Source organism: Phyllobates terribilis, unplaced genomic scaffold (genome assembly GCF_046119375.1).
Source record: "Phyllobates terribilis strain yellow unplaced genomic scaffold, ASM4611937v1 Scaffold_8__6_contigs__length_399053987, whole genome shotgun sequence".
Lineage (NCBI taxonomy): Eukaryota > Metazoa > Chordata > Amphibia > Anura > Dendrobatidae > Phyllobates > Phyllobates terribilis.
In genome coordinates this window covers 390,864,538-390,936,626 of record NW_027362768.1, presented here as the reverse complement: position 1 = coordinate 390,936,626, position 72,089 = coordinate 390,864,538, and the positions used below count along the sequence as shown (strand labels likewise).

Here is a 72,089-nt window from a genome sequence, read left to right as displayed (position 1 = left end):
CCTCCGACCAGGCGGAGGACCTCCAGTTGTCTCCAGAACCCTTCGGGGTGCTACCTGGTAGCGAATGGACAGAGTCTTCCCTATACTCTGTACCTGATACCTCGCCCGCTTCGTCCAGTGAGTCCGACCTAGTGTACTCCGAAGCAGAGGTTATCCCCGAGTCTCTACACCCCTCCGACCAGGCGAAGGACCTCCAGTTGTTTCCTGAACCCTTCGGGGTGCTACCTGATAGCGAATGGACAGGGACTCTCCTATACTCGGTACCTGATACCTCGCCCGCTTCTTTCAGTGAGTCCGACCTAGTGTACTCCGAAGCAGAGGTTAACCCCGAGTCTCGGCACCCCTTCAACCCGGCGGAGGACCCCCAGTTGTTTCCTGAATCCTCCAGGGTACCACCAGATAACAAAGAGACAGTGACTTTTCTACACCTTGTACCGGATACCTCGCCCATTTCATCCTGTGAGCTTGACAAGATGTACCCCAAAGCAGAGGTTACCCCCGAGTCTCTGCACCCCTCCAACCCGGCGGAGGACTTCCAGTTGTCTCCTGAACCCTCTGGGGTGCTACCTGATAATAAGTGGGGAGAGACTTCCTTGTGTGCTGTTCCTGGTACTCAACCCGTTTTGTCTGTTGCTGAGGATGGCTGGATAGGAGGTAGCATCCTAGCTACCCAGATGAGACCAGTTTTGTCTCTTCCTGTGGACAGTAGAAGTAATCTCCTTGAAGAGAAGGATTGTCCCTCAAATTCCCTGCGGAAGATTCTGGCAGGCCTGAAGAAGAGGGGGCGTAAGTGGGGGGGGGGGTACTGTAACATACCTGGCGGCGTCCTTGCGTGGTGGTCCATCTCCCACTGTGCAGGAGCGCGCACTTGATTTCCAGTCCAGACTATCACTCTGGCTTTCCTCCATGCTGTCTGCTTGCCTCTGTTTCTTCTGCTTAAGGGCGGCGCCCGATCACTTCCTGCTTCTTGTAGCTGCTGCGGGCACACCCCTTGTGCGTCCTCAGCCTATTGCTGTCTGTCACCTGGTATTTAACCCAGCTCTTTCCTGGAATCCTTGCCTGAGCATTGTGTTCTGTCAGTTGGCGTCTAGTCACTGATGTGCCAGGTCCTGTCTATGTTTCCTGCCTTGCGGTATCAGTTCCCGTGTCTGAACTGTGTCCTGTCTGAACTATCTTCTAGCCTGTTGTCTTCTGCCTATCCTGGAGGCTGTATTTCCAGGCCAGTGTGAACACGCTCCTAGCCTGTTCTTTCCGCCTTCTAGGGGCCGCATACCTAGACCCGTTCCTGTATCTTGCCTGTTCCTGTCTGAACACGCTCCTAGCCTGTTCTTTCCGCCTTCTAGGGGCCGCTTACCTAGAACCGCTCCTGTATCTTGCTGCTGTGTCTGTTCTTGTCTGAATACTCTCCTAGCTTGTTACCTGTTTTTCTCTATGTCCGTACCTTCCCTTTTCCTGCAGAATCTGATCCCGTACCTAACTCCTACTCGTTGTCCCTGTACTCCCGTTTGTGAGTTTAGAGTCCACTCGCTACTTCATTGCAAGTATCTTGTGTGTACCTGGTTCTGCCTCTCCCTTCCAGTCTGTTCCGTGTGAACAGAGCCCTGTCCCCTCTGCTCTGCCTTGCTCACCGCTCCGGCGGTTCTTGCCTGCTCTGCCTTGCTCTCCGCTCCTGCGGTTCCCGCTCTGCTCTGCCTTGCTCACCGCTCCTGCGGTTTCCGCTCTGCTCTGACCCTTTGCTCGCTGCTCCGGCAGTCTCGCTCTGCTCTGACCCTTTGCTCGCTGCTCCGGCAGTCTCGATCTGCTCTGACCCTTTGCTCGCTGCTCCGGCAGTCTCGATCTGCTCTGACCCTTTGCTCGCTGATCCAGCAGTCTCGCTCTGCTCTGACCCTTTGCTCGCTGCTCCGGCAGTCTCGATCTGCTCTGACCCTTTGCTCGCTGATCCAGCAGTCTCGCTCTGCTCTGACCCTTTGCTCGCTGCTCCGGCAGTCTCGCTCTGCTCTGACCCTTTGCTCGCTGCTCCGGCAGTCTCGCTCTGCTCTGACCCTTTGCTCGCTGCTCCGGCAGTCTCGCTCTGCTCTGACCCTTTGCTCGCCGCTCCGGCAGTCTCGTCCTGCTCCTCTCGCTCACCTCTCCAGGCTGCCTTGTCCTGCTCTTCTCTCGCTCACCGCTCCAGGCGGTCTCGTCTTGTTCTGCTCTTGCTCGCCGCTCTGGGCGGCCTCACTCTGCTGTGTTTGTCCACCGCATCTGCGGTTCTGTTCCTCAGTCCCAGTCTGTAGTTTAGAGTCCACTCGCTACTTCATTGCAAGTATCTTGTGTGTACCTGGTTCTGCCTCTCCCTTCCAGTCTGTTCCGTGTGAACAGAGCCCTGTCCCCTCTGCTCTGCCTTGCTCACCGCTCCGGCGGTTCTTGCCTGCTCTGCCTTGCTCTCCGCTCCTGCGGTTTCCGCTCTGCTCTGCCTTGCTCACCGCTCCTGCGGTTTCCTCTCTGCTCTGACCCTTTGCTCGCTGCTCCGGCAGTCTCGCTCTGCTCTGACCCTTTGCTCGCTGCTCCGGCAGTCTCGCTCTGCTCTGACCCTTTGCTCGCTGCTCCGGCAGTCTCGCTCTGCTCTGACCCTTTGCTCGCTGATCCGGCAGTCTTGCTTTGCTCTGACCCTTTGCTCACTGCTCCGGCAGTCTCGCTCTGCTCTGACCCTTTGCTCGCTGCTCCGGCAGTCTCGCTCTGCTCTGACCCTTTGCTCGCTGCTCCGGCAGTCTCGCTCTGCTCTGACCCTTTGCTCGCTGCTCCGGCAGTCTCGCTCTGCTCTGACCCTTTGCTCGCCGCTTCGGCAGTCTCGTCCTGCTGCTCTCGCTCACCGCTCCAGGCGGCCTTGTCCTGCTCTTCTCTCGCTCACCGCTCCAGGCGGTCTCGTCTTGTTCTGCTCTTGCTCGCCGCTCTGGGCGGCCTCACTCTGCTGTGTTTGTCCACCGCATCTGCGGTTCTGTTCCTCAGTCCCAGTCTGTACTGGGTCCTATCCACTCGGTGCTCCAACCTGTCATACCTGCCAGTACCTCCCTGTCTGCATACCAATCGTGCTTACCAGCATCCGCCAGTCTGCATACCAGCCGTGTTTGCCTATACCCAGCAGTCTGTGTGCCAGCCTAACCTGCCTGTTCCTGTATTCCCCTGTGTGGGTCAACAGCCGTGTCCTCCTTGGTGCACTGGTGTCGTATGCCGTCGTGCGACCCTGGTCGGATCGGGTGGATACTTAGTTACGCCCCTCCTGGCATTCACTCTCCGGCATGGTCCAGTGGAATCACTACATATACACGCACACGCCACTCTGCCCGGCCGTGTGCATTACATACTGTATGGGGGACTATGTGGGGCCATTATACTGTATGGAGGACTATGTGGGGCCCATTATTCTGTATGGAGGACTATGTGGGGCCATTATACTGTATGGAGGACTATGCGGGGCCCATTATACTATATGGAGGACTATGCGGGGCCCATTATACTATATGGAGGACTATGTGGGGCCCATTATTCTGTATGGAGGACTATGTGGGGCCCATTATTCTGTATGGAGGACTATGTGGGGCCCATTATTCTGTATGGAGGACTGTGTGGGGCCATTATACTGTATGGAGGACTATGTTGGGCCCATTATACTGTATGGAGGACTATGTTGGGCCCATTATACTGTATGGTGGACTATGTGGGGCCATTATACTGTATGGAGGACTATGTGGGGCCATTATACTGTATGGAGCACTGTGTGGGGCCATTATACTGTATGGAGGACTATGTGGGGCATTATACTGTATGGAGCCATTATACTGTATGGAGGACTATGTGGGGCATTATACTATATGGAGGACTATGTGGGGCATTGTACTGTATGGAGCACTGTGTGGGGCCATTATACTGTATGGAGGACTATGTGGGGCCATTATTCTGTATGGAGGACTATGCGGGGCCCATTATACTGTATGGAGGACTGTGTGGGGCCATTATACTGTATTGAGGACTATGTGGGGCCCATTATACTGTATGGGGGACTATGTGGGGCCATTATACTATATGGAGGACTATGTGGGGCCCATTATTCTGTATGGAGGACTATGTGGGGCCATTATACAGTATGGAGGACTATGTGGGGCCATTATACTGTATGGAGGACTATGTGGGGCAATTATACTGTATGGAGGACTATGCGGGGCCCATTATACTGTATGGAGGACTATGTGGGGCCAATTATACTGTATGGAGGACTATGTGGGGCCAATTATACTGTATGGAGGACTATGTGGGGCAATTATACTGTATGGAGGACTGTGCGGGGCCCATTATACTGTATGGAGGACTATGTGGGGCCAATTATACTGTATGGAGGACTACACACCTTCTTGTGTGTAGAGGATGGAAGCTCTCAAATTGAAGGACACCATTCGTGGCTGTGGGCTTCCGGTATAGATCCGTATATAGACGTTCTTCCTGCACAAAGGTGGTAAGGTCAAGGAAGATGGCAGAGGGGGTGGACATAGAATATGTCAAGAAGATATTCAGAGTGTTAGAATTTAAAAACTCAAAGAACTCGGAGCATTACTGCACCGTACTTAGCCACACAAAATGTCATCAATATAGCGATACCATGATTGGACCTGTTTGCCATACCAATGAGAGGGGAAAACCACCACCCGAGAAAGAGATTTGCGAAGGCAGGAGCGCATCGTACCCCCATGGCCACCCCAGATGTCTGTCGATAGTAGGTCCTATCGAAAAGAAAGTAATTGTATTGAAGAACAAAATCAAGAAGATTGATAATGAATGAGTCATGCATGCGGTCTGATGTTATCTGCTGGTCCAAAAAGAAAGTGACCACTTTCATACCATTGGTGTGGTTGATATTGGAGTACAATGACTCAACATCACAGGTAACAAGTTTTACCTCAGTGTCTCTGGTTTTACCTCGGCGTCTCGCTTTTACCTTGGCATCTCTGGTTTTACCTCGGCGTTGCGTGTGTTACCTCGGCGTCGCGCGTTTTACATTAGATGTCTCACTTTTTACCTCAAAGTCTCATGTTCAGAGTCTTGTGGGAATACTTCAGATGCAACGTCTTGATGAGCAGTGGAGCATCATTTTCTTCGTCATTAGGAACACAAGACCTTTTTTTCTAGACCGGGTATTTCCAGTCAATGAAATGATGACGTTTTCCTGGATTCTGACTTGCGTTGATGATCAGCGGAGGATTGAACGATACCTCTGCATCCAGAGCAGGGATGTCAAACGCAAACATGCAGAGGGCCAAAATTAAATACTTGGACAAAGTTGCAGGCCAACCAGTAAACAGTATAATGGATCCCACACAATCCTCCATACAGTATAATGGCCCCACATAGTCCTCCATACAAAATAATGGGCCCCACATAATTATCGTACAGTATAATGGCCCCACATAGTCCTCCATACAGTATAATAGCCCCACATAGTGCTCCATACAGTATAATGGGCCCCACATAATTATCGTACAGTATAATGGGCCCCACATAGCCCTCCATACAGTATAATGGGCCCCACATAATTATCGTACAGTATAATGGCCCCACATAGTCCTCCATACAGTATAATGGGCCCCACATAATTATTGTACAGTATAATGGGCCCCACATAGCCCTCCATACAGTATAATGGGCCCCACATAGCCCTCTATACAGTATAATGGCCCCACATAGTCCTCCATACAGTATAATGGCCTCACATAGTCTTCCATACAGTATAATGGCCAGAGTTCACACTCAAGTCTCTCCTCACCCCAAGACCCAAACATCATTAAACCAAACTTCACTTCATTACAAATTTTGTGGCCTCCCACTTTCTGCATCACCATGGTGGCCAGCAAACTTTAACTTTTTGATGATATTCTAATTTTGTGAGAAGCACCTGTTTTATTCCTGCACCCTTTATGGACTATGTCAGCCAGTAGAGGGAGCTTCTTTTGCATCAGTATTGAGTGCATGTGTCCTTATCATACTTAGACCGGCTCTCACGTGTGCGCCTCCTGCCCTGGGAACGCTCCACCTGCCCTGCTGGCTGCGCATGCGCAACAGCGGGCGTATGCCGATCGCTCTCATCTCAGCCTATTCAGGCTACCTCACTGTCTGCGGCGGTTAGTCCCGTCCTCCTCACGTGACTACCCCATCTTCTGGTCCTCAGACTCTCGCCGTATGCAGCGTTCACACCGGTGGGTACCTAACCCAATCAATACGTATATATATATATATATATATATATATATATATATATATATATACAGTCATATGAAAAAGTTTGGGCACCCCTATTAATCTTAAGCTTAATGTTTTATATAAATTGGTGTTTTTGCAGCAGCTCTTTCAGTTTGATCTATGTAATAACTGTTGGACACAGTAATGTTTCTGCCTTGAAATGAGGTTTATTGTACTAACAGAAAATGTGCAATCTGCATTCAAACAAAATTTGACAGGTGCATAAGTATGGGCACCTCACCAGAAAAGTGACATTAATATTTAGTAGATCCTCCTTTTGCAAAAATAACAGCCTCTAGTCACTTCCTGTAGCTTTTAATGAGTTCATGGATCCTGGATGAAGGGATTTTTGACCATTCCTCTTTACAAAACAATTCCAGTTCAGTTAAGTTTGATGGTCGCCGAGCATGGACAGCCCTCTTCAAATGATCCCACAGATGTTCAATGATATTCAGGTCTGGGGACTGGGATGGCCATTCCAGAACATTGTAATTGTTCCTCTGCATGAACGCCTGAGTAGATTTGGAGCGGTGTTTTGGATCATTGTCTTGCTGAAAGATCCATCCCCTGCGTAACTTCAACTTTATCACTGATTCTTGAACATTATTGTCAAGAATCTGCTGATACTGAGTGGAATCCATGCGTCCCTCAACTTTAACAAGATTCCCAGTGCCGGCATTGGCCACACAGCCCCAAAGCATGATGGAACCTCCACCAAATTTTACTGTGGGTAGCAAGTGTTTCTCTTGGAATGCTGTGTTTTTTTGCCACCATGCATAACGCCTTTTTGTATGACCAAACAACTCAATCTTGGTTTCATCAGTCCACAGGACCTTCTTCCAAAAAGAAATTGGCTTCTCCAAATGTGCTTTTGCATACCTCAGCCGACTCTGTTTGTGGCGTGCTTGCAGAAACGGCTTCTTTCGCATCACTCTCCCATACAGCTTCTCCTTGTGCAAAGTGCGTTGTATAGTTGACCGATGCACAGTGACACCATCTGCAGCAAGTTGATGCTGCAGCTCTCTGGAGGTGGTCTGAGGATTGTCCTTGACTGATCTCACCATTCTTCTTCTCTGCCTTTCTGATGTTTTTATTGGCCTGCCACTTCTGGCCTTAACAAGAACTGTCCCTGTGTTCTTCCATTTCCTTACTATGTTCCTCACAGTGGAAACTGACAGGTTAAATCTCTGAGACAGCTTTTTGTATCCTTCCCCTGAACAACTATGTTGAATAATCTTTGTTTTCAGATCATTTGACAGTTGTTTTGAGGAGCCCATGATGCCACTCTTCAGAGGAGATTCAAACAGGAGAACAACTTGCAAGTGGCCACTTTAAGTAGCTTTTCTCATGATTGCATACACCTGGCTATGAAGTTCAAAGCTCAATGAGGTTACAAAACCAAAAAAGTGCTTTAGTAAGTCAGTAAAAAGTAGGTAGGAGTATTTATAACAAGAAAATGATAAGGGTGCCCATACTTATGCACCTGTCAAATTTTGTTTGAATGCAGATTGCACATTTTCTGTTAGTACAATAAACATCATTTCAAGGCAGAAACATTACTGTGTCCAACAGTTATTACATATATCAAACTGAAATAGCTGTTGCAAAAACACCAATTTTTATAAAACATTAAGCTTAAGATTAATAGGGGTGCCCAAACTTTTTCATATGACTGTATATATATATATATATATATATATATATATATATGTTTAGAGCACTACTTTGGGACTTACGTTCTCCTGACGAAGCCGTCCGTGTACAGCGATATATATATATATATATATATATATATATATATATATGTTTAGAGCACTACTTTGGGACTTACCTTCTCCTGACGAAGCGGTCCGTGTACAGCAATAGGCTTGGGGCCTCTCTCTGCATCCCCACACAAATGTCAGTGGGTTGTATCCCTCCACATGCTCCCATGCATTTTTGGATTAGGTTGGCCTAACTTGCCTACTCTACCCAGTGACATTACCAGGCAGGGGTGCTCCTACTTTTGTTGCATATGGTGACCATACTGTATACGGCTTACAATTCTCTTGGGAAATAGGACCATGTTTACACCACACATGACATGTACACAAATCTTGTGACATAGGAGCGTGACTTTACAGCTATTTAGACTTGTCCTGGGATGTCCCGTGTCTAATCTCAGGTGACGTCTATACGTGTTTTATGGTGTGATATTTCCCTGTGATGGCCTTCCTTGTCCCTTTGTGTTCAATAAAATAATATCTTTTTGTACTGTATACTTATATATCAGGAGGGCACATCTTTGTGTGGTGCTTCTCTCCTTGCTTTCTCACTGAGGTAAAACGCGAGACGCCGAGGTAAAACGCGAACCACTGAGGTAAGACGCGGACCACCGAGGTAAAACGCAAACCACTGAGGTAAGACGCAGACCACTGAGGTAAGACGCGGACCACTGAAGTAAGACGCGGACCACTGAGGTAAGACGCAAACCACTGAGGTAAGACGCGAACCACTGAGGTAAGACACGAACCACTGAGGTAAAACGGGAACCACTGAGGTAAGACGCAAACCACTGAGGTAAGACGCAAACCACTGAGGTAAGACGCAAACCACTGAGGTAAGACGCAGACCACGGAGGTAAAACGCAAACCACTGAGGTAAGACGCAGACCACGGAGGTAAGACGCGGACCACTGAAGTAAGACGCGGACCACTGAGGTAAGACGCAAACCACTGAGGTAAGACGCGAACCACTGAGGTAAGACACGAACCACTGAGGTAAAATGGGAACCACTGAGGTAAGACGCAAACCACTGAGGTAAGACGCGAACCACTGAGGTAAGACACGAACCACTGAGGTAAAACGGGAACCACTGAGGTAAGACGCAAACCACTGAGGTAAGACGCAAACCACTGAGGTAAGACGCAAACCACTGAGGTAAGACGCAAACCACTGAGGTAAGACGCAGACCACGGAGGTAAAACGCAAACCACTGAGGTAAGACGCAGACCACGGAGGTAAGACGCGGACCACTGAAGTAAGACGCGGACCACTGAGGTAAGACGCAAACCACTGAGGTAAGACGCGAACCACTGAGGTAAGACACGAACCACTGAGGTAAGACGCAAACCACTGAGGTAAGACGCGAACCACTGAGGTAAAACGGGAACCACTGAGGTAAAACGGGAACCACTGAGGTAAAACGGGAACCACTGAGGTAAAACGCGGACCACTGAGGTAAAACGCGGACCACTGAGGTAAAACGGGATCCACTGAGGTAAAACGGGATCCACTGAGGTAAAACGGGAACCACTGAGGTAAGACGCAAACCACTGAGGTAAGACGCGAACCACTGAGGTAAAACGGGAACCACTGAGGTAAAACGGGAACCACTGAGGTAAAACGCGAGACCACTGAGGTAAAACGCGGACCACTGAGGTAAAACGCGGACCACTGAGGTAAAACGGGATCCACTGAGGTAAAACGGGATCCACTGAGGTAAAACGCGGACCACTGAGGTAAAACGGGAACCACTGAGGTAAAAAGCGAGACCACTGAGGTAAAACGCGGACCACTGAGGTAAAACGCAAACCACTGAGGTAAAACGCAAACCACTGAGGTAAAACGCAAACCACTGAGGTAAAACGCGAGACCACTGAGGTAAAACGCGAACCACTGAGGTAAAACGCGGACCACTGAGGTAAAACGCAAACCACTGAGGTAAAACGCAAACCACTGAGGTAAAACGCGAACCACTGAGGTAAAACGCGGACCACTGAGGTAAAACGCGGACCACTGAGGTAAAACGCAAACCACTGAGGTAAAACGCGAACCACTGAGGTAAAACGCGGACCACTGAGGTAAAACGCGGACCACTGAGGTAAAACGCGAACCACTGAGGTAAAACGCAAGCCACTGAGGTAAAACGCGGACCACTGAGGTAAAATGGGATCCACTGAGGTAAAACGGGATCCACTGAGGTAAAACGCGGACCACTGAGGTAAAACGGGAACCACTGAGGTAAAAAGCGAGACCACTGAGGTAAAACGCAAACCACTGAGGTAAAACGCAAACCACTGAGGTAAAACGCAAACCACTGAGGTAAAACGCGGACCACTGAGGTAAAACGCAAACCACTGAGGTAAAACGCAAACCACTGAGGTAAAACGCAAACCACTGAGGTAAAACGCAAACCACTGAGGTAAAACGCGAGACCACTGAGGTAAAACGCGAACCACTGAGGTAAAACGCGGACCACTGAGGTAAAACGCGGACCACTGAGGTAAAACGCGGACCACTGAGGTAAAACGCAAACCACTGAGGTAAAACGCAAACCACTGAGGTAAAACGCGAACCACTGAGGTAAAACGCGAACCACTGAGGTAAAACGCGGACCACTGAGGTAAAACGCGGACCACTGAGGTAAAACGCGAACCACTGAGGTAAAACGCGAACCACTGAGGTAAAACGCGAACCACTGAGGTAAAACGCGGACCACTGAGGTAAAACGCGGACCACTGAGGTAAAACGGGAACCACTGAGGTAAAACGCAGACCACTGAGTACAGGAGACTGGAGTCACTGACCATAGTGTGACACTTCAGAGTCAGACAGGACGGGGGGGTGTGCAGCAGGACATGAGGCAGCGGCTTAGGGTAATGGGGGATTTCTGCCTCCCCTAGTAATTTCTGTTGCTGCTGTGTACAGTGACACTGAGGCAGAGAAGAGCTGTAGACAGATGGAGGTACGTGCATAATAACGGTATGGTGTATAATAAGTCCGCGCTGAGTGTCACACACGGCCCTACCTGACAGCAGAGATTTAACCCCTTAAGCAGTGTGCCGTCACGCAATGTTATTATTTCTTTCCCCTTCTTCCAAGAGCTGTAACTTTTTATTTTCCCGCTGTCAAAGCCGTGTGTGCGCTTCTTTCTTTTTTTTTGTGGGACCAGTTGTACTTTTGATTGACACCATCCGTTTTAGGGCTCTTTCACACGTCAGTGTTTCCAGTACGAGTGGTGACCGTTTCCACACTGACACACGCCGACCCATTCAAATCTATGGGTCTGCGCACATGTCAGTGTGTTTCCCCGGACCGTATGCTCCACACGTAGACATTTCTGTTTTAGGCTGGCAACACCGATCACACGGACCCATTCAAGTCCCTGTAAACACGTGCCGCACACAGATGCCATCCGTGTGACGCGTACCGGCACCTGGGAATCAGTGTACAGTTAATGCTGTTCCCAAGCTCCGGCAGCTGAATGCTGCCCTCATCATGGTTCCCTGCCAGCGCAGCGATCAGCACCAGTAGGGACAATGATGAGAGTAGTATTCTGCTCCGGCAGTGTCCACCTGTAAAAATAAGAATAAAATAAAAAACCCTTATGCTCACCTGTTCGGAGATGCCCCCCACTGTATCCATGTGACCGATCAGCAGAGGAGCCGGGGAGAATGACTCCTGCAGCGAGTGGGCCCCGGAGCTGCGCTCAACGAGCGGTGTCCTGTCACTCAGTGAGTGCAGCTACGGGGCCCACTCGCTGCAGCGCGCTATTCTCCCCGGCTCCTCTGCTGATCGGTCACATGGATTACAGCGGAAGACTGGTGAGTATAAGAATTTTTTTATTTTATTCTAATGTTTACAGGTGGAGACACTACTACCCTCATCATTGTCCCTGCTGGTGCTGATCACAGCACCGGCAGGGAACCATGATGAGGGCAGCACTGTGTACTGATTCCCAGGTGCCGGTACGTGTGATCCTGATGCGGCACACGGGTGTCACAGGGGTGCACACGGCTATCACAGGGGTGCCCACGGCTGTCACAGGGTTTCACACGGACATCGCAGAGGTGCACACAGACGTCTCAGGGGTGCCCACGGACGTCGCAGGGGTGCACACAGACGTCCCAGGGGTGCCCACGGACGTCTCAGGGATGCCCACGGACGTCTCAGGGGTGCACACGGCTGTTGCAGGGGTGCCCACGGACGTCGCAGGGTGCCCACGGACGTCGCAGGGTGCCCACGGACGTCGCAGGGGTGCACACGGACGTCGCAGGGTGCACACAGAAGTCGCAGGGGTGCACACGGCTGTCGCAGGGGTGCACACGGCTGTCGCAGGGGTGCCCACGGCTGTCACAGGGGTGCACACGGACGTCTCCAGTACCTGAAATATCAGGACGTGTGAATCCGGCCTTACACTGCGTGTGTGGTCACAGATCATAGTCACCTGTAAGAGCCTGTAACGCGTCTCCAAGTATTTACATGGATTACAGCGGAAGACTGGCGAGTATAAGGATTTTTTTATTTTATTCTAATGTTTACAGGTGGAGACACTACTACCCTCATCATTGTCCCTGCTGGTGCTGATCACAGCACCGGCAGGGAACCATGATGAGGGCAGCACTAACTGTGTACTGATTCCCAGGCGCCGGTACATGTGATCCTGATGCGGCACACGGGTGTCACAGGGGTGCCCACGGCTGTCACAGGGTTGCACACGGACGTCTCAGGGTTGCACACGGACGTCTCAGGGGTGCCAACAGACGTCTTAGGGGTGCCCACGGCTGTCGCAGGGGTGCACACGGACGTTGCAGGATGCCCACGGCTGTCGCAGGGGTGCACACGGCTGTCGCAGGGGTACACACGGCTGTCGCAGGGGTGCACACGGACGTCGCAGGGGTGCCCACGGACGTCGCAGGGGTGCATACGGACGTCTCCAGTACCTGAAATATCAGGACGTGTGAATCTGGCCTTACACTGCGTGTGTGGTCACAGATCATAGTCATCTGTAAGAGCCTGTAACGCGTCTCCAAGTATTTACATGGATTACAGCGGAAGATTGGTGAGTATAAGGATTTTTTTATTTTATTCTAATGTTTACAGGTGGAGACACTACTACCCTCATCATTGTCCCTGCTGGTGCTGATCACAGCACCGGCAGGGAACCATGATAAGGGCAGCACTGTGTACTGATTCCCAGGCGCCGGTACGTGTGATCCTGACGCGGCACACGGGTGTCACAGGGGTGCCCACGGCTGTCACAGGGTTGCACACGGACGTCTCGGGTGCACACGGACGTCGCAGGGGTGCACACGGAAGTCGCAGGGGTGCACACGGACGTCGCAGGGGTGCACACGGACGTCGCAGGGGTGCACACGGACGTCGCAGGGGTGCACACGGATGTCGCAGGGTGCCCACGGACGTTGCAGGGGTGCACACGGCTGTCGCAGGGGTGCACACGGCTGTCGCAGGGGTGCACACGGACGTCGCATGGGTGCACACGGACGTCTCAGGGGTGCACACGGACGTCGCAGGGGTGCACACGGATGTCGCAGGGGTGCACACGGACGTCGCAGGGGTGCACACGGAAGTCGCAGGGTGCACACGGACGTCGCAGGGGTGCACACGGACGTCGCAGGGGTGCACACGGAAGTCGCAGGGGTGCACACGGAAGTCGCAGGGGTGCACACGGCTGTCACAGGGGTGCACATGGACATCTCCAGTACCTGAAATATCAGGACGTGTGAATCTGGCCTTACACTGCGTGTGTGGTCACAGATCATAGTCACCTGTAAGAGCCTGTAACGCGTATCCAAGTATTTACATGGATTACAGCGGAAGACTGGTGAGTATAAGGATTTTTTTATTTTATTCTAATGTTTACAGGTGGAGACACTACTACCCTCATCATTGTCCCTGCTGGTGCTGATCACAGCACCGGCAGGGAACCATGATGAGGGCAGCACTAACTGTGTACTGATTCCCAGGCGCCGGTACGTGTGATCCTGATGCGGCACACGGGTGCACACGGACGTCTCAGGGGTGCACACGGAAGTCGCAGGGGTGCACACGGATGTCTCAGGGATGCCCACGGACGTCTTAGGGATGCCCACGGACGTCTCAGGGGTGAAAACAGACGTCGCAGGGGTGCACACAAACGTCGCAGGGGTGCACACGGAAGTCGCAGGGGTGCACACGGACGTCGCAGGGGTGCACACGGACGTCGCAGGGGTGCACACGGACGTCGCAGGGGTGCACACGGACGTCGCAGGGGTGCACACGGACGTCTCCAGTACCTGAAATATCAGGACGTGTGAATCTGGCCTTACACTGCGTGTGTGGTCACAGATCATAGACACCTGTAAGAGCCTGTAACGCGTCTCCAAGTATTTACATGGATTACAGCGGAAGACTGGTGAGTATAAGGATTTTTTTATTTTATTCTAATGTTTACAGGTGGAGACACTACTACCCTCATCATTGTCCCTGCTGGTGGTGATCACAGCACCGGCAGGGAACCATGATGAGGGCAGCACTAACTGTGTACTGATTCCCAGGCGCCGGTACGTGTGATCCTGATGCGGCACACGGGTGCACACGGACGTCTCAGGGGTGCACACGGAAGTCGCAGGGGTGCACACGGATGTCTCAGAGGTGCCCACGGACGTCTCAGGGATGCCCACGGACGTCTCAGGGGTGCACACAGAAGTTGCAGGGGTGCACACAGACGTCGCAGGGGTGCACACGGACGTCGCAGGGGTGCACACGGACGTCTCCAGTACCTGAAATATCAGGACGTGTGAATCTGGCCTTACACTGCGTGTGTGGTCACAGATCATAGACACCTGTAAGAGCCTGTAACGCGTCTCCAAGTATTTACATGGATTACAGCGTAAGACTGGTGAGTATAAGGATTTTTTTATTTTATTCTAATGTTTACAGGTGGAGACACTACTACCCTCATCATTGTCCCTGCTGGTGCTGATCACAGCACAGGCAGGGAACCATGATGAGGGCAGCACTAACTGTGTACTGATTCCCAGGCGCCGGTACGTGTGATCCTGATGCGGCACACGGGTGCACACGGACGTCTCAGGGGTGCACACGGAAGTCGCAGGGGTGCACACGGATGTCTCAGAGGTGCCCACGGACGTCTCAGGGATGCCCACGGACGTCTCAGGGGTGCACACGGAAGTCGCAGGGGTGCACACGGATGTCTCAGAGGTGCCCACGGACGTCTCAGGGATGCCCACGGACGTCTCAGGGGTGCACACAGAAGTCGAAGGGGTGCACACGGACGTCGCAGGGGTGCACACGGACGTCGCAGGGGTGCACACGGACGTCTCAGGGGTGCACACGGACGTCGCAGGGTGCCCACGGACGTTGCAGGGGTGCACACGGCTGTCGCAGGGGTGCACACGGAAGTCGCAGGGGTGCACACGGAAGTCGCAGGGGTGCACACGGACGTCGCAGGGGTGCACACGGACGTCGCAGGGGTGCACACGGACGTCGCAGGGGTGCACACGGACGTCGCAGGGGTGCACACGGACGTCGCAGGGGTGCACACGGACGTCTCCAGTACCTGAAATATCAGGACGTGTGAATCTGGCCTTACACTGCGTGTGTGGTCACAGATCATAGACACCTGTAAGAGCCTGTAACGCGTCTCCAAGTATTTACATGGATTACAGCGTAAGACTGGTGAGTATAAGGATTTTTTTATTTTATTCTAATGTTTACAGGTGGAAACACTACTACCCTCATCATTGTCCCTGCTGGTGCTGATCACAGCACCGGCAGGGAACCATGATGAGGGCAGCACTAACTGTGTACTGATTCCCAGGCGCCGGTACATGTGATCCTGATGCGGCACACGGGTGTCACAGGGGGGCACACGGGTGTCACAGGGTTGCACACGGACGTCGCAGGGGTGCACACGGACGTCGCAGGGGTGCACACGGACGTCGCAGGGGTGCACACGGACGTCGCAGGGGTGCACATGGACATCTCCAGTACCTGAAATATCAGGACGTGTGAATCCGGCCTTACACTGCGCGTGTGGTCACAGATCATAGTCACCTGTAACGCGTCTCCAAGTATTTGTTCTTAAAGATCAGACTCTTCTCCAGCGCCAGCAGATGTCACAGCACTGACAAAAATATCCCATACTAGACATTAACACAGGTCAGCAATGGCCAGCAGAGAGCGGCCTGCAAGGAGTGGCCCCCTGAGGCCAGGGCACCGCACAGGAGCGGCCCCCTGAGGCCAGGGCACCGCACAGGAGAGGGCCCCTGAGGCCAGGGCACCGCACAGGAGCGGCCCCCTGAGGCCAGGGCACCGCACAGGAGCGGCCCCCTGAGGCCAGGGCACCGCACAGGAGCGGCCCCCTGAGGCCAGGGCACCGCACAGGAGCGGCCCCCTGAGGCCAGGGCACCGCACAGGAGCGGCCCCCTGAGGACAGGGCACCGCACAGGAGCGGCCCCCTGAGGACAGGGCACCGCACAGGAGCGGCCCCCTGAGGACAGGGCACCGCACAGGAGCGGCCCCCTGAGGACAGGGCACCGCACAGGAGCGGCCCCCTGAGGACAGGGCACTGCACAGGAGCGGCCCCCTGAGGACAGGGTACTGCACAGGAGCAGCCCCCTGAGGACAGGGCACTGCACAGGAGCAGCCCCCTGAGGACAGGGCACTGCTGGAAGAGCGGCCCCCTGAGGACAGGGCACTGCATAGGAGCGGCCCCCTGAGGACAGGGCACTGCTGGAGGAGCGGCCCCCTGAGGACAGGGCACTGCTGGAGGAGCGGCCCCCTGAGGACAGGGCACTGCTGGAGGAGCGGCCCCCTGAGGACAGGGCACTGCTGGAGGAGCGGCCCCCTGAGGACAGGGCATTGCTGGAGGAGCGGCCCCCTGAGGACAGGGCACTGCTGGAGGAGCGGCCCCCTGAGGACAGGGCACTGCTGGAGGAGCGGCCCCATGAGGACAGGGCACTGCACAGGAGCGGCCCCCTGAGGACAGGGCACTGCACAGGAGCGACCCCCTGAGGACAGGGCACTGCTGGAGGAGCGGCCCCCTGAGGACAGGGCACTGCACGAGGAGCGGCCCCCTGAGGACAGGGCACTGCACAGGAGCGGCCCCCTGAGGACAGGGCACTGCACAGGAGCGGCCCCCTGAGGACAGGGCACTGCACAGGAGCGGCCCACTGAGGACAGGGCGCTGCACAGGAGCGGTCCCCTGAGGACAGGGCACTGCTGGAGGAGCGGCCCCCTGAGGACAGGGCGCTGCACAGGAGCGGCCCCCTGAGGACAGGGCGCTGCACAGGAGCGGCCCCCTGAGGACAGGGCGCTGCACAGGAGCGGCCCCCTGAGGACAGGGCACTGCTGGAGGAGCGGCCCCCCGAGGACAGGGCACTGCTGGAGGAGCGGCCCCCCGAGGACAGGGCACTGCTGGAGGAGCGGCCCCCCGAGGACAGGGCACTGCTGGAGGAGCGGCCCCCCGAGGACAGGGCACTGCTGGAGGAGCGGCCCCCCGAGGACAGGGCACTGCTGGAGGAGCGGCCCCCCGAGGACAGGGCACTGCTGGAGGAGCGGCCCCCCGAGGACAGGGCACTGCTGGAGGAGCGGCCCCCTGAGGACAGGGCACTGCACAGGAGCGGCCCCCTGAGGACAGGGCACTGCTGGAGGAGCGGCCACCTGAGGACAGGGCACTGCTGGAGGAGCGGCCACCTGAGGACAGGGCACTGCTGGAGGAGCGGCCACCTGAGGACAGGGCACTGCTGGAGGAGCGGCCCCCTGAGGACAGGGCACTGCTGGAGGAGCGGCCCCCCGAGGACAGGGCACTGCTGGAGGAGCGGCCCCCCGAGGACAGGGCACTGCTGGAGGAGCGGCCCCCCGAGGACAGGGCACTGCTGGAGGAGCGGCCCCCCGAGGACAGGGCACTGCTGGAGGAGCGGCCCCCTGAGGACAGGGCACTGCACAGGAGCGGCCCCCTGAGGACAGGGCACTGCTGGAGGAGCGGCCACCTGAGGACAGGGCACTGCTGGAGGAGCGGCCCCCTGAGGACAGGGCACTGCTGGAGGAGCGGCCACCTGAGGACAGGGCACTGCACAGGAGCGGCCACCTGAGGACAGGGCACTGCTGGAGGAGCGGCCCCCTGAGGACAGGGCACTGCTGGAGCAGTCTGGACGCCCATACAGCCGTATAATGAGGCGGCGGACCGCAGTGATATCAGGGGGACTGCCCGTCACCAGCCGCGCTGCTTGGTCACATGATCTTGTGGCTGCGGTGACGCTGAGCTAATAGTGAACCCTCGCAGGGAGGTGACGTCATATGTACGCGCCGCGGCTGCAGAAAGATGGCGGTGCCGGAGCGCTTGTCTCACTCCCGGTCGCTGTTCATCACGGACCTCGGTCCCATGCGGTTCTACGTGCGGCCCGGGCCCCTGAAGAGGCAGCTGTCTCCGCTCATCACTTACGGCGGCGGGATCATGTGCCGTGTGCAGGAGCCGGGGGCTTTCCTGCTCGCAGACCCCGGACAGGGTCTCGGCATCCAGTACATGTCCAGCACGTACATCACTGACAGTGTGCGCAGCAACCGGAGACTCTCCCCCCGGAGCTACCGCCTGCTGAACCGGAGAGACTCGGGGCCGGCCAAGACCAGAGCAGGGGCCCCTGAACCGGCACACAGGACGCTGAGCCCAGAGGGGCCCCACAGAGAGCGGGCGGGCAGCGAGCAGAGTCACAGCACAGGGGACCCGAGAGAAGGAGGGGGCCACACTACCCCAGAGAGGGATCCCAACCGTAATGTCTGCACCTCAGGGGCCCCCTCATCCCGTGACCCCGGGCCAGACACTGGGGCCCCCTCATCCCGTGACCCCGGGCCAGACACTGGGACCCCCTCATCCCGTGACTCCCGGCCAACAGCAGGGGCCTCTGCTATGAAGGACTCAGAAGCTGAGCAGATGGATTGTAGACAATTTGGCGATGACCCCATAGTATTGAGGACCCATGGAGAGAGCTGCACCACAACAGACCATCGGACCAATTGTGCCAAGGTGTCACAGCAGCACACGGTGCCAAATCAGAGGTTATCGGGTCCGGTGGGGAGGGTCCGGTTCAGCAGGCAGGAGGACATTGTGATATTACAGTACGTCAAGGAGAATGAGGGGCCCAAGAAGCCTATAACCGGGAACATCCTGTGGAAGGAGCTGGAGGAAAAGCAGCTGGTGCAGAGGACGTGGCAGGCCATGAAAAGTCGCTACAAAACGCATATCCTGCGGAAGAAACACCAGTACAGGCTGCCCTTGCGGGCCCCAGCACCCAGCAAGACCCCCAGGACCAGTGCGGGGGCCACCGGACACATTACTGCCCCGCACCATGATCAATCGCCTGCTGACACCTCCCCGAGAAATGCCTCATCTCTCTCTGTAGGTTCCTTGGGCGCCAGAGATGGAAAATTGTGTACAGGTCTATGCACTGATGATGGCAGCCTCCCAGCCCCCCCAACATGCGACCCTGGGCCAAACACTGCAGCCCCCGCATCATGCGACCCTGTTCCAACAGCAGGGGACTCTGCTATGATGGACTCAGCAGCTGAGCAGATGGATTTTGGAGGATGTGGCAATGAACCCATAGTAATGGGGACCCCTAGGGGTCTCTGTGCCACAAAAGACGATCGGACTAATTGTACCAAGCTGTCACAGCAGCACACAGTGCCAAATCGGAGGTTATCGGGTCCGGGGAGGAGGGTCCCTTTCAGCACGCAGGAAGACATTGTCATTTTACAGTACGTCAAGGAAAATGAGGGGTCCAAGAAGCCAACGACTGGGAATATCCTGTGGAAGGAGCTGGAGGAAAAGCAGCTGACGCAAAGAACATGGCAGGCCATGAAAAGTCGCTACAAAACGCATATCCTGCGGAAGAAACACCAGTACAAGCTGCCCCCGCGGGCCCCAGCACCTAGCAAGACCCCCAGGACCAGTGCGGGGGCCACCGGAGACATTACTGCCCAGCACCATGATCAATCGCCTGCCGACACCTCCCCGAGAAATGCCTCCTCATCTCTTGCTGCAGATTCAGGTGGCGTCGGAGAGGGGGAATTGTGTACAGATCTGTCCAATAATGATGATGGCTGCCCCCCAGAAGGAAACAGAATGACCCGACGACTGAGAATCGCCACAAACGCCTCATCAGAAAGACGAGAAGGTGCGTACTTGTCATTTGGGAGGGATGGTGGTGTATAGCCCTCTATAGGGCACCACCCGAAGAGACGTACGCCTTGGTGGGCAGCAGGCCCAGGTCACATGACAGAGGCTGCACTCCTGATTCTACAACACGTTCCACATTATTCCACAGATGCCATTTCCCCTGATTTTCCTGAATGCAGAGGAGTCGTACAATGTCCAATCATCAAACGTTAGACCACATGCACACATTCAGTATTTACATCAGTATTTGTAAGTCAATATCAGAAGTGGAAGAATCAGAGGAAAAGTAGAATAGAAACACATTTGGTTTTAGCTTACAAATACTGATGTGAAATACTGACCAAATACTGAACGTGTGAACATGGCCTCACTCTAAACGCTTAACTCTTCATCTGCTCACCGGCCTATATACTGTGTTCCAAATTATTCCACACATACTATTATTTTCCTGGACACAGATGAGTCGCACAACGTCCAATCATCGAACGTTAGAGGATAAATCACATTTATTGCACAAATCTCCCAATGAGAACAGGATTTATTGCAAAACTAAAAAAAACTCAGAAAGCAGAAAATTCTTCTGCAGAACAAGAGTCCAGACATTTTCCAGGTTGTAAAGATCTGAGAGCGGTGATTTGTGGGATCTGCAGCATTAAGACATCACATTCACTGACATCAAAAGCTGATGAGAGAGGAGTGAGGACCCTGCCCGCGAGGGCTCACAGTCTACAGGGGATGGGTGAGGATACAGTAGGTGAGGGTAGAGCTGGTCGTGCAGCGGTATGGTGGAGCGAGGACCCTGCCCGCGAGGGCTCACAGTCTACAGGGGATGGGTGAGGATACAGTAGGTGAGGGTAGAGCTGGTCGTGCAGCGGTATGGTGGAGCGAGGACCCTGCCCGCGAGGGCTCACAGTCTACAGGGGATGGGTGAGGATACAGTAGGTGAGGGTAGAGCTGGTCGTGCAGCGGTATGGTGGAGCGAGGACCCTGCCCGCGAGGGCTCACAGTCTACAGGGGATGGGTGAGGATACAGTAGGTGAGGGTAGAGCTGGTCGTACAGCGGTATGGTGGAGCGAGGACCCTGCCCGCGAGGGCTCACAGTCTACAGGGGATGGGTGAGGATACAGTAGGTGAGGGTAGAGCTGGTCGTGCAGCGGTATGGTGGAGCGAGGACCCTGCCCGCGAGGGCTCACAATCTACAGGGGATGGGTGAGGATACAGTAGGTGAGGGTAGAGCTGGTCGTGCAGCGGTATGGTGGAGCGAGGACCCTGCCCGTGAGGGCTCACAATCTACAAGGGATGGGTGAGGATACAGTAGGTGAGGGTAGAGCTGGTCGTGCAGCGGTATGGTGGAGCGAGGACCCTGCCCGCGAGGGCTCACAGTCTACAGGGGATGGGTGAGGATACAGTAGGTGAGGGTAGAGCTGGTCGTACAGCGGTATGGTGGAGCGAGGACCCTGCCCGTGAGGGCTCAGTCTACAGGGGATGGGTGAAGATACAGTAGGTGAGGGTAGAGCTGGTCGTGCAGCGGTATGGTGGAGCGAGGACCCTGCCCGCGAGGGCTCACAGTCTATAGGGGATGGGTGAGGATACAGTAGGCGAGGGTAGAGCTGGTCGTGCAGCGGTATGGAGGAGCGAGGGTTACTGCAGGTTGTAGGCTTGTCGGAAGAGGTAGGTCTTCAGGTTCCTTTTGAAGGTTTCCCCGGTAGACGAGAGTCTGATGTGTTGGGGTACAGCGTTCCAGAGTAGGGGGGAAGCATGGGAGAAATCTTGTATGCGATTGTAGGAAGAGGAGATAAGAGGGGAGTAGAGGAGGAGATCTTGTGAGGATCGGAGGCTGCGTGCAGTTATGTACCGGTAGACTAGGTCACAGATGTATGGAGGAGACAGGTTGTGGATGGCTTTGTATGTCATGGTTAGGGTTTTGAACTGGAGTCTCTGGGTAATGAGGAGCCAGGGAAGGGATTGACAGAGAGGAGAGGCCGGGGAATAGCGGGAGGACAGGTGGATTAGTCGAGCAGCAGAGTTTAGGATAGATTGGAGGGGTGCGAGAGTGTTAGAGGGGAGGCCACAGAGCAGGAGGTTGCAGTAGTTGAGGCGGGAGATGATGAGGGCGTGCACTGGTGTTTTTGCAGATTCGTGGTTGAGGAATGTGCGGATCCGGGAGATATTTTTGAGTTGGAGTCGGCAGGAAGTGGAGAGGGCTTGGATATGTGGTGTGAAGGAGAGATCAGAGTCCAGGGTTACCCCGAGGCAGCGAGCCTGAGGGACTGGGGAGAGTGGGCAGCCATTGACTGTGATGGATAGGTCAGGTGGGGGGTTGAGTGAGATGGTGGAAAGATGAGGAATTCAGTTTTATCCATATTTTTAGAAATCTGTCAGAGAATAAGGATGAGATAGTGGACAGACATTGTGGGATTCTGGTTAGTAGGGAGGAGATATCGGGTCCGGAGAGGTAGATCTCTGTGTCATCAGCATAGAGGTGATAATGTTTTCATACCTTGTCCGAGGCATTGCACTATGTGACTCTTTTTGGCAGCAGAGATCCTTTTTCTTTCCCATATTGCTTGAAACCTGCAGCTGCTTAATAATGTGAAATGTCCTTAAAGAGTTTTCCTTCAATTGGGCACCTGGCAGCTAATTATCACAGGGGTCTGAGACTGATGTCAGTGATCCCAAGACCCCGAGACACAAACTGTCCATGAGGTTATGGGAAAAACAGAAAGTTCCATCTTTATGGCCCTGACACCCAGTCTGCGGAATAGCGTGGAGCGCGGTGCAGTCTGCGGAATAGCGTGGAGCGCGGTGCAGTCTGCGGGATAGCGTGGAGCGCGGTGCAGTCTGCAGAATAGCGTGGAGCGCGGTGCAGTCTGCGGGATAGCGTGGAGCGCGGTGCAGTCTGCGGGATAGCGTGGAGCGCGGTGCAGTCTGCGGGATAGCGTGGAGCGCGGTGCAGTCTGCGGGATAGCGTGGAGCGCGGTGCAGTCTGCGGGATAGCGTGGAGCGCGGTGCAGTCTGCGGGATAGCGTGGAGCGCGGTGCAGTCTGCGGGATAGCGCGGAGCGCGGTGCAGTCTGCGGAATAGCGTGGAGCGCGGTGCAGTCTGCGGGATAGCGTGGAGCGCGGTGCAGTCTGCAGAATAGCGTGGAGCGCGGTGCAGTCTGCGGGATAGCGTGGAGCGCGGTGCAGTCTGCGGGATAGCGTGGAGCGCGGTGCAGTCTGCGGGATAGCGTGGAGCGCGGTGCAGTCTGCGGGATAGCGTGGAGCGCGGTGCAGTCTGCGGGATAGCGTGGAGCGCGGTGCAGTCTGCGGGATAGCGTGGAGCGCGGTGCAGTCTGCGGGATAGCGTGGAGCGCGGTGCAGTCTGCGGGATAGCGTGGAGCGCGGTGCAGTCTGCGGGATAGCGTGGAGCGCGGTGCAGTCTGCGGGATAGCGTGGAGCGCGGTGCAGTCTGCGGGATAGCGTGGAGCGCGGTGCAGTCTGCGGGATAGCGTGGAGCGCGGTGCAGTCTGCAGAATAGCGTGGAGCGCGGTGCAGTCTGCAGAATAGCGTGGAGCGCGGTGCAGTCTGCGGGATAGCGTGGAGCGCGGTGCAGTCTGCAGAATAGCGTGGAGCGCGGTGCAGTCTGCGGGATAGCGTGGAGCGCGGTGCAGTCTGCAGAATAGTGTGGAGCGCGGTGCAGTCTGCGGGATAGCGTGGAGCGCGGTGCAGTCTGCGGGATAGCGTGGAGCGCGGTGCAGTCTGCAGAATAGCGTGGAGCGCGGTGCAGTCTGCGGGATAGCGTGGAGCGCGGTGCAGTCTGCGGGATAGCGTGGAGCGCGGTGCAGTCTGCAGAATAGCGTGGAGCGCGGTGCAGTCTGCGGGATAGCGTGGAGCGCAGTGCAGTCTGCAGAATAGTGTGGAGCGCGGTGCAGTCTGCGGGATAGCGTGGAGCGCGGTGCAGTCTGCGGGATAGCGTGGAGCGCGGTGCAGTCTGCGGGATAGCGTGGAGCGCGGTGCAGTCTGCAGAATAGCGTGGAGCGCGGTGCAGTCTGCGGGATAGCGCGGTGCAGTCTGCGGGATAGCGTGGAGCGCGGTGCAGGCTGCGGGATAGCGCGGTGCAGGCTGCGGGATAGCGCGGAGCGCGGTGCAGGCTGCGGGATAGCGCGGAGCGCGGTGCAGGCTGCGGGATAGCGCGGAGCGCGGTGCAGGCTGCGGGATAGCGCGGAGCGCGGTGCAGGCTGCGGGATAGCGCGGTGCAGGCTGCGGGATAGCGCGGAGCGCGGTGCAGGCTGCGGGATAGCGCGGAGCGCGGTGCAGGCTGCGGGATAGCGCGGAGCGCGGTGCAGGCTGCGGGATAGCGCGGAGCGCGGTGCAGGCTGCGGGATAGCGCGGAGCGCGGTGCAGGCTGCGGGATAGCGCGGAGCGCGGTGCAGGCTGCGGGATAGCGCGGTGCAGGCTGCGGGATAGCGCGGTGCAGGCTGCGGGATAGCGCGGAGCGCGGTGCAGGCTGCGGGATAGCGCGGAGCGCGGTGCAGGCTGCGGGATAGCGCGGTGCAGGCTGCGGGATAGCGCGGAGCAGGCTGCGGGATAGCGCGGAGCGCGGTGCAGGCTGCGGGATAGCGCGGAGCGCGGTGCAGTCTGCGGGATAGCGTGGAGCGCGGTGCAGTCTGCGGGATAGCGTGGAGCGCGGTGCAGTCTGCGGGATAGCGTGGAGCGCGGTGCAGTCTGCGGGATAGCGCGGTGCAGTCTGCGGGATAGCGTGGAGCGCGGTGCAGGCTGCGGGATAGCGCGGTGCAGGCTGCGGGATAGCGCGGTGCAGGCTGCGGGATAGCGCGGAGCGCGGTGCAGGCTGCGGGATAGCGCGGAGCGCGGTGCAGGCTGCGGGATAGCGCGGAGCGCGGTGCAGGCTGCGCGGAGCGCGGTGCAGGCTGCGGGATAGCGCGGTGCAGGCTGCGGGATAGCGCGGTGCAGGCTGCGGGATAGCGTGGAGCGCGGTGCAGGCTGCGGGATAGCGTGGAGCGCGGTGCAGGCTGCGGGATAGCGCGGTGCAGGCTGCACTTTATCTGCGCTCTAGATGAATTGATCTCGTACTTCTGTGCAGATGAAGATTTAGGCCACGTTCACACGTTCAGTATTTTACATCAGTATTTTATAAGCCAAAACCAGGAGTGGGTGATAAATCCAGAAGTGGTGACGCGTTTCTATTATACTTTCCCTCTGATTGTTCCACTCCTGGTTTTAGCTTACAAATACTGATGTAAAATACTGACCAAATACTGAGCGTGTGAACGTGGCCTTAGCCTGCAGCATGCTAAAGGATTATCTGACTTTTTGCTCTAAAAAGGTGAAACGCAAAAAAAAAAGCATATTTAATGTAGTGCAAAATATATCATCATCTGGCTCGTGTCCGTGTGTGCCGCTCCATTACTGACGGTTTCCCTGGGCTTGTTGTGTCCGTGTGTGCCGCTCCATTACTGACGGTTTCCCTGGGCTTGTTGTGTCCGTGTGTGCCGCTCCATTACTGACGGTTTCCCTGGGCTTGTTGTGTCCGTGTGTGCCGCTCCATTACTGACGGTTTCCCTGGGCTTGTTTTGTCCGTGTGTGCCGCTCCATTACTGACGGTTTCCCTGGGCTTGTTGTGTCCGTGTATGCCGCTCCACTACTGACGGTTTCCCTGGGCTTGTTGTGTCTGTGTGTGCCGCTCCATTACTGACGGTTTCCCTGGGCTTGTTGTGTCCGTGTGTGCCGCTCCACTACTGACGGTTTCCCTGGGCTTGTTGTGTCTGTGTGTGCCGCTCCATTACTGACGGTTTCCCTGGGCTTGTTGTGTCCGTGTGTGTGCCGCTCCATTACTGACGGTTTCTCTGGGCTTGTTGTGTCCGTGTATGCCGCTCCACTACTGACGGTTTCCCTGGGCTTGTTGTGTCTGTGTGTGCCGCTCCATTACTGACGGTTTCCCTGGGCTTGTTGTGTCCGTGTGTGCCGCTCCACTACTGACGGTTTCCCTGGGCTTGTTTTGTCCGTGTGTGCCGCTCCATTACTGACGGTTTCCCTGGGCTTGTTGTGTCCGTGTATGCCGCTCCACTACTGACGGTTTCCCTGGGCTTGTTGTGTCTGTGTGTGCCGCTCCATTACTGACGGTTTCCCTGGGCTTGTTGTGTCCGTGTGTGCCGCTCCACTACTGACGGTTTCCCTGGGCTTGTTGTGTCCGTGTGTGCCGCTCCATTACTGACGGTTTCCCTGGGCTTGTTGTGTCCGTGTGTGCCGCTCCACTACTGGCGGTTTCCCTGGGCTTGTTGTGTCCGTGTGTGTGCCGCTCCATTACTGACGGTTTCCCTGGGCTTGTTGTGTCCGTGTGTGCCGCTCCATTACTGACGGTTTCCCTGGGCTTGTTGTGTCCGTGTGTGCCGCTCCATTACTGACGGTTTCCCTGGGCTTGTTGTGTCCGTGTGTGCCGCTCCACTACTGACGGTTTCCCTGGGCTTGTTGTGTCCGTGTGTGCCGCTCCATTACTGACAGTTTCCCTGGGCTTGTTGTGTCCGTGTGTGCCGCTCCATTACTGACGGTTTCCCTGGGCTTGTTTTGTCCGTGTGTGCCGCTCCATTACTGACGGTTTCCCTGGGCTTGTTGTGTCCGTGTATGCCGCTCCACTACTGACGGTTTCCCTGGGCTTGTTGTGTCTGTGTGTGCCGCTCCATTACTGACGGTTTCCCTGGGCTTGTTGTGTCCGTGTGTGCCGCTCCACTACTGACGGTTTCCCTGGGCTTGTTGTGTCTGTGTGTGCCGCTCCATTACTGACGGTTTCCCTGGGCTTGTTGTGTCCGTGTATGCCGCTCCACTACTGACGGTTTCCCTGGGCTTGTTTTGTCCGTGTGTGCCGCTCCATTACTGACGGTTTCCCTGGGCTTGTTGTGTCCGTGTATGCCGCACCACTACTGACGGTTTCCCTGGGCTTGTTGTGTCTGTGTGTGCCGCTCCATTACTGACGGTTTCCCTGGGCTTGTTGTGTCCGTGTGTGCCGCTCCACTACTGACGGTTTCCCTGGGCTTGTTGTGTCCGTGTGTGCCGCTCCATTACTGACGGTTTCCCTGGGCTTGTTGTGTCCGTGTGTGCCGCTCCATTACTGACGGTTTCCCTGGGCTTGTTGTGTCCGTGTGTGCCGCTCCATTACTGACGGTTTCCCTGGGCTTGTTGTGTCCGTGTGTGCCGCTCCATTACTGACGGTTTCCCTGGGCTTGTTTTGTCCGTGTGTGCCGCTCCATTACTGACGGTTTCCCTGGGCTTGTTGTGTCCGTGTATGCCGCTCCACTACTGACGGTTTCCCTGGGCTTGTTGTGTCTGTGTGTGCCGCTCCATTACTGACGGTTTCCCTGGGCTTGTTGTGTCCGTGTGTGCCGCTCCACTACTGACGGTTTCCCTGGGCTTGTTGTGTCCGTGTGTGTGCCGCTCCATTACTGACGGTTTCCCTGGGCTTGTTGTGTCTGTGTGTGCCGCTCCATTACTGACGGTTTCCCTGGGCTTGTTGTGTCCGTGTATGCCGCTCCACTACTGACGGTTTCCCTGGGCTTGTTGTGTCCGTGTATGCCGCTCCACTACTGACGGTTTCCCTGGGCTTGTTGTGTCCGTGTGTGCCGCTCCATTACTGACGGTTTCCCTGGGCTTGTTGTGTCCGTGTGTGCCGCTCCACTACTGACGGTTTCCCTGGGCTTGTTGTGTCCGTGTGTGTGCCGCTCCATTACTGACGGTTTCCCTGGGCTTGTTGTGTCTGTGTGTGTGCCGCTCCATTACTGACGGTTTCCCTGGGCTTGTTGTGTCCGTGTATGCCGCTCCACTACTGACGGTTTCCCTGGGCTTGTTGTGTCCGTGTATGCCGCTCCATTACTGACGGTTTCCCTGGGCTTGTTGTGTCCGTGTGTGCCGCTCCATTACTGACGGTTTCCCTGGGCTTGTTGTGTCCGTGTGTGCCGCTCCATTACTGACGGTTTCCCTGGGCTTGTTGTGTCTCTGTTTCTTCAGGGAAGAAAGAATCCACATCTATAACTAAGCAGCCGCCCGAGGACCAGGACACCGACCACTCGGAAGAGCTGCAGATATTCGAGATCGCCAACATGGAGTTTGAGGTACAGAGAACACAGAATCCACCAATATTATTGGGTAAAGTTTGTGACCCCTTCACACTAACAGCTGAGAGTCAGCTCTGACACTGCACAATAGTGAGTGCAGCTCTGGAGTATAATACAGGAGGTAACTCAGGATCAGTAATGTAATTTATGTACACAGTGACTGCACCAGCAGAATAGTGAGTGCAGCTCTGGAGTATAATACAGGATGTAACTCAGGATCAGTAATGTAATGTATGTACACAGTGACTGCACCAGCAGAATAGGGAGTGCAGCTCTGGAGTATAATACAGGATGTAACTCAGGATCAGTAATGTAATGTATGTACACAGTGACTGCACCAGCAGAATAGTGAATGCAGCTCTGGAGTATAATACAGGAGGTAACTCAGGATCAGTAATGTAATGTATGTACACAGTGACTGCACCAGCAGAATAGTGAGTGCAGCTCTGGAGTATAATACAGGAGGTAACTCAGGATCAGTAATGTAATGTATGTACACAGTGACTGCACCAGCAGAATAGTGAGTGCAGCTCTGGAGTATAATACAGGAGGTAACTCAGGAACAGTAATGTAATGTATGTACACAGTGACTGCACCAGCAGAATAGTGAGTGCAGCTCTGGAGTATAATACAGGATGTAACTCAGGATCAGTAATGTAATGTATGTACACAGTGACTGCACCAGCAGAATAGTGAGTGCAGCTCTGGAGTATAATACAGGAGGTAACTCAGGATCAGTAATGTAATGTATGTACACAGTGACTGCACCAGCAGAATAGTGAGTGCAGCTCTGGAGTATAATACAGGATGTAACTCAGGATCAGTAATGTAATGTATGTACACAGTGACTGCACCAGCAGAATAGTGAGTGCAGCTCTGGAGTATAATACAGGATGTAACTCAGGATCAGTAATGTAATGTATGTACACAGTGACTGCACCAGCAGAATAGTGAGTGCAGCTCTGGAGTATAATACAGGAGGTAACTCAGGAACAGTAATGTAATGTATGTACACAGTGACTGCACCAGCAGAATAGTGAGTGCAGCTCTGGAGTATAATACAGGATGTAACTCAGGATCAGTAATGTAATGTATGTACACAGTGACTGCACCAGCAGAATAGTGAGTGCAGCTCTGGATTATAATACAGGAGGTAACTCAGGAACAGTAATGTAATGTATGTACACAGTGACTGCACCAGCAGAATAGTGAGTGCAGCTCTGGAGTATAATACAGGATGTAACTCAGGATCAGTAATGTAATGTATGTACACAGTGACTGCACCAGCAGAATAGTGAGTGCAGCTCTGGGGTATAATACAGGATGTAACTCAGGATCAGTAATGTAATGTATGTACACAATGACTGCACCAGCAGAATAGTGAGTGCAGCTCTGGAGTATAATACAGGATGTAACTCAGGATCAGTAATGTAATGTATGTACACAGTGACTGCACCAGCAGAATAGTGAGTGCAGCTCTGGGGTATAATACAGGATGTAACTCAGGATCAGTAATGTAATGTATGTACACAGTGACTGCACCAGCAGAATAGTGAGTGCAGCTCTGGGGTATAATACAGGATGTAACTCAGGATCAGTAATGTAATGTATGTACACAGTGACTGCACCAGCAGAATAGTGAGTGCAGCTCTGGAGTATAATACAGGATGTAACTCAGGATCAGTAATGTAATGTATGTACACAGTGACTGCACCAGCAGAATAGTGAGTGCAGCTCTGGGGTATAATACAGGATGTAACTCAGGATCAGTAATGTAATGTATGTACACAGTGACTGCACCAGCAGAATAGTGAGTGCAGCTCTGGAGTATAATACAGGATGTAACTCAGGATCAGTAATGTAATGTATGTACACAGTGACTGCACCAGCAGAATAGTGAGTGCAGCTCTGGAGTATAATACAGGATGTAACTCAGGATCAGTAATGTAATGTATGTACACAGTGACTCCACCAGCAGAATAGTGAGTGCAGCTCTGGGGTATAATACAGAAGGTAACTCAGGTTCAGTAATGTAATGTATGTACACAGTGACTGCACCAGCAGAATAGTGAGTGCAGCTCTGGGGTATAATACAGGATGTAACTCAGGATCAGTAATGTAATGTATGTACACAGTGACTGCACCAGCAGAATAGTGAGTGCAGCTCTGGAGTATTATACAGGATGTAACTCAGGATCAGTAATGTAATGTATGTACACAGTGACTGCACCAGCAGAATAGTGAGTGCGGCTCTGGAGTATAATACAGGATGTAACTCAGGATCAGTAATGTAATGTATTTACACAGTGACTGCACCAGCAGAATAGTGAGTGCAGCTCTGGAGTATTATACAGGATGTAACTCAGGATCAGTAATGTAATGTATGTACACAGTGACTCCACCAGCAGAATAGTGAGTGCAGCTCTGGAGTATAATATAGGATGTAACTCAGGATCAGTAATGTAATGTATGTACACAGTGACTGCACCAGCAGAATAGTGAGTGCAGCTCTGGGGTATAATACAGGATGTAACTCAGGATCAATAATGTAATGTATGTACACAGTGACTGCACCAGCAGAATAGTGAATGCAGCTCTGGAGTATAATACAGGATGTAACTCAGGATCAGTAATGTAATGTATGTACACAGTGACTGCACCAGCAGAATAGTGAGTGCAGCTCTGGAGTATTATACAGGATGTAACTCAGGATCAGTAATGTAATGTATGTACACAGTGACTGCACCAGCAGAATAGTGAGTGCAGCTCTGGAGTATAATATAGGATGTAACTCAGGATCAGTAATGTAATGTATGTACACAGTGACTGCACCAGCAGAATAGTGAGTGCAGCTCTGGGGTATAATACAGGATGTAACTCAGGATCAGTAATGTAATGTATGTACACAGTGACTGCACCAGCAGAATAGTGAGTGCAGCTCTGGAGTATAATATAGGATGTAACTCAGGATCAGTAATGTAATGTATGTACACAGTGACTGCACCAGCAGAATAGTGAGTGCAGCTCTGGGGTATAATACAGGATGTAACTCAGGATCAATAATGTAATGTATGTACACAGTGACTGCACCAGCAGAATAGTGAATGCAGCTCTGGAGTATAATACAGGATGTAACTCAGGATCAGTAATGTAATGTATGTACACAGTGACTGCACCAGCAGAGTAGTGAGTGCAGCTCTGGGGTATAATACAGGAGGTAACTCAGGTTCAGTAATGTAATGTATGTACACAGTGACTGCACCAGCCGAATAGTGAGTGCAGCTCTGGAGTATAATACAGGATGTAACTCAGGATCAGTAATGTAATGTATGTACACAGTGACTGCACCAGCAGAGTAGTGAGTGCAACTCTGGGGTATAATACAGGAGGTAACTCAGGTTCAGTAATGTAATGTATGTACACAGTGACTGCACCAGCCGAATAGTGAGTGCAGCTCTGGAGTATAATACAGGATGTAACTCGGGATCAGTAATGTAATGTATGTACACAGTGACTCCACCAGCAGAATAGTGAGTGCACCTCTGGAGTATAATACAGGATGTAACTCAGGATCAGTAATGTAATGTATGTACACAGTGACTGCACCAGCAGAATAGTGAGTGCAGCTCTGGGGTATAATACAGGATGTAACTCAGGATCAGTAATGTAATGTATGTACACAGTGACTGCACCAGCAGAATAGTGAGTGCAGCTCTGGAGTATAATACAGGATGTAACTCAGGATCAGTAATGTAATGTATGTACACGGTGACTGCACCAGCAGAATAGTGAGTGAAGCTCTGGAGTATAATACAGGATGTAACTCAGGATCAGTAATGTAATGTATGTACACAGTGACTGCACCAGCAGAATAGTGAGTGCAGCTCTGGAGTATAATGCAGGAAGTAACTCAGGATCAGTAATGTAATGTATGGACACAGTGACTGCACCAGCAGAATAGTGAGTGCAGCTCTGGAGTATAATACAGGAGGTAACTCAGGATCAGTAATGTAATGTACACAGTGACTGCACCAGCAGAATAGTGAGTGCAGCTCTGGAGTATAATACAGGATGTAACTCAGGATCAGTAATGTAATGTACACAGTGACTGCACCAGCAGAATAGTGAGTGCAGCTCTGGAGTATAATACAGGAGGTAACTCAGGATCAGTAATGTAATGTACGTACACAGTGACTGCACCAGCAGAATAGTGAGTGCAGCTCTGGAGTATAATACAGGATGTAACTCAGGATCAGTAATGCAATGTATGTACACAGTGACTGCACCAGCAGAATAGTGAGTGCAGCTCTGGAGTATAATACAGGAGGTAACTCAGGATTAGTAATGTAATGTATGTACACAGTGACTGCACCAGCAGAATAGTGAGTGCAGCTCTGGAGTATAATACAGGAGGTAACTCAGGATTAGTAATGTAATGTATGTACACAGTGACTGCACCAGCAGAATAGTGAGTGCAGCTCTGGAGTGTAATACAGGATGTAACTCAGGATCAGTAATGTAATGTATGTACACAGTGACTGCACCAGCAGAATAGTGAGTGCAGCTCTGGAGTGTAATACAGGATGTAACTCAGGATCAGTAATGTAATGTATGTACACAGTGACTGCACCAGCAGAATAGTGAGTGCAGCTCTGGAGTATAATACAGGAGGTAACTCAGGATCAGTAATGTAATGTATGTACACAGTGACTGCACCAGCAGAATAGTGAGTGTAGCTCTGGAGTATAATACAGGATGTAACTCAGGATCAGTAATGTAATGTATGTACACAGTGACTGCACCAGCAGAATAGTGAGTGCAGCTCTGGAGTGTAATACAGGATGTAACTCAGGATCAGTAATGTAATGTATGTACACAGTGACTGCACCAGCAGAATAGTGAGTGCAGCTCTGGAGTATAATACAGGATGTAACTCAGGATCAGTAATGTAATGTACACAGTGACTGCACCAGCAGAATAGTGAGTGCAGCACTGGAGTGTAATACAGGATGTAACTCAGGATCAGTAATGTAATGTATGTACACAGTGACTGCACCAGCAGAATAGTGAGTGCAGCCCTGGAGTATAATACACGAGGTAACTCAGGATCAGTAATGTAATGTATGTACACAGTGACTGCACCATATAGGAGTGCAGCTCTGGAGTATAATACAGGATGTAACTCAGGATCAGTAATGTAATGTACGTACACAGTGACTGCACCAGCAGAATAGTGAGTGCAGCTCTGGGGTATAATACAGGATGTAACTCCGGATCAGTAATGTAATGTATGTACACAGTGACTGCACCAGCAGAATAGTGAGTGCAGCTCTGGAGTATAATATAGGATGTAACTCAGGATCAGTAATGTAATGTATGTACACAGTGACTGCACCAGCAGAATAGTGAGTGCAGCTCTGGACTATAATACAGGATGTAACTCAGGATCAGTAATGTAATGTATGTACACCGTGACTGCACCAGCAGAATAGTGAGTGCAGCTCTGGGGTATAATACAGGATGTAACTCAGGATCAGTAATGTAATGTATGTACACAGTGACTGCACCAGCAGAATAGTGAGTGCAGCTCTGGGGTATAATACAGGATCAGTAATGTAATGTATGTACACAGTGACTGCACCAGCAGAATAGTGAGTGCAGCTCTGGAGTATAATACAGGATGTAACTCAGGATCAGTAATGTAATGTATGTACACAGTGACTGCACCAGCAGAATAGTGAGTGCAGCTCTGGAGTATAATACAGGAGGTAACTCAGGATCAGTAATGTAATGTATGTACACAGTGACTGCACCAGCAGAATAGTGAGTGCAGCTCTGGAGTATAATACAGGATGTAACTCAGGATCAGTAATGTAATGTATGTACACAGTGACTGCACCAGCAGAGTAGTGAGTGCAACTCTGGGGTATAATACAGGAGGTAACTCAGGTTCAGTAATGTAATGTATGTACACAGTGACTGCACCAGCCGAATAGTGAGTGCAGCTCTGGAGTATAATACAGGATGTAACTCGGGATCAGTAATGTAATGTATGTACACAGTGACTCCACCAGCAGAATAGTGAGTGCACCTCTGGAGTATAATACAGGATGTAACTCAGGATCAGTAATGTAATGTATGTACACAGTGACTGCACCAGCAGAATAGTGAGTGCAGCTCTGGAGTATAATACAGGATGTAACTCAGGATCAGTAATGTAATGTACACAGTGACTGCACCAGCAGAATAGTGAGTGCAGCTCTGGAGTATAATACAGGAGGTAACTCAGGATCAGTAATGTAATGTACGTACACAGTGACTGCACCAGCAGAATAGTGAGTGCAGCTCTGGAGTATAATACAGGATGTAACTCAGGATCAGTAATGCAATGTATGTACACAGTGACTGCACCAGCAGAATAGTGAGTGCAGCTCTGGAGTATAATACAGGAGGTAACTCAGGATTAGTAATGTAATGTATGTACACAGTGACTGCACCAGCAGAATAGTGAGTGCAGCTCTGGAGTATAATACAGGAGGTAACTCAGGATTAGTAATGTAATGTATGTACACAGTGACTGCACCAGCAGAATAGTGAGTGCAGCTCTGGAGTGTAATACAGGATGTAACTCAGGATCAGTAATGTAATGTATGTACACAGTGACTGCACCAGCAGAACAGTGAGTGCAGCTCTGGAGTGTAATACAGGATGTAACTCAGGATCAGTAATGTAATGTATGTACACAGTGACTGCACCAGCAGAATAGTGAGTGCAGCTCTGGAGTATAATACAGGAGGTAACTCAGGATCAGTAATGTAATGTATGTACACAGTGACTGCACCAGCAGAATAGTGAGTGTAGCTCTGGAGTATAATACAGGATGTAACTCAGGATCAGTAATGTAATGTATGTACACAGTGACTGCACCAGCAGAATAGTGAGTGCAGCTCTGGAGTGTAATACAGGATGTAACTCAGGATCAGTAATGTAATGTATGTACACAGTGACTGCACCAGCAGAATAGTGAGTGCAGCTCTGGAGTATAATACAGGATGTAACTCAGGATCAGTAATGTAATGTACACAGTGACTGCACCAGCAGAATAGTGAGTGCAGCACTGGAGTGTAATACAGGATGTAACTCAGGATCAGTAATGTAATGTATGTACACAGTGACTGCACCAGCAGAATAGTGAGTGCAGCCCTGGAGTATAATACACGAGGTAACTCAGGATCAGTAATGTAATGTATGTACACAGTGACTGCACCATATAGGAGTGCAGCTCTGGAGTATAATACAGGATGTAACTCAGGATCAGTAATGTAATGTACGTACACAGTGACTGCACCAGCAGAATAGTGAGTGCAGCTCTGGGGTATAATACAGGATGTAACTCCGGATCAGTAATGTAATGTATGTACACAGTGACTGCACCAGCAGAATAGTGAGTGCAGCTCTGGAGTATAATACAGGATGTAACTCAGGATCAGTAATGTAATGTATGTACACAGTGACTGCACCAGCAGAATAGTGAGTGCAGCTCTGGAGTATAATATAGGATGTAACTCAGGATCAGTAATGTAATGTATGTACACAGTGACTGCACCAGCAGAATAGTGAGTGCAGCTCTGGACTATAATACAGGATGTAACTCAGGATCAGTAATGTAATGTATGTACACCGTGACTGCACCAGCAGAATAGTGAGTGCAGCTCTGGGGTATAATACAGGATGTAACTCAGGATCAGTAATGTAATGTATGTACACAGTGACTGCACCAGCAGAATAGTGAGTGCAGCTCTGGGGTATAATACAGGATCAGTAATGTAATGTATGTACACAGTGACTGCACCAGCAGAATAGTGAGTGCAGCTCTGGAGTATAATACAGGATGTAACTCAGGATCAGTAATGTAATGTATGTACACAGTGACTGCACCAGCAGAATAGTGAGTGCAGCTCTGGAGTATAATACAGGAGGTAACTCAGGATCAGTAATGTAATGTATGTACACAGTGACTGCACCAGCAGAATAGTGAGTGCAGCTCTGGAGTATAATACAGGAGGTAACTCAGGATCAGTAATGTAATGTATGTACACGGTGACTGCACCAGCAGAATAGTGAGTGTAGCTCTGGAGTATAATACAGGATGTAACTCAGGATCAGTAATGTAATGTATGTACACAGTGACTGCACCAGCAGAATAGTGAGTGCAGCTCTGGAGTATAATACAGGATGTAACTCAGGATCAGTAATGTATGTACACAGTGACTGCACCAGCAGAATAGTGAGTGCAGCTCTGGAGTATAATACAGGAAGTAACTCAGGATCAGTAATGTAATGTATGGACACAGTGACTGCACCAGCAGAATAGTGAGTGCAGCTCTGGAGTATAATACAGGAGGTAACTCAGGATTAGTAATGTAATGTATGTACACAGTGACTGCACCAGCAGAATAGTGAGTGCAGCTCTGGAGTATAATACAGGAGGTAACTCAGGATCAGTAATGTAATGTATGTACACTGTGACTGCACCAGCAGAATAGTGAGTGCAGCTCTGGAGTATAATACAGGATGTAACTCAGGATCAGTAATGTAATGTACACAGTGACTGCACCAGCAGAATAGTGAGTGCAGCTCTGGAGTATAATACAGGAGGTAACTCAGGATCAGTAATGTAATGTATGTACACAGTGACTGCACCAGCAGAATAGTGAGTGCAGCTCTGGAGTATAATACAGGAGGTAACTCAGAATCAGTAATGTAATGTATGGACACAGTGACTGCACCAGCAGAATAGTGAGTGCAGCTCTGGAGTATAATACAGGGGGTAACTCAGGATCAGTAATGTAATGTATGTACACAGTGACTGCTCCAGCAGAATAGTGAGTGCAGCTCTGGAGTATAATACAGGATGTAACTAAGGATCAGTAATGTAATGTATGTACACAGTGACTGCACCAGCAGAATAGTGAGTGCAGCTCTGGAGTGTAATACAGGATGTAACTCAGGATCAGTAATGTAATGTATGTACACAGTGACTGCACCAGCAGAATAGTGAGTGCAGCTCTGGAGTATAATACAGGATGTAACTCAGGATCAGTAATGTAATGTATGTACACAGTGACTGCACCAGCAGAATAGTGAGTGCAGCTCTGGAGTATAATACAGGAGGTAACTCAGGATCAGTAATGTAATGTATGTACACAGTGACTGCACCAGCAGAATAGTGAGTGCAGCTCTGGAGTATAATACAGGATGTAACTCAGGATCAGTAATGTAATGTATGTACACAGTGACTGCACCAGCAGAATAGTGAGTGCAGCTCTGGAGTGTAATACAGGATGTAACTCAGGATCAGTAATGTAATGTATGTACACAGTGACTGCACCAGCAGAATAGTGAGTGCAGCTCTGGAGTATAATACAGGATGTAACTCAGGATCAGTAATGTAATGTATGTACACAGTGACTGCACCAGCAGAATAGTGAGTGCAGCTCTGGAGTATAATACAGGAGGTAACTCAGGATCAGTAATGTAATGTATGTACACAGTGACTGCACCAGCAGAATAGTGAGTGCAGCTCTGGAGTATAATACAGGATGTAACTCAGGATCAGTAATGTAATGTATGTACACAGTGACTGCACCAGCAGAATAGTGAGTGCAGCTCTGGAGTGTAATACAGGATGTAACTCAGGATCAGTAATGTAATGTATGTACACAGTGACTGCACCAGCAGAATAGTGAGTGCAGCTCTGGAGTATAATACAGGATGTAACTCAGGATCAGTAATGTAATGTACACAGTGACTGCACCAGCAGAATAGTGAGTGCAGCTCTGGAGTGTAATACAGGATGTAACTCAGGATCAGTAATGTAATGTATGTACACCGTGACTGCACCATATAGGAGTGCAGCTCTGGAGTATAATACAGGATGTAACTCAGGATCAGTAATGTAATGTACACAGTGACTGCACCAGCAGAATAGTGAGTGCAGCTCTGGAGTATAATACAGGATGTAACTCAGGATCAGTAATGTAATGTATGTACACAGTGACTCCACCAGCAGAATAGTGAGTGCAGCTCTGGAGTATAATACAGGATGTAACTCAGGATCAGTAATGTAATGTATGTACACAGTGACTGGACCAGCAGAATAGTGAGTGCAGCTCTGGAGTATAATACAGGAGGTAACTCAGGATCAGTAATGTAATGTATGTACACAGTGACTGCACCAGCAGAATAGTGAGTGCAGCTCTGGGGTATAATACAGGATGTAACTCAGGATCAGTAATGTAATGTATGTACACAGTGACTGCACCAGCAGAATAGTGAGTGCAGCTCTGGAGTATAATACAGGATGTAACTCAGGATCATTAATGTAATGTATGTACACGGTGACTGCACCAGCAGAATAGTGAGTGAAGCTCTGGAGTATAATACAGGATGTAACTCCGGATCAGTAATGTAATGTATGTACACAGTGACTGCACCAGCAGAATAGTGAGTGCAGCTCTGGAGTATAATACAGGATGTAACTCAGGATCAGTAATGTATGTACACAGTGACTGCACCAGCAGAATAGTGAGTGCAGCTCTGGAGTATAATACAGGAAGTAACTCAGGATCAGTAATGTAATGTACACAGTGACTGCACCAGCAGAATAGTGAGTGCAGCTCTGGAGTATAATACAGGAGGTAACTCAGGATTAGTAATGTAATGTATGTACACAGTGACTGCACCAGCAGAATAGTGAGTGCAGCTCTGGAGTATAATACAGGAGCTAACTCAGGATTAGTAATGTAATGTATGTACACAGTGACTGCACCAGCAGAATAGTGAGTGCAGCTCTGGAGTATAATACAGGAGGTAACTGAGGATCAGTAATGTAATGTATGTACACAGTGACTGCACCAGCAGAATAGTGAGTGCAGCTCTGGAGTATAATACAGGATGTAACTGAGGATCAGTAATGTAATGTATGTACACAGTGACTGCACCAGCAGAATAGTGAGTGCAGCTCTGGAGTGTAATACAGGATGTAACTCAGGATCAGTAATGTAATGTATGTACACAGTGACTGCACCAGCAGAATAGTGAGTGCAGCTCTGGAGTATAATACAGGATGTAACTCAGGATCAGTAATGTAATGTACACAGTGACTGCACCAGCAGAATAGTGAGTGCAGCACTGGAGTGTAATACAGGATGTAACTCAGGATCAGTAATGTAATGTATGTACACAGTGACTGCACCAGCAGAATAGTGAGTGCAGCTCTGGAGTATAATACAGGATGTAACTCAGGATCAGTAATGTAATGTATGTACACAGTGACTGCACCAGCAGAATAGTGAGTGCAGCTCTGGAGTATAATACAGGATGTAACTCAGGATCAGTAATGTAATGTACGTACACAGTGACTGCACCAGCAGAATAGTGAGTGCAGCTCTGGGGTATAATACAGGATGTAACTCCGGATCAGTAATGTAATGTATGTACACAGTGACTGCACCAGCAGAATGGTGAGTGCAGCTCTGGAGTATAATATAGGATGTAACTCAGGATCAGTAATGTAATGTATGTACACAGTGACTGCACCAGCAGAATAGGGAGTGCAGCTCTGGACTATAATACAGGATGTAACTCAGGATCAGTAATGTAATGTATGTACACCGTGACTGCACCAGCAGAATAGTGAGTGCAGCTCTGGGGTATAATACAGGATGTAACTCAGGATCAGTAATGTAATGTATGTACACAGTGACTGCACCAGCAGAATAGTGAGTGCAGCTCTGGGGTATAATACAGGATCAGTAATGTAATGTATGTACACAGTGACTGCACCAGCAGAATAGTGAGTGCAGCTCTGGAGTATAATACAGGATGTAACTCAGGATCAGTAATGTATGTACACAGTGACTGCACCAGCAGAATAGTGAGTGCTGCTCTGGAGTATAATACAGGAAGTAACTCAGGATCAGTAATGTAATGTATGGACACAGTGACTGCACCAGCAGAATAGTGAGTGCAGCTCTGGAGTATAATACAGGAGGTAACTCAGGATTAGTAATGTAATGTATGTACACAGTGACTGCACCAGCAGAATAGTGAGTGCAGCTCTGGAGTATAATACAGGAGGTAACTCAGGATCAGTAATGTAATGTATGTACACTGTGACTGCACCAGCAGAATAGTGAGTGCAGCTTTGGAGTATAATACAGGATGTAACTCAGGATCAGTAATGTAATGTACACAGTGACTGCACCAGCAGAATAGTGAGTGCAGCTCTGGAGTATAATACAGGATGTAACTCAGGATCAGTAATGTAATGTATGTACACAGTGACTGCACCAGCAGAATAGGGAGTGCAGCTCTGGACTATAATACAGGATGTAACTCAGGATCAGTAATGTAATGTATGTACACAGTGACTGCACCAGCAGAATAGTGAGTGCAGCTCTGGAGTGTAATACAGGATGTAACTCAGGATCAGTAATGTAATGTAATGTATGTACACAGTGACTGCACCAGCAGAATAGTGAGTGCAGCTCTGGAGTATAATACAGGATGTAACTCAGGATCAGTAATGTAATGTACACAGTGACTGCACCAGCAGAATAGTGAGTGCAGCACTGGAGTGTAATACAGGATGTAACTCAGGATCAGTAATGTAATGTATGTACACAGTGACTGCACCAGCAGAATAGTGAGTGCAGCTCTGGAGTATAATACAGGAGGTAACTCAGGATCAGTAATGTAATGTATGTACACAGTGACTGCACCAGCAGAATAGTGAGTGGAGCTCTGGAGTATAATACAGGATGTAACTCAGGATCAGTAATGTAATGTACGTACACAGTGACTGCACCAGCAGAATAGTGAGTGCAGCTCTGGGGTATAATACAGGATGTAACTCCGGATCAGTAATGTAATGTATGTACACAGTGACTGCACCAGCAGAATGGTGAGTGCAGCTCTGGAGTATAATATAGGATGTAACTCAGGATCAGTAATGTAATGTATGTACACAGTGACTGCACCAGCAGAATAGGGAGTGCAGCTCTGGACTATAATACAGGATGTAACTCAGGATCAGTAATGTAATGTATGTACACCGTGACTGCACCAGCAGAATAGTGAGTGCAGCTCTGGGGTATAATACAGGATGTAACTCAGGATCAGTAATGTAATGTATGTACACAGTGACTGCACCAGCAGAATAGTGAGTGCAGCTCTGGGGTATAATACAGGATCAGTAATGTAATGTATGTACACAGTGACTGCACCAGCAGAATAGTGAGTGCAGCTCTGGAGTATAATACAGGATGTAACTCAGGATCAGTAATGTATGTACACAGTGACTGCACCAGCAGAATAGTGAGTGCTGCTCTGGAGTATAATACAGGAAGTAACTCAGGATCAGTAATGTAATGTATGGACACAGTGACTGCACCAGCAGAATAGTGAGTGCAGCTCTGGAGTATAATACAGGAGGTAACTCAGGATTAGTAATGTAATGTATGTACACAGTGACTGCACCAGCAGAATAGTGAGTGCAGCTCTGGAGTATAATACAGGAGGTAACTCAGGATCAGTAATGTAATGTATGTACACTGTGACTGCACCAGCAGAATAGTGAGTGCAGCTTTGGAGTATAATACAGGATGTAACTCAGGATCAGTAATGTAATGTACACAGTGACTGCACCAGCAGAATAGTGAGTGCAGCTCTGGAGTATAATACAGGATGTAACTCAGGATCAGTAATGTAATGTATGTACACAGTGACTGCACCAGCAGAATAGGGAGTGCAGCTCTGGACTATAATACAGGATGTAACTCAGGATCAGTAATGTAATGTATGTACACCGTGACTGCACCAGCAGAATAGTGAGTGCAGCTCTGGGGTATAATACAGGATGTAACTCAGGATCAGTAATGTAATGTATGTACACAGTGACTGCACCAGCAGAATAGTGAGTGCAGCTCTGGAGTATAATACAGGATGTAACTCAGGATCAGTAATGTAATGTATGTACACAGTGACTGCACCAGCAGAATAGTGAGTGCAGCTCTGGAGTATAATACAGGATGTAACTCAGGATCAGTAATGTAATGTACACAGTGACTGCACCAGCAGAATAGTGAGTGCAGCTCTGGAGTATAATACAGGAGGTAACTCAGGATCAGTAATGTAATGTATGTACACAGTGACTGCACCAGCAGAATAGTGACTGCAGCTCTGGGGTATAATACAGGATGTAACTCAGGATCAGTAATGTAATGTACGTACACAGTGACTGCACCAGCAGAATAGTGAGTGCAGCTCTGGAGTATAATACAGGATGTAACTCAGGATCAGTAATGTAATGTATGTACACAGTGACTGCACCAGCAGAATAGTGAGTGCAGCTCTGGGGTATAATACAGGATGTAACTCCGGATCAGTAATGTAATGTATGTACACAGTGACTGCACCAGCAGAATAGTGAGTGCAGCTCTGGAGTATAATATAGGATGTAACTCAGGATCAGTAATGTAATGTATGTACACAGTGACTGCACCAGCAGAATAGGGAGTGCAGCTCTGGACTATAATACAGGATGTAACTCAGGATCAGTAATGTAATGTATGTACACCGTGACTGCACCAGCAGAATAGTGAGTGCAGCTCTGGGGTATAATACAGGATGTAACTCAGGATCAGTAATGTAATGTATGTACACAGTGACTGCACCAGCAGAATAGGGAGTGCAGCTCTGGACTATAATACAGGATGTAACTCGGGATCAGTAATGTAATGTATGTACACAGTGACTGCACCAGCAGAATAGTGAGTGCAGCTCTGGGGTATAATACAAGATGTAACTCAGGATCAGTAATGTAATGTATGTACACAGTGACTGCACCAGCAGAATAGTGAGTGCAGCTCTGGAGTATAATACAGGATGTAACTCAGGATCAGTAATGTAATGTATGTACACAGTAACTGCACCAGCAGAATAGTGAGTGCAGCTCTGGGGTATAATACAGGATGTAACTCAGGATCACTAATGTAATGTATGTACACAGTAACTGCACCAGCAGAATAGTGAGTGCAGCTCTGGGGTATAATACAGGATGTAACTCAGGATCACTAATGTAATGTATGTACACAGTGACTGCACCAGCAGAATAGTGAGTGCAGCTCTGGGGTATAATACAGGATGTAACTCAGGATCAGTAATGTAATGTATGTACACAGTGACTGCACCAGCAGAATAGTGAGTGCAGCTCTGGAGCATAATACAGGATGTAACTCAGGATCAGTAATGTATGTACACAGTGACTGCACCAGCAGAATAGTGAGTGCAGCTCTGGGGTATAATACAGGATGTAACTCAGGATCACTAATGTAATGTATGTACACAGTGACTGCACCAGCAGAATAGTGAGTGCAGCTCTGGGGTATAATACAGGATGTAACTCAGGATCAGTAATGTAATGTATGTACACAGTGACTGCACCAGCAGAATAGTGAGTGCAGCTCTGGAGTATAATACAGGATGTAACTCAGGATCAGTAATGTAATGTATGTACACAGTGACTGCACCAGCAGAATAGTGAGTGCAGCTCTGGAGTATAATACAGGAGGTAACTCAGGATCAGTAATGTAATGTATGTACACAGTGACTGCACCAGCAGAATAGTGAGTGCAGCTCTGGAGTATAATACAGGAGGTAACTCAGGATCAGTAATGTAATGTATGTACACGGTGACTGCACCAGCAGAATAGTGAGTGTAGCTCTGGAGTATAATACAGGATGTAACTCAGGATCAGTAATGTAATGTATGTACACAGTGACTGCACCAGCAGAATAGTGAGTGCAGCTCTGGAGTATAATACAGGATGTAACTCAGGATCAGTAATGTATGTACACAGTGACTGCACCAGCAGAATAGTGAGTGCAGCTCTGGAGTATAATACAGGAAGTAACTCAGGATCAGTAATGTAATGTATGGACACAGTGACTGCACCAGCAGAATAGTGAGTGCAGCTCTGGAGTATAATACAGGAGGTAACTCAGGATTAGTAATGTAATGTATGTACACAGTGACTGCACCAGCAGAATAGTGAGTGCAGCTCTGGAGTATAATACAGGAGGTAACTCAGGATCAGTAATGTAATGTATGTACACTGTGACTGCACCAGCAGAATAGTGAGTGCAGCTCTGGAGTATAATACAGGATGTAACTCAGGATCAGTAATGTAATGTACACAGTGACTGCACCAGCAGAATAGTGAGTGCAGCTCTGGAGTATAATACAGGAGGTAACTCAGGATCAGTAATGTAATGTACGTACACAGTGACTGCACCAGCAGAATAGTGAGTGCAGCTCTGGAGTATAATACAGGATGTAACTCAGGATCAGTAATGTAATGTATGTATACAGTGACTGCACCAGCAGAATAGTGAGTGCAGCTCAGGAGTATAATACAGGAGGTAACTCAGGATTAGTAATGTAATGTATGTACACAGTGACTGCACCAGCAGAATAGTGAGTGCAGCTCTGGAGTATAATACAGGAGGTAACTCAGAATCAGTAATGTAATGTATGTACACAGTGACTGCACCAGCAGAATAGTGAGTGCAGCTCTGGAGTATAATACAGGGGGTAACTCAGGATCAGTAATGTAATGTATGTACACAGTGACTGCTCCAGCAGAATAGTGAGTGCAGCTCTGGAGTATAATACAGGATGTAACTAAGGATCAGTAATGTAATGTATGTACACAGTGACTGCACCAGCAGAATAGTGAGTGCAGCTCTGGAGTGTAATACAGGATGTAACTCAGGATCAGTAATGTAATGTATGTACACAGTGACTGCACCAGCAGAATAGTGAGTGCAGCTCTGGAGTATAATACAGGATGTAACTCAGGATCAGTAATGTAATGTATGTACACAGTGACTGCACCAGCAGAATAGTGAGTGCAGCTCTGGAGTATAATACAGGAGGTAACTCAGGATCAGTAATGTAATGTATGTACACAGTGACTGCACCAGCAGAATAGTGAGTGCAGCTCTGGAGTATAATACAGGATGTAACTCAGGATCAGTAATGTAATGTATGTACACAGTGACTGCACCAGCAGAATAGTGAGTGCAGCTCTGGAGTGTAATACAGGATGTAACTCAGGATCAGTAATGTAATGTATGTACACAGTGACTGCACCAGCAGAATAGTGAGTGCAGCTCTGGAGTATAATACAGGATGTAACTCAGGATCAGTAATGTAATGTATGTACACAGTGACTGCACCAGCAGAATAGTGAGTGCAGCTCTGGAGTATAATACAGGATGTAACTCAGGATCAGTAATGTAATGTATGTACACAGTGACTGCACCAGCAGAATAGTGAGTGCAGCTCTGGAGTGTAATACAGGATGTAACTCAGGATCAGTAATGTAATGTATGTACACAGTGACTGCACCAGCAGAATAGTGAGTGCAGCTCTGGAGTATAATACAGGATGTAACTCAGGATCAGTAATGTAATGTATGTACACAGTGACTGCACCAGCAGAATAGTGAGTGCAGCTCTGGAGTGTAATACAGGATGTAACTCAGGATCAGTAATGTAATGTATGTACACAGTGACTGCACCAGCAGAATAGTGAGTGCAGCTCTGGAGTATAATACAGGATGTAACTCAGGATCAGTAATGTAATGTACACAGTGACTGCACCAGCAGAATAGTGAGTGCAGCTCTGGAGTGTAATACAGGATGTAACTCAGGATCAGTAATGTAATGTATGTACACCGTGACTGCACCATATAGGAGTGCAGCTCTGGAGTATAATACAGGATGTAACTCAGGATCAGTAATGTAATGTACACAGTGACTGCACCAGCAGAATAGTGAGTGCAGCTCTGGAGTATAATACAGGATGTAACTCAGGATCAGTAATGTAATGTATGTACACAGTGACTCCACCAGCAGAATAGTGAGTGCAGCTCTGGAGTATAATACAGGATGTAACTCAGGATCAGTAATGTAATGTATGTACACAGTGACTGGACCAGCAGAATAGTGAGTGCAGCTCTGGAGTATAATACAGGAGGTAACTCAGGATCAGTAATGTAATGTATGTACACAGTGACTGCACCAGCAGAATAGTGAGTGCAGCTCTGGGGTATAATACAGGATGTAACTCAGGATCAGTAATGTAATGTATGTACACAGTGACTGCACCAGCAGAATAGTGAGTGCAGCTCTGGAGTATAATACAGGATGTAACTCAGGATCATTAATGTAATGTATGTACACGGTGACTGCACCAGCAGAATAGTGAGTGAAGCTCTGGAGTATAATACAGGATGTAACTCCGGATCAGTAATGTAATGTATGTACACAGTGACTGCACCAGCAGAATAGTGAGTGCAGCTCTGGAGTATAATACAGGATGTAACTCAGGATCAGTAATGTATGTACACAGTGACTGCACCAGCAGAATAGTGAGTGCAGCTCTGGAGTATAATACAGGAAGTAACTCAGGATCAGTAATGTAATGTACACAGTGACTGCACCAGCAGAATAGTGAGTGCAGCTCTGGAGTATAATACAGGAGGTAACTCAGGATTAGTAATGTAATGTATGTACACAGTGACTGCACCAGCAGAATAGTGAGTGCAGCTCTGGAGTATAATACAGGAGCTAACTCAGGATTAGTAATGTAATGTATGTACACAGTGACTGCACCAGCAGAATAGTGAGTGCAGCTCTGGAGTATAATACAGGAGGTAACTGAGGATCAGTAATGTAATGTATGTACACAGTGACTGCACCAGCAGAATAGTGAGTGCAGCTCTGGAGTATAATACAGGATGTAACTGAGGATCAGTAATGTAATGTATGTACACAGTGACTGCACCAGCAGAATAGTGAGTGCAGCTCTGGAGTGTAATACAGGATGTAACTCAGGATCAGTAATGTAATGTATGTACACAGTGACTGCACCAGCAGAATAGTGAGTGCAGCTCTGGAGTATAATACAGGATGTAACTCAGGATCAGTAATGTAATGTACACAGTGACTGCACCAGCAGAATAGTGAGTGCAGCACTGGAGTGTAATACAGGATGTAACTCAGGATCAGTAATGTAATGTATGTACACAGTGACTGCACCAGCAGAATAGTGAGTGCAGCTCTGGAGTATAATACAGGATGTAACTCAGGATCAGTAATGTAATGTATGTACACAGTGACTGCACCAGCAGAATAGTGAGTGCAGCTCTGGAGTATAATACAGGATGTAACTCAGGATCAGTAATGTAATGTACGTACACAGTGACTGCACCAGCAGAATAGTGAGTGCAGCTCTGGGGTATAATACAGGATGTAACTCCGGATCAGTAATGTAATGTATGTACACAGTGACTGCACCAGCAGAATGGTGAGTGCAGCTCTGGAGTATAATATAGGATGTAACTCAGGATCAGTAATGTAATGTATGTACACAGTGACTGCACCAGCAGAATAGGGAGTGCAGCTCTGGACTATAATACAGGATGTAACTCAGGATCAGTAATGTAATGTATGTACACCGTGACTGCACCAGCAGAATAGTGAGTGCAGCTCTGGGGTATAATACAGGATGTAACTCAGGATCAGTAATGTAATGTATGTACACAGTGACTGCACCAGCAGAATAGTGAGTGCAGCTCTGGGGTATAATACAGGATCAGTAATGTAATGTATGTACACAGTGACTGCACCAGCAGAATAGTGAGTGCAGCTCTGGAGTATAATACAGGATGTAACTCAGGATCAGTAATGTATGTACACAGTGACTGCACCAGCAGAATAGTGAGTGCTGCTCTGGAGTATAATACAGGAAGTAACTCAGGATCAGTAATGTAATGTATGGACACAGTGACTGCACCAGCAGAATAGTGAGTGCAGCTCTGGAGTATAATACAGGAGGTAACTCAGGATTAGTAATGTAATGTATGTACACAGTGACTGCACCAGCAGAATAGTGAGTGCAGCTCTGGAGTATAATACAGGAGGTAACTCAGGATCAGTAATGTAATGTATGTACACTGTGACTGCACCAGCAGAATAGTGAGTGCAGCTTTGGAGTATAATACAGGATGTAACTCAGGATCAGTAATGTAATGTACACAGTGACTGCACCAGCAGAATAGTGAGTGCAGCTCTGGAGTATAATACAGGATGTAACTCAGGATCAGTAATGTAATGTATGTACACAGTGACTGCACCAGCAGAATAGGGAGTGCAGCTCTGGACTATAATACAGGATGTAACTCAGGATCAGTAATGTAATGTATGTACACAGTGACTGCACCAGCAGAATAGTGAGTGCAGCTCTGGAGTGTAATACAGGATGTAACTCAGGATCAGTAATGTAATGTAATGTATGTACACAGTGACTGCACCAGCAGAATAGTGAGTGCAGCTCTGGAGTATAATACAGGATGTAACTCAGGATCAGTAATGTAATGTACACAGTGACTGCACCAGCAGAATAGTGAGTGCAGCACTGGAGTGTAATACAGGATGTAACTCAGGATCAGTAATGTAATGTATGTACACAGTGACTGCACCAGCAGAATAGTGAGTGCAGCTCTGGAGTATAATACAGGAGGTAACTCAGGATCAGTAATGTAATGTATGTACACAGTGACTGCACCAGCAGAATAGTGAGTGGAGCTCTGGAGTATAATACAGGATGTAACTCAGGATCAGTAATGTAATGTACGTACACAGTGACTGCACCAGCAGAATAGTGAGTGCAGCTCTGGGGTATAATACAGGATGTAACTCCGGATCAGTAATGTAATGTATGTACACAGTGACTGCACCAGCAGAATGGTGAGTGCAGCTCTGGAGTATAATATAGGATGTAACTCAGGATCAGTAATGTAATGTATGTACACAGTGACTGCACCAGCAGAATAGGGAGTGCAGCTCTGGACTATAATACAGGATGTAACTCAGGATCAGTAATGTAATGTATGTACACCGTGACTGCACCAGCAGAATAGTGAGTGCAGCTCTGGGGTATAATACAGGATGTAACTCAGGATCAGTAATGTAATGTATGTACACAGTGACTGCACCAGCAGAATAGTGAGTGCAGCTCTGGGGTATAATACAGGATCAGTAATGTAATGTATGTACACAGTGACTGCACCAGCAGAATAGTGAGTGCAGCTCTGGAGTATAATACAGGATGTAACTCAGGATCAGTAATGTATGTACACAGTGACTGCACCAGCAGAATAGTGAGTGCTGCTCTGGAGTATAATACAGGAAGTAACTCAGGATCAGTAATGTAATGTATGGACACAGTGACTGCACCAGCAGAATAGTGAGTGCAGCTCTGGAGTATAATACAGGAGGTAACTCAGGATTAGTAATGTAATGTATGTACACAGTGACTGCACCAGCAGAATAGTGAGTGCAGCTCTGGAGTATAATACAGGAGGTAACTCAGGATCAGTAATGTAATGTATGTACACTGTGACTGCACCAGCAGAATAGTGAGTGCAGCTTTGGAGTATAATACAGGATGTAACTCAGGATCAGTAATGTAATGTACACAGTGACTGCACCAGCAGAATAGTGAGTGCAGCTCTGGAGTATAATACAGGATGTAACTCAGGATCAGTAATGTAATGTATGTACACAGTGACTGCACCAGCAGAATAGGGAGTGCAGCTCTGGACTATAATACAGGATGTAACTCAGGATCAGTAATGTAATGTATGTACACCGTGACTGCACCAGCAGAATAGTGAGTGCAGCTCTGGGGTATAATACAGGATGTAACTCAGGATCAGTAATGTAATGTATGTACACAGTGACTGCACCAGCAGAATAGTGAGTGCAGCTCTGGAGTATAATACAGGATGTAACTCAGGATCAGTAATGTAATGTATGTACACAGTGACTGCACCAGCAGAATAGTGAGTGCAGCTCTGGAGTATAATACAGGATGTAACTCAGGATCAGTAATGTAATGTACACAGTGACTGCACCAGCAGAATAGTGAGTGCAGCTCTGGAGTATAATACAGGAGGTAACTCAGGATCAGTAATGTAATGTATGTACACAGTGACTGCACCAGCAGAATAGTGACTGCAGCTCTGGGGTATAATACAGGATGTAACTCAGGATCAGTAATGTAATGTACGTACACAGTGACTGCACCAGCAGAATAGTGAGTGCAGCTCTGGAGTATAATACAGGATGTAACTCAGGATCAGTAATGTAATGTATGTACACAGTGACTGCACCAGCAGAATAGTGAGTGCAGCTCTGGGGTATAATACAGGATGTAACTCCGGATCAGTAATGTAATGTATGTACACAGTGACTGCACCAGCAGAATAGTGAGTGCAGCTCTGGAGTATAATATAGGATGTAACTCAGGATCAGTAATGTAATGTATGTACACAGTGACTGCACCAGCAGAATAGGGAGTGCAGCTCTGGACTATAATACAGGATGTAACTCAGGATCAGTAATGTAATGTATGTACACCGTGACTGCACCAGCAGAATAGTGAGTGCAGCTCTGGGGTATAATACAGGATGTAACTCAGGATCAGTAATGTAATGTATGTACACAGTGACTGCACCAGCAGAATAGGGAGTGCAGCTCTGGACTATAATACAGGATGTAACTCGGGATCAGTAATGTAATGTATGTACACAGTGACTGCACCAGCAGAATAGTGAGTGCAGCTCTGGGGTATAATACAAGATGTAACTCAGGATCAGTAATGTAATGTATGTACACAGTGACTGCACCAGCAGAATAGTGAGTGCAGCTCTGGAGTATAATACAGGATGTAACTCAGGATCAGTAATGTAATGTATGTACACAGTAACTGCACCAGCAGAATAGTGAGTGCAGCTCTGGGGTATAATACAGGATGTAACTCAGGATCACTAATGTAATGTATGTACACAGTAACTGCACCAGCAGAATAGTGAGTGCAGCTCTGGGGTATAATACAGGATGTAACTCAGGATCACTAATGTAATGTATGTACACAGTGACTGCACCAGCAGAATAGTGAGTGCAGCTCTGGGGTATAATACAGGATGTAACTCAGGATCAGTAATGTAATGTATGTACACAGTGACTGCACCAGCAGAATAGTGAGTGCAGCTCTGGAGCATAATACAGGATGTAACTCAGGATCAGTAATGTATGTACACAGTGACTGCACCAGCAGAATAGTGAGTGCAGCTCTGGGGTATAATACAGGATGTAACTCAGGATCACTAATGTAATGTATGTACACAGTGACTGCACCAGCAGAATAGTGAGTGCAGCTCTGGGGTATAATACAGGATGTAACTCAGGATCAGTAATGTAATGTATGTACACAGTGACTGCACCAGCAGAATAGGGAGTGCAGCTCTGGAGTATAATACAGGATGTAACTCAGGATCAGTAATGTAATGTATGTACACAGTGACTGCACCAGCAGAATAGGGAGTGCAGCTCTGGACTATAATACAGGATGTAACTCAGGATCAGTAATGTAATGTATGTACACAGTGACTGCACCAGCAGAATAGTGAGTGCAGCTCTGGGGTATAATACAGGATGTAACTCAGGATCAGTAATGTAATGTATGTACACAGTGACTGCACCAGCAGAATAATGAGTGCAGCTCTGGAGTATAATATAGGATGTAACTCAGGATCAGTAATGTAATGTATGTACACAGTGACTGCACCAGCAGAATAGTGAGTGCAGCTCTGGGGTATAATACAGGATGTAACTCAGGATCAGTAATGTAATGTATGTACACAGTGACTGCACCAGCAGAATAGTGAGTGCAGCTCTGGAGTATAATATAGGATGTAACTCAGGATCAGTAATGTAATGTATGGACACAGTGACTGCACCAGCAGAATAGTGAGTGCAGCTCTGGAGTATAATACAGGAGGTAACTCAGGATTAGTAATGTAATGTATGTACACAGTGACTGCACCAGCAGAATAGTGAGTGCAGCTCTGGAGTATAATACAGGAGGTAACTCAGGATCAGTAATGTAATGTACACAGTGACTGCACCAGCAGAATAGTGAGTGCAGCTCTGGAGTATAATATAGGATGTAACTCAGGATCAGTAATGTAATGTATGGACACAGTGACTGCACCAGCAGAATAGTGAGTGCAGCTCTGGAGTATAATACAGGAGGTAACTCAGGATTAGTAATGTAATGTATGTACACAGTGACTGCACCAGCAGAATAGTGAGTGCAGCTCAGGAGTATAATACAGGAGGTAACTCAGGATTAGTAATGTAATGTATGTACACAGTGACTGCACCAGCAGAATAGTGAGTGCAGCTCTGGAGTATAATACAGGATGTAACTCAGGATCAGTAATGTAATGTATGTACACAGTGACTGCACCAGCAGAATAGTGAGTGCAGCTCAGGAGTATAATACAGGAGGTAACTCAGGATTAGTAATGTAATGTATGTACACAGTGACTGCACCAGCAGAATAGTGAGTGCAGCTCTGGAGTATAATACAGGATGTAACTCAGGATCAGTAATGTAATGTATGTACACAGTGACTGCACCAGCAGAATAGTGAGTGCAGCTTTGGAGTATAATAAAGGATGTAACTCAGGATCAGTAATGTAATGTACACAGTGACTGCACCAGCAGAATAGTGAGTGCAGCTCTGGAGTATAATATAGGATGTAACTCAGGATCAGTAATGTAATGTATGGACACAGTGACTGCACCAGCAGAATAGTGAGTGCAGCTCTGGAGTATAATACAGGAGGTAACTCAGGATTAGTAATGTAATGTATGTACACAGTGACTGCACCAGCAGAATAGTGAGTGCAGCTCTGGAGTATAATACAGGAGGTAACTCAGGATCAGTAATGTAATGTATGTACACAGTGACTGCACCAGCAGAATAGTGAGTGCAGCTCAGGAGTATAATACAGGAGGTAACTCAGGATTAGTAATGTAATGTATGTACACAGTGACTGCACCAGCAGAATAGTGAGTGCAGCTCTGGAGTATAATACAGGATGTAACTCAGGATCAGTAATGTAATGTATGTACACAGTGACTGCACCAGCAGAATAGTGAGTGCAGCTCTGGAGTATAATAAAGGATGTAACTCAGGATCAGTAATGTAATGTATGTACACAGTGACTGCACCAGCAGAATAGTGAGTGCAGCTCTGGAGTATAATACAGGATGTAACTCAGGATCAGTAATGTAATGTATGTACACAGTGACTGCACCAGCAGAATAGTGAGTGCAGCTCTGGAGTATAATACAGGATGTAACTCAGGATCAGTAATGTAATGTACACAGTGACTGCACCAGCAGAATAGTGAGTGCAGCTCTGGAGTATAATACAGGAGGTAACTCAGGATCAGTAATGTAATGTACGTACACAGTGACTGCACCAGCAGAATAGTGAGTGCAGCTCTGGAGTATAATACAGGATGTAACTCAGGATCAGTAATGTAATGTATGTACACAGTGACTGCACCAGCAGAATAGTGAGTGCAGCTCTGGAGTATAATATAGGATGTAACTCAGGATCAGTAATGTAATGTATGTACACAGTGACTGCACCAGCAGAATAGGGAGTGCAGCTCTGGAGTATAATACAGGATGTAACTCAGGATCAGTAATGTAATGTATGTACACCGTGACTGCACCAGCAGAATAGGGAGTGCAGCTCTGGACTATAATACAGGATGTAACTCAGGATCAGTAATGTAATGTATGTACACCGTGACTGCACCAGCAGAATAGTGAGTGCAGCTCTGGGGTATAATACAGGATGTAACTCAGGATCAGTAATGTAATGTATGTACACAGTGACTGCACCAGCAGAATAGGGAGTGCAGCTCTGGACTATAATACAGGATGTAACTCGGGATCAGTAATGTAATGTATGTACACAGTGACTGCACCAGCAGAATAGTGAGGGCAGCTCTGGAGTATAATACAGGATGTAACTCAGGATCACTAATGTAATGTATGTACACAGTGACTGCACCAGCAGAATAGTGAGTGCAGCTCTGGGGTATAATACAGGATGTAACTCAGGATCACTAATGTAATGTATGTACACAGTAACTGCACCAGCAGAATAGTGAGTGCAGCTCTGGGGTATAATACAGGATGTAACTCAGGATCACTAATGTAATGTATGTACACAGTGACTGCACCAGCAGAATAGTGAGTGCAGCTCTGGAGTATAATACAGGATGTAACTCAGGATCAGTAATGTAATGTATGTACACAGTGACTGCACCAGCAGAATAGTGAGTGCAGCTCTGGAGTATAATACAGGATGTAACTCCGGATCAGTAATGTAATGTACACAGTGACTGCACCAGCAGAATAGTGAGTGCAGCTCTGGAGTATAATACAGGAGGTAACTCAGGATCAGTAATGTAATGTACGTACACAGTGACTGCACCAGCAGAATAGTGAGTGCAGCTCTGGAGTATAATACAGGATGTAACTCAGGATCAGTAATGTAATGTATGTACACAGTGACTGCACCAGCAGAATAGTGAGTGCAGCTCTGGAGTATAATATAGGATGTAACTCAGGATCAGTAATGTAATGTATGTACACAGTGACTGCACCAGCAGGATAGGGAGTGCAGCTCTGGAGTATAATACAGGATGTAACTCAGGATCAGTAATGTAATGTGTGTACACCGTGACTGCACCAGCAGAATAGGGAGTGCAGCTCTGGACTATAATACAGGATGTAACTCAGGATCAGTAATGTAATGTATGTACACCGTGACTGCACCAGCAGAATAGTGAGTGCAGCTCTGGGGTATAATACAGGATGTAACTCAGGATCAGTAATGTAATGTATGTACACAGTGACTGCACCAGCAGAATAGGGAGTGCAGCTCTGGACTATAATACAGGATGTAACTCGGGATCAGTAATGTAATGTATGTACACAGTGACTGCACCAGCAGAATAGTGAGTGCAGCTCTGGGGTATAATACAGGATGTAACTCAGGATCACTAATGTAATGTATGTACACAGTGACTGCACCAGCAGAATAGTGAGTGCAGCTCTGGGGTATAATACAGGATGTAACTCAGGATCACTAATGTAATGTATGTACACAGTAACTGCACCAGCAGAATAGTGAGTGCAGCTCTGGGGTATAATACAGGATGTAACTCAGGATCACTAATGTAATGTATGTACACAGTGACTGCACCAGCAGAATAGTGAGTGCAGCTCTGGGGTATAATACAGGATGTAACTCAGGATCAGTAATGTAATGTATGTACACAGTGACTGCACCAGCAGAATAGTGAGTGCAGCTCTGGAGCATAATACAGGATGTAACTCAGGATCAGTAATGTATGTACACAGTGACTGCACCAGCAGAATAGTGAGTGCAGCTCTGGAGTATAATACAGGATGTAACTCAGGATCAGTAATGTAATGTATGTACACAGTGACTGCACCAGCAGAATAGTGAGTGCAGCTCTGGAGTATAATACAGGATGTAACTCAGGATCAGTAATGTAATGTATGTACACCGTGACTGCACCAGCAGAATAGGGAGTGCAGCTCTGGACTATAATACAGGATGTAACTCAGGATCAGTAATGTAATGTATGTACACCGTGACTGCACCAGCAGAATAGTGAGTGCAGCTCTGGAGTATAATACAGGATGTAACTCAGGATCAGTAATGTAATGTATGTACACAGTGACTGCACCAGCAGAATAGGGAGTGCAGCTCTGGAGTATAATACAGGATGTAACTCAGGATCAGTAATGTAATGTATGTACACAGTGACTGCACCAGCAGAATAGGGAGTGCAGCTCTGGGGTATAATACAGGATGTAACTCAGGATCAGTAATGTAATGTATGTACACAGTGACTGCACCAGCAGAATAGGGAGTGCAGCTCTGGACTATAATACAGGATGTAACTCAGGATCAGTAATGTAATGTATGTACACAGTGACTGCACCAGCAGAATAGTGAGTGCAGCTCTGGAGTATAATACAGGAGGTAACTCAGGATCAGTAATGTAATGTATGTACACAGTGACTGCACCAGCAGAATAGTGAGTGCAGCTCTGGGGTATAATACAGGATGTAACTCAGGATCAGTAATGTAATGTATGTACACAGTGACTGCACCAGCAGAATAATGAGTGCAGCTCTGGAGTATAATATAGGATGTAACTCAGGATCAGTAATGTAATGTATGTACACAGTGACTGCACCAGCAGAATAGTGAGTGCAGCTCTGGGGTATAATACAGGATGTAACTCAGGATCAGTAATGTAATGTATGTACAAAGTGACTGCAACAGCAGAATAGTGAGTGCAGCTCTGGGGTATAATACAGGATGTAACTCAGGATCAGTAATGTAATGTATGTACACAGTGACTGCACCAGCAGAATAGTGAGTGCAGCTCTGGAGTATAATACAGGATGTAACTCAGGATCAGTAATGTAATGTATGTACACAGTGACTGCACCAGCAGAATAGTGAGTGCAGCTCTGGGGTATAATACAGGATGTAACTCAGGATCAGTAATGTAATGTATGTACACAGTGACTGCACCAGCAGAATAGTGAGTGCAGCTCTGGGGTATAATACAGGATGTAACTCAGGATCAGTAATGTAATGTATGTACACAGTGACTGCACCAGCAGAATAGTGAGTGCAGCTCTGGAGTATAATACAGGATGTAACTCAGGATCAGTAATGTAATGTATGTACACAGTGACTGCACCAGCAGAATAGTGAGTGCAGCTCTTTAGTATAATATAGGATGTAACTGAGGATCAGTAATGTAATGTATGTACACAGTGACTGCACCAGCAGAATAGTGAGTGCAGCTCTGGGGTATAATACAGGATGTAACTCAGGATCACTAATGTAATGTATGTACACAGTGACTGCACCAGCAGAATAGTGAGTGCAGCTCTGGAGTATAATACAGGAGGTAACTCAGGATCAGTAATGTAATGTATGTACACAGTGACTGCACCAGCAGAATAGTGAGTGCAGCTCTGGAGTATAATACAGGATGTAACTCAGGATCAGTAATGTATGTACACAGTGACTGCACCAGCAGAATAGTGAGTGCAGCTCTGGGGTATAATACAGGATGTAACTCAGGATCAGTAATGTAATGTATGTACACAGTGACTGCACCAGCAGAATAGTGAGTGCAGCTCTTGGGTATAATACAGGATGTAACTCAGGATCAGTAATGTAATGTATGTACACAGTGAGTGCACCAGCAGAATAGGGAGTGCAGCTCTGGACTATAATACAGGATGTAACTCAGGATCAGTAATGTAATGTATGTACACAGTGACTGCACCAGCAGAATAGTGAGTGCAGCTCTGGAGTATAATACAGGATGTAACTCAGGATCAGTAATGTAATGTATGTACACAGTGACTGCACCAGCAGAATAGTGAGTGCAGCTCTGGAGTATAATACAGGATGTAACTCAGGATCAGTAATGTAATGTATGTACACAGTGACTGCACCAGCAGAATAATGAGTGCAGCTCTGGAGTATAATACAGGATGTAACTCAGGATCAGTAATGTAATGTATGTACACAGTGACTGCACCAGCAGAATAGTGAGTGCAGCTCTGGGGTATAATACAGGATGTAACTCAGGATCAGTAATGTAATGTATGTACACAGTGACTGCACCAGCAGAATAATGAGTGCAGCTCTGGAGTATAATACAGGATGTAACTCAGGATCAGTAATGTAATGTATGTACACAGTGACTGCACCAGCAGAATAGTGAGTGCAGCTCTGGGGTATAATACAGGATGTAACTCAGGATCAGTAATGTATGTACACAGTGACTGCACCAGCAGAATAGTGAGCGCAGCTCTGGAGTATAATACAGGATGTAACTCAGGATCAGTAATGTAATGTATGTACACAGTGACTGCACCAGCAGAATAGTGAGTGCAGCTCTGGGGTATAATACAGGATGTAACTCAGGATCAGTAATGTAATGTATGTACACAGTGACTGCACCAGCAGAATAGTGAGTGCAGCTCTGGAGTATAATACAGGATGTAACTCAGGATCAGTAATGTAATGTATGTACACAGTGACTGCACCAGCAGAATAGTGAGTGCAGCTCTGGGGTATAATACAGGATGTAACTAAGGATCAGTAATGTAATGTATGTACACAGTGACTGCACCAGCAGAATAGTGAGTGCAGCTGTGGGGTATAATACAGGATGTAACTCAGGATCAGTAATGTAATGTATGTACACAGTGACTGCACCAGCAGAATAGTGAGTGCAGCTCTGGGGTACAATACAGGATGTAACTCAGGATCAGTAATGTAATGTATGTACACAGTGACTGCACCAGTAGAATAGTGAGTGCAGCTCTGGAGTATAATATAGGATGTAACTCAGGATCAGTAATGTAATGTATGTACACAGTGACTGCACCAGCAGAATAGTGAGTGCAGCTCTGGAGTATAATACAGGATGTAACTGAGGATCAGTAATGTAATGTATGTACACAGTGACTGCACCAGCAGAATAGTGAGTGCAGCTCTGGAGTATAATATAGGATGTAACTCAGGATCAGTAATGTAATGTATGTACACAGTGACTGCACCAGCAGAATAGTGAGTGCAGCTCTGGAGTATAATACAGGATGTAACTCAGGATCAGTAATGTAATGTATGTACACAGTGACTGCACCAGCAGAATAGTGAGTGCAGCTCTGGAGTATAATATAGGATGTAACTCAGGATCAGTAATGTAATGTATGTACACAGTGACTGCACCAGCAGAATAGTGAGTGCAGCTCTGGAGTATAATACAGGATGTAACTCAGGATCAGTAATGTAATGTATGTACACAGTGACTGCGCCAGCAGAATAGTGAGTGCAGCTCTGGAGTATAATACAGGATGTAACTCAGGATCAGTAATGTAATGTATGTACACAGTGACTGCGCCAGCAGAATAGTGAGTGCAGCTCTGGAGTATTATATAGGATGTAACTCAGGATCAGTAATGTAATGTATGTACACAGTGACTGCACCAGCAGAATAGTGAGTGCGGCTCTGGAGTATAATACAGGATGTAACTCAGGATCAGTAATGTAATGTATGTACACAGTGACTGCACCAGCAGAATAGTGAGTGCAGCTCTGGAGTATAATACAGGATGTAACTCAGGATCAGTAATGTAATGTATGTACACAGTGACTCCTCCAGCAGAATAGTGAGTGCGGCTCTGGGGTATAATACAGGATGTAACTCAGGATCAGTAATGTAATGTAATGTATGTACACAGTGACTGCACCAGCAGAATAGTGAGTGCAGCTCTGGGGTATAATACAGGATGTAACTCAGGATCACTAATGTAATGTATGTACACAGTGACTGCACCAGCAGAATAGTGAGTGCAGCTCTGGAGTATTATACAGCATGTAACTCAGGATCAGTAATGTAATGTATGTACACAGTGACTGCACCAGCAGAATAGTGAGTGCTGCTCTGGAGTATAATACAGGATGTAACTCAGGATCAGTAATGTAATGTATGTACACAGTGACTGCACCAGCAGAATAGTGAGTGCAGCTCTGGGGTATAATACAGGATGTAACTCAGGATCACTAATGTAATGTATGTACACAGTGACTGCACCAGCAGAATAGTGAGTGCAGCTCTGGAGTATAATACAGGAGGTAACTCAGGATCAGTAATGTAATGTATGTACACAGTGACTGCACCAGCAGAATAGTGAGTGCAGCTCTGGAGTATAATACAGGATGTAACTCAGGATCAGTAATGTATGTACACAGTGACTGCACCAGCAGAATAGTGAGTGCAGCTCTGGGGTATAATACAGGATGTAACTCAGGATCAGTAATGTAATGTATGTACACAGTGACTGCACCAGCAGAATAGGGAGTGCAGCTCTGGAGTATAATACAGGATGTAACTCAGGATCAGTAATGTAATGTATGTACACAGTGACTGCACCAGCAGAATAGTGAGTGCAGCTCTTGGGTATAATACAGGATGTAACTCAGGATCAGTAATGTAATGTATGTACACAGTGACTGCACCAGCAGAATAGTGAGTGCAGCTCTTGGGTATAATACAGGATGTAACTCAGGATCAGTAATGTAATGTATGTACACAGTGACTGCACCAGCAGAATAGTGAGTGCAGCTCTGGAGTATAATACAGGAGGTAACTCAGGATCAGTAATGTAATGTATGTACACAGTGACTGCACCAGCAGAATAGTGAGTGCAGCTCTGGGGTATAATACAGGAGGTAACTCAGGATCAGTAATGTAATGTACGTACACAGTGACTGCACCAGCAGAATAGTGAGTGCAGCTCTGGAGTATAATACAGGATATAACTCAGGATTAGTAATGTAATGTATGTACATGGTGACTGCACCAGCAGAATAGTGAGTGCAGCTCTGGAGTATAATACAGGATGTAACTCAGGATCAGTAATGTAATGTATGTACACAGTGACTGCACCAGCAGAATAGTGAGTGCAGCTCTGGAGTATAATACAGGATGTAACTCAGGATCAGTAATGTAATATATGTACACAGTGACTGCACCAGCAGAATAGTGAGTGCAGCTCTGGGGTATAATACAGGATGTAACTCAGGATCAGTAATGTAATGTATGTACACAGTGACTGCACCAGCAGAATAGTGAGTGCAGCTCTGGAGGATAATACAGGATGTAACTCAGGATCAGTAATGTAATGTATGTACACAGTGACTGCACCAGCAGAATAGTGAGTGCAGCTCTGGAGTATAATACAGGAGGTAACTCAGGATCAGTAATGTAATGTATATACACAGTGACTCCACCAGCAGAATAGTGAGTGCAGCTCTGGGGTAAAATACAGGATGGTTAGAGGTGGCTCTGGGACTCTAGTGCAGAGGTCCTGTGTTGGGTTAGTTCTGGCCTCTCACCCATCATCTCCTTTGTTCCTATTGGTGTTTTATGACTGACTTGCTGCTATGTCTGCGGATTGTGCTCTCATCGTCTCTCTCCTGGCAGTTGGATGATGAGGATTCTGCTTGTACGGTGAAGGTTCCCGCTATCAGTCTGAAAGACTTTGTGATGGGTGAGGACTCCATGAGCGCGGAGTCTCAGGTGGATGATGTGACGGTCAGCCCGGACATGTCTGACAGCGAGGGTCTGCAGGACGCCCTGACCGACCTGATGAGCGAGTTTAGGATGGACGTCTGCCGGGTGACTCAGGCCCTTCTCAAGAACAGTGGGGAGGTGGGCAGCACCCGGCACTTCCTGCTGACCGGCCGGCGGCCTGACGGTTTTCCTGTCTGGGAGCATAAAGATGACGTGTTGTTACAGAAGAACGATCCGGCGCTGCAGGTCCAGCTGGTGAGGAAGTACGGGGCGGATAACGTGGCCAAAAGAGTGGCCTTCCTGGCCAGTTAGCTGTGAGCTGGACCTCGTCTCCGATGCTGCAGCCCCAGCCTGGCTGTATCCACCGCTCAGGAACCTGTCTCTGGGGTCTGCACATACGACCGGCCCCCAACTTCCTTACAGATGTGAAGGAGGAAACAGTCAGACGTGACGGGGATAAAGTGGTGGCGCCTTCCTCCGCTGTGACGGGGATAAAGTGGTGGCGCCTTCCTCCGCTGTGACGGGGATAAAGTGGTGGCGCCTTCCTCCGCTGTGACGGGGATAAAGTGGTGGCGCCTTCCTCCGCTGCCTCTCCTCGGCGGCTGGGACCGTCTGTTTAGTTTCTCTATAGTGTTTGATTAAAGTCAATTATTTTTCAGTATTTTCTTCCTCACAATGTAATTAGAAAGCAGAGAAGAAGTTGTCAGGACGGCTCCCCAGCATCAGCGTGGTACTGCCCCGAATATGTAACGCACATTGTGGTACCGGTACCAAAGTCACCAGAAACTACAGCACCACAATAGTGATCAGACATCCCAACCCTGCTGTGCTGCTGGGCTCTGCTACCTCACAATGGTCAGCTGATATCCCCAACTCTGCTGGGCTCTGCTACCTCACAATGGTCAGCTGATATCCCCAACTCTGCTGGGCTCTGCTACCTCACAATATTCAGCTGATATCCCCAACTCTGCTGGGCTCTGCTACCTCACAATAGTCAGCTGATATCCCCAACTCTGCTGGGCTCTGCTACCTCACAATAGTCAGCTGATATCCCCAACTCTGCTGGGCTCTGCTACCTCACAATAGTCTGCTGATATCCCCAACTCTGCTGGGCTCTGCTACCTCATAATAGTCAGATGATATCCCCAACACTGCTGTGCGGCTGGGCTCTGCTACCTCACAATAATCAGCTGATATCCCCGACTACTATGCAGCTGGGCTCTGCTACTTCACAATAGTCAGCTGGGCTCTTCTGCATCACAGTAGTTAGCTGATATCTCTGACTCTGTTATGAGTCTAGACTCTGCTACATCACATTAGTCAGCTTATATCCCCGACTCTGCTGTGCTCTGCTGCATCATAAGAGTCAGCTGATATACCCGACTGCGGCTGGCCTCTGCTTCATCACAGTAGTTAGCTAATATACCCGACTTCGGCTGGGCTCTGCTACCTCACACTAGTCAGCTGATATCCCCGACTACTGTGCAGCTGGGCTCTGCTACATCACACTAGTCAGCTGATATCCCCAACTCTGCTGTGCGGCTGGGCTCTGCTACATTACAATAGTCAGCTGATATCCCCAACTCTGCTGTGCTGCTGGGCTCTGCTACTTCGCAATAGTCAGCTGATATCCCCAACTACTGTGCAGCTGGGCTCTGCTACATCACAATAGTCAGCTGATATCCCTGAATCTACTGTGCGGCTGGGCTCTGCTACCTACAATAGTCAGCTGATATCCCCGACTCTGCTGTGCTGCTGGGCTCTGCTACATCACAGTAGTCAACTGATATCTCCAACTCTGCTGTGTGGCTGGGCTCTACTACATCACAGTAGTCAGCTGATATCTCGACTCTGCTACCTCACAATAGTCAGCTGATATCCCCGACTATTGTTCAGCTGGGCTCTGCTACATCACAATAGTCAGCTGATATCCCCAACTACTATTCAGCTGGGCTCTGTTACATCACAATAGTCAGCTGATATCCTCAACACTGCTATGAGGCTGGGCTCTGCTACATCACAATAGTCAGCTGATATCTCCGACTCTGCTGTGCGGCTGGGCTCTGCTACATCACAGTAGATGGCTGATATCTCTGACTCTGCTGTGTGGCCGGGCTCTGCTACATCCCAAGAGTCAGCTCATATACCCGACTCTGTTGTGCGGCTGGGTTCTGCTACATCTCAGTAGTTAGCTGATATCTCTGACTCTGCTTTGCGGCTGGGCTCTGCTACATCATAAGAGTCAGCTGATATACCCGACTGCGGCTGGGCTCTGCTTCATCACAGTAGTCCGATAATTTACCCGACTGCGGCCGGGCTCTGGTACATCACAGTAGTCAGCTAATATACCCGACTACTGTGCAGCTGGGCTCTGCTACATCACACTAGTCAGCTGATATCCCCGAATCTGCTGTGCGGCTGGGCTCTGCTACCTCACAATAGTCAGCTGATATCCCCGACTACTGTGCAGCTGGGCTCTGCTACCTCACAATAGTCAGCTGATATCCCCAACTACTGTGCAGCTGGGCTCTGTTACATCACAATAGTCAGCTGATATCCTCAACATTGCTGTGCGGCTGGGCTCTGCTACATCCCAAGAGTCAGCTGATATCTCCGACTCTGCTATGCGGCTGGGCTCTGCTACATCACAGTAGTTAGCTGATATCTCTGACTCTGTTGTGCGGCTAGACTTTGCTACATCACCGTAGTCAGCTGATATACCCGACTGCTGTGCGGCTGGGCTCTGCTACATCATAAGAGTCAGCTAATATACCCGACTTCGGCTGGGCTCTGCTACATCACAATAGTCAGCTGATATCCCCGACAGCTGTGCACTGCTACATCACAATAGTCAGCTGATATCCCCGACTGCTGTGCAGCTGGGCTCTGCTACATCACAGTAGTCAGCTGATATCCTCAACACTGCTGTGCAGCTGGGCTCTGCTACCTCACACTAGTCAGCTGATATCCCCGGCAGCTGTGCAGCTGGGCTCTGCTACCTCACAATAGTCAGCTGATATCCCCGACTACTGTGCAGCTGGGCTCTGCTACATCACAATAGTCAGCTGATATCCCCGGCAGCTGTGCAGCTGGGCTCTGCTACCTCACAATAGTCAGCTGATATCCCCGACTACTGTGCAGCTGGGCTCTGCTAACTCACTATAGTCAGCTGATATCCCCGACTGCTGTGCAGCTGGGCTCTGCTACCTCACTATAGTCAGCTGATATCCCCGACTACTGTGCAGCTGGGCTCTGCTACATCACAATAGTCAGCTGATATCCTGACTGCTGTGCAGCTGGGCTCTGCTACCTCACAATAGTCAGCTGATATCCCTGACTGCTGTGCAGCTGGGCTCTGCTACCTCACAAGTCAGCTGATATCCCCGACTACTGTGCAGCTGGGCTCTGCTACCTCACTATAGTCAGCTGATATCCCCGACTGCTGTGCAGCTGGGCTCTGCTACCTCACAATAGTCAGCTGATATCCCCGACTACTGTGCAGCTGGGCTCTGCTACCTCACAATAGTCAGCTGATATCCCCGACTACTGTGCAGCTGGGCTCTGCTACCTCACTATAGTCAGCTGATATCCCCGACTGCTGTGCAGCTGGGCTCTGCTACCTCACTATAGTCAGCTGATATCCCCGACTACTGTGCAGCTGGGCTCTGCTACATCACAATAGTCAGCTGATATCCTGACTGCTGTGCAGCTGGGCTCTGCTACCTCACAATAGTCAGCTGATATCCCCGACTGCTGTGCAGCTGGGCTCTGCTACCTCACAATAGTCAGCTGATATCCCCGACTACTGTGCAGCTGGGCTCTGCTACCTCACTATAGTCAGCTGATATCCCCGACTGCTGTGCAGCTGGGCTCTGCTACCTCACTATAGTCAGCTGATATCCCCGACTGCTGTGCAGCTGGGCTCTGCTACCTCACTATAGTCAGCTGATATCCCCGACTGCTGTGCAGCTGGGCTCTGCTACCTCACAATAGTCAGCTGATATCCCTGACTGCTGTGCAGCTGGGCTCTGCTACCTCACAATAGTCAGCTGATATCCCTGACTGCTGTGCAGCTGGGCTCTGCTACCTCACAATAGTCAGCTGATATCCCCGACTGCTGTGCAGCTGGGCTCTGCTACCTCACTATAGTCAGCTGATATCCCCGACTGCTGTGCAGCTGAGCTCTGCTACCTCACAATAGTCAGCTGATATCCCGACTGCTGTGCAGCTGAGCTCTGCTACCTCACAATAGTCAGCTGATATCCCGACTGCTGTGCAGCTGAGCTCTGCTACCTCACAATAGTCAGCTGATATCCCGACTGCTGTGCAGCTGGGCTCTGCTACCTCACAATAGTCAGCTGATATCCCCGACTGCTGTGCAGCTGGGCTCTGCTACCTCACTATAGTCAGCTGATATCCCAGACTGCTGTGCAGCTGGGCTCTGCTACCTCACTATAGTCAGCTGATATCCCCGACTACTGTGCAGCTGGGCTCTGCTACCTCACTATAGTCAGCTGATATCCCCGACTGCTGTGCAGCTGAGCTCTGCTACCTCACAATAGTCAGCTGATATCCCGACTGCTGTGCAGCTGAGCTCTGCTACCTCACAATAGTCAGCTGATATCCCGACTGCTGTGCAGCTGAGCTCTGCTACCTCACAATAGTCAGCTGATATCCCGACTGCTGTGTAGCTGAGCTCTGCTACCTCACAATAGTCAGCTGATATCCCCGACTACTGTGCAGCTGGGCTCTGCTACCTCACAATAGTCAGCTGATATCCCAGACTGCTGTGCAGCTGGGCTCTGCTACCTCACAATAGTCAGCTGATATCCCCGACTACTTTGCAGCTGGGCTCTGCTACCTCACAATAGTCAGCTGATATCCCCGACTGCTGTGCAGCTGGGCTCTGCTACCTCACAATAGTCAGCTGATATCCCGACTGCTGTGCAGCTGAGCTCTGCTACCTCACACAGGCTTGTATCAGCGAGGAAGATGGAGGGGAGGACGGGGCGTCTCTGTGAGTCATTGAACCCTTCTGCTATCGGCGCTGTGATGCCACGTTTCCGCCGCTGTTCTCACTGTGCGGCGTCTTCCCCTCCGGCTCCGCAGCAGTTTATTATTTGCGTTATTGTTATATTAGGCCGCCAGCCGCGGCTCCCCAGTCACTGCACTACAACTCCCAGCACGCCACCTTACGGCCCCGGGGAGAGCGGCATGCCGGGCGCTGTAGTACGTAGAATTGCGCGGTTTGTCACTCTGAATAAAGCTTATTGGAAAAAAAAAAACAGGAAGTGGCTTGAGGGGCGGAGACTGGTGAAGGGGGAGGAGTCAGCGTTGCCGGGAGCGCAGAGCGCAGGCTGAGCCCGGGGAGGTGAGTGTGCGGCTGCCATCACTATGGAGACCGGCCGTGTGCTGCCGCTGGTCCGGGGCGGGGGCTCCGCTGTTCCGGGACAGGACTTTGGTCGCGGTGACTCCGCTCCGGATCTTACTCAGAGCTCCTGAGAGTCCACGCGTGGGCTCCTCCCACTGCGCAACCACCGACGTCACAGAAGGGGGGCGGGACCTCGAGGAGCCACTCAGGACGCTCCGCAACCACCTCCGCAGTGTAACACCCACCCTGCCATGTCCACTCTCCCCAGGTCACGTGACCGGCGGGTCGTCATGCTGACGCTCTCCCCAGGTCACGTGACCGGCGGGTCGTCATGCTGACGCTCTCCCCAGGTCACGTGACCGGCGGGTCGTCATGCTGACGCTCTCCCCAGGTCACGTGACCGGCGGGTCGTCATGCTGACGCTCTCCCCAGGTCACGTGACCGGCGGGTCGTCATGGTGACGCTCTCCCCAGGTCACGTGACCGGCGGGTCGTCATGCTGATGCTCTCCCCAGGTCACGTGACCGGCGGGTCGTCATGGTGACGCTCTCCCCAGGTCACGTGACCGGCGGGTCGTCATGCTGACGCTCTCCCCAGGTCACGTGACCGGCGGATCGTCATGCTGATGCTCTCCCCAGGTCACTTGACCGACGGGTCGTCATGCTGACGCTCTCCCCAGGTCACGTGACCGGCGGGTCGTCATGCTGACGCTCACCACAGGTCACGTGACCGGCAGGTCGTCATGCTGACGCTCTCCACAGGTCACGTGACCGGCAGGACGTCATGCTAATGTTCTCAGGTTGCGTGCTGGCAGGTCGTCATGCTGACGCTCTCCTCAGGTCACGTGCTGGCAGGTCGTCATGCTGACTCTCCTCAGGTCATGTGACCGGCAGGTCATCATGCTGACGCTCTCCTCAGGTCACGTGCTGGCAGGTCGTCATGCTGACTCTCCTCAGGTCATGTGACCGGCAGGGCGTCATGCTGACATTCTCCTTAGGTCACGTGCTGGCAGGTCGTCATGCTGACGCTGTCCCCAGGTCATGTGACCGGCAGATCGTCATGCTGACACGCTCCACAGGTCATGTGCATGTGACCGGCAGGTCGTCATGCTGAACGTTCTCCACAAGTCATGTGACCGGCAGGTCGTCATGCTGACACACTCCCCAGGTCATGTGACCGGCAGATCGTCATGCTGACGTTCTCCTCAGGTCATGGCTTCCAGAGGCTCCGGAGCGCCACTGACGAAGAGAAGTTTCCGACTGTCCAGCGAACCGGAGAAGACAAAGCTCACAGGTAAAACATGGCCTCTCGGGATTATGGGATGGGCGCTGGTGCCAGCCCCTCGGGATTATGGGATGGACGCTGGTGCCAGCCCCTCGGGATTATGGGATGGACGCTGGTGCCGGCCCCTCGGGATTATGGGATTTACGATGGCGCCGGCTCCTCGGGATTATGGGATGGATGCTGGCCCTGGCCCCATGGGATTATGGGATTTAAGATTGCGCCAGCCCCTCGGGATTATGGGATGGATGCTGGTGCCGGCCCCTCTGGATTATGGGATAGACGCTGGCCCCGGCCCCATGGGATTATGGGATTTACGATTGCGACAGCCCCTCGGGATTATGGGATGGATGCTGGTGCCGGCCCCTCGGGATTATGGGATGGACGCTGGCCCCGGCCCCATGGGATTATGAGATTTACTATTGCTCCGACCCCTCGGGATTATAGGATTTACAATGGCGCCGGCCCTTCGGGATTATAGGATTTATGATGACACCGGCCCCTCGGGATTATGGGATGAACGCTGGCCCCGGCCCCATGGGATTATGGGATGGGCGCTGGTGCCGGCCCCTCGGGATTATGGGATTTACGATGCCGCCGGCCCCTCGGGATTATGGGATTTACGATGGCGCCGGCTCCTCGGGATTATGGGATGGACGCTGGCCCCAGCCCCATGGGATTATGGGATTTACGATTGCGCCGGCCCCTCGGGATTATGGGATGGACGCTGGTGCCGGCCCCTCGTGATTATGGGATGGACGCTGGTGCCGGCCCCTCGGGATTATGGGATTTACGATTGCGCTGGCCCCTCGGGATTATAGGATTTACGATGGCGCCGGCCCCTCGGGATTATGGGATGGCACTGGCCCCGACTACTCCGGATTGTGGGATCTATGCTGGCCCCGTCCCTCGGGATTATGGGATGGATGCTACCAGCGTTTCTTTCCTGCTCACACAGCTGAAGGTTCGCTGCCTTGTATCGGTAATCTTCCCTTTGTGCTGAGTGCTCTTGTCTGCACTTACACACTGTAACAAGTCTTCAGCTGTGTGGATGCCCGGACTTGGTGTAGACATGGATGGGATGTTGAGGTCCTGACACTGGGGAAGCCCCATAGTCCTCCTGGGGGCGCTGCTGTCTATCTCCTGTGTTGTAGGCATCGTGACTGAGCGGCTCCTGAGCCAGTACCTGCACCGAGTGTTCCCGGGCAGCGAGGGGGCGCAGCATGGCGCTAACTACAGGTAACTATGAGTGTGTGCTCTGCCCTGTGCTGCTGAGGAGCGACAGCTGCTGCGCCTGTGCCCAATAATAGTCCTGCTCCCTCACCTCCTCTATAAATAGCCTCTGCTGCCCTCCTCCGGTTACCGCCGCCTCTGCTGCTCTCCTCCGGTTACCGCCGCCTCTGCTGCTCTCCTCCGGTTACCTCCGCCTCTGCTGCCCTCCTCCGGTTACCTCCGCCTCTGCTGCCCTCCTCCGGTTACCGCCGCCTCTGCTGCCCTCCTCCGGTTACCGCCGCCTCTGCTGCTCTCCTCCGGTTACCGCCGCCTCTGCTGCTCTCCTCCGGTTACCTCCGCCTCTGCTGCCCTCCTCCGGTTACCGCCGCCTCTGCTGCTCTCCTCCGGTTACCGCCGCCTCTGCTGCTCTCCTCCGGTTACCGCCGCCTCTGCTGCCCTCCTCCGGTTACCTCCGCCTCTGCTGCCCTCCTCTGGTTACCGCCGCCTCTGCTGCTCTCCTCCGGTTACCTCCGCCTCTGCTGCCCTCCTCCGGTTACCGCCGCCTCTGCTGCCCTCATCCGGTTACCACCGCCTCTGCTGCCCTCCTCCGGTTACCGCCGCCTCTGCTGCTCTCCTCCGGTTACCTCCGCCTCTGCTGCCCTCCTCCGGTTACCTCCGCCTCTGCTGCCCTCCTCCGGTTACCTCCGCCTCTGCTGCCCTCCTCCGGTTACCTCCGCCTCTGCTGCCCTCCTCCGGTTACCTCCGCCTCTGCTACCCTCCTCCGGTTACCTCCGCCGCAGCTGCCCTCCTCCGGTTACCTCCGCCGCAGCTGCCCTCCTCCGGTTACCTCAGCCGCAGCTGCCCTCCTCCGGTTACCTCCGCCGCAGCTGCCCTCCTCCGGTTACCTCCGCCGCAGCTGCCCTCCTCCGGTTACCTCCGCCGCAGCTGCCCTCCTCCGGTTACCTCCGCCGCAGCTGCCCTCCTCCGGTTACCTCCGCCTCTGCTGCCCTCCTCCGGTTACCTCCGCCTCTGCTGCGCTCCTCCGGTTACCTCCGCCGCAGCTGCCCTCCTCCGGTTACCTCCGCCGCAGCTGCCCTCCTCCGGTTACCTCAGCCGCAGCTGCCCTCCTCCGGTTACCTCCGCCGCAGCTGCCCTCCTCCGGTTACGGCCTCCGCTCCCCAGGTCACTGGCTGGCAGATTGTTTGGGCGAGGAGCACTATGGCTGCTGTCGCCCGTTCCGCACCTTCCATCACTCTAGGACTCGTCAGTCTTCAGGAGGTCGGCTGACAACCCTGGAGCTCCTCATGGTGGCCACAAGTGGTTGTCAGCCGGCTTTCCACACATCAGGGCGCGCACACTATGGCGGACCCCCAGCGTGTAAGAACAAGGAGGAGGAGGGCGCCGCTGATCATACCGTCCGCTGCTCTCCACAGGAAACCTCTCACCTTCCACAATCTGGATGAGCGGCTCGACCGACTGCTGACCGACGCGCAGACAACGGACGAGGGTGCAGGTGAGAACCGCACGGGGCCTGGGGGTCTGTGTCCATAATATACGGGGGAAAGACCACCCACCAAACTAGGTACACAGCACACCACTAGAGGAGGCTCCTCACATACAGATGTGTATATATACAGTCACCACTAGAGGGGGCTCCTCACATACAGATGTATATATACAGTCACCACTAGAGGGGACTCCTCACATACAGATGTGTATATATACAGTCACCACTAGAGGAGGCTCCTCACATACAGATGTGTATATATACAGTCACCACTAGAGGGGGCTCCTCACATGCAGATGTGTATATATGCAGTCACCACTAGAGGGGGCTCCTCACATGCAGATGTGTATATATGCAGCCACCACTAGAGGGGGCTCCTCACATGCAGATGTGTATATATATATACAGTCACCACTAGAGGGGGCTCCTCACATACAGATGTGTATATACAGTCACCACTAGAGGGGGCTCCTCTCATACAGATGTGTATATATATACAGTCACCACTAGAGGGGGATCCTCACATACAGATGTGTATATATACAGTCACCACTAGAGGGGGCTCCTCACATACAGATGTGTATATATATACAGTCACCACTAGAGGGGGATCCTCACATACAGATGTGTATATATACAGTCACCACTAGAGGGGGCTCCTCACATACAGATGTGTATATATACAGTCACCACTAGAGGGAGCTCCTCACATACAGATGTGTATATATACAGTCACCACTAGAGGGGGATCCACGCATACAGATGTGTATATATACAGTCACCACTAGAGGGGGCTCCTCACATACAGATGTGTATATATACAGTCACCACTAGAGGAGGCTCCTCACATACAGATGTGTATATATATACAGTCACCACTAGAGGGTCTCCTCACATACAGATGTGTATATATACAGTCACCACTAGAGGGGGCTCCTCACATACAGATGTGTATATATATACAGTCACCACTAGAGGGGGCTCCTCACATACAGATGTGTATATATACAGTCACCACTAGAGGAGGCTCCTCACATACAGATGTGTATATATACAGTCACCACTAGAGGGGGCTCCTCACATACAGATGTGTATATATACAGTCACCACTAGAGGAGGCTCCTCACATGCAAATGTGTATATATACAGTCACCACTACAGGGGGCTCCTC

At 49.8% G+C, this 72,089-nt stretch overlaps 1 protein-coding gene across 1 annotated transcript; it reads left to right on the top strand.

Moving 5' to 3' along the window:
* Window positions 1-18,342: 18,342 nt before the first annotated feature.
* On the top strand, window positions 18,343-62,209 carry LOC141157657 (telomeric repeat-binding factor 2-interacting protein 1-like). The gene is made up of 3 exons (XM_073645185.1): window positions 18,343-20,224; window positions 28,224-28,327; window positions 61,459-62,209. Exons 1-3 carry the CDS (start codon window positions 18,376-18,378, stop codon window positions 61,858-61,860), a joined length of 2,355 nt encoding a protein of 784 aa, XP_073501286.1. The 5' UTR covers window positions 18,343-18,375; the 3' UTR covers window positions 61,861-62,209.
* The last annotated feature ends 9,880 nt before the right edge of the window (window positions 62,210-72,089 follow it).

What these genes read in the sequence shown, in the direction of transcription:
- LOC141157657 (XM_073645185.1), top strand. Translation starts at nt 18,376, where the DNA reads ATGGCGGTGCCGGAGCGCTTGTCTCACTCCCGGTCGCTGTTCATCACG. An exon ending in CTCATCAGAAAGACGAGAAG is followed by an intron (nt 20,225 to 28,223) that starts GTGCGTACTTGT and finishes CTGTTTCTTCAG; the next exon opens with GGAAGAAAGAATCCACATCT. An exon ending in TCGCCAACATGGAGTTTGAG is followed by an intron (nt 28,328 to 61,458) that starts GTACAGAGAACA and finishes CTCTCCTGGCAG; the next exon opens with TTGGATGATGAGGATTCTGC.